Genomic DNA, 60,948 nt, shown 5'->3' with positions numbered 1-60,948 from the left:
CTAGACCTGCAATTACTGAATCAGAACAACACCAGTCAGCCACTTCCATGCTGGAGTTTGTTAAACACATTTTAAGGGCCGAGTTGTCCATGATGTCACGTTCAAGTTTTAGGGTATGGGACACACACTGCCGCTTAATACGTTTTCCGATTTTCTGAGCTTCTGCTTCTCTGTCTCGTCAGTCTCTGGATAATCATTTTTAATTTGGACGGTAGTGATTAAATGATGGCGCTATATGGGCGCGTTCTTTTCATCAGATCCCGTGTGTTCATGATTGTAATCAAGCACAGATAATTTCTTCCTGTCTTTCGCTTAATCAAACCGTGTAAGAAGGAAAGTAGTTTGTAGTTTGTTGTAGGTGCAACACCTTCGCATGAGACCGGAAGAACTGAAATGAAGTAAAATATGAATGTACAGTAGGCCAGTAAAGTTTTTGGATGCTTAAATCACTCACTGACTGCAAATGTGTGAACGTCTTTGCATTAGAAACTAAATTTGAAAACACATTTGGACATGATGAAATGCGCTTGTACTCGGTTTTGAGTCCAGGCGGTACGCTATGGTAAAAATAATAAATAAATAAAAAATTAATAAATAAATAAAAACAAAAGTGTATTTTCCCCACACAATAAAGAAAAATAAATAAATAAATAATAATACAATAAAAAAATATATATATATATATATATATATATATATATATATATATATATATATATATATATATATATACATACATATATATATTTGTATATATATATATGTATATATATATATTTTTTGTATATATACATTTTTATATTTATATTTTATTTTGTGCAATTCTGACTTTTTATTTTACTTTAAATTGCAATATTAAATCTCACAATTCAGAATATGTTAACATTTTCAGAACTTTATGTCTTGCAACACATTATTTCTTAATTTTTTTATCTCTTTTTATCTCTTTAACCTGCAAACACCATCATAACCAAGAATAATTGTTACAAAAATATTAGGTAAACTTTACTTACTGATTCCGTTCACTTCTTCTCTTTCTCCTTCTATTTTATTTTTCTACTTGCAATAAACATAGACGTTCGTCCAGTAGGCTATTTGAACTTCATCACAAAGTATATTTATATATGCATTCTTCACTCATGTGCAGTTAAAACTAATGTCCACTAGAGAGCAGACAAGTAAAAGTTTTGGTCCATGGAAATGGAAATGAATGCAGAACGGTCCTATTTACATGCTAATAACTAACTCTGCAATGTAAACAACATCTTTAATTACCTTAACCCTGTAATGATCATATAGGAATAAGTGTAATTAGATTAAATATAAAGTATTTCAGTTTTAACTAGATTATTCCGTGCATGCTGTGCACCTGATAGAATGTCTGCATTTCCTCAGCCTATAATTGGATTTATTTAATGATAGTTATTAAAATATTATTAGGTGAAGGCGATAGAAAAATGTTGTTTACATAGCAATAACATTCGGTTTAGCTAATATTAAAATTTGATATGAACTAAATCATTTGAATTCTATTAATCCTTTTCATTTTGATTAATTATGAGTTTGGTAATGCTTGGTGGATGGTGACCATTATTTTGAAGCTCCATAAATCGTCCTCTGGAGCAGTTCGACGGGTTTTTGTAACTTAGATATTTATAGTTCTTAAATTAACTAACTTAACTCCCAGTCTTGGTTTCTTGGCTGACCTATGACGGATATATGCGATTTTACGGAGCTTCAAAATAATGGCCGCTATCCACGAGCATTAACATTACCAAGCTTGGAAGAGCTAGGATACATAAAAAAAAAATTGTCTGAAAGAAGAAAGTCGTATACACCTAGGATGGCTTGGGGGTGAGAAAAATATGCAGTAGTTTTTATTTTTAACTAAATAGTAAGACTTTATTTCATGCTAGTTACTGATAACATTTCTCTGTTTAATTTACTTTAATATGGTGTGCTGAAATTAATTTTAATAAATATTAAAATTAATAAATAATTGAAAAACGTTTTAAAAAGTCAAAATGACTAAACCTCTAAAAATATAAACAAAAAAAAAATCTACAAATAAATCGTAATTTAATAAAAACTATAATCTATGATCTTAATTATGCTAAAATAACATTGGTGTTTTAATATTTTTCAGTTTATTTCAACACAGCTGGTGTAATATCTTAATCTTGCACAGAATCAATGCCAATATGCCAAATCCTTCTTCAGACTGGCACGATTCGCCTGGTCTGCTTTCACCCTCGGGGGAAAAAATGGATTTGGGATTAGCTCTTAGTTATGAAGGTACTGAAAATCATATAAAAACACGAGTAGGTCTTGAAACCCGGGGTTTGATTGGCAGCTGTTTAAGCTTGCGGAGAACTAATCACTGAACACGATGAGATGATGATCTCGTTAGAGCTCGCCCATCAGGAATAATGGCTGTGTTCAACACATTATCTTTAATTAGATCATAGAAATACTCTTGCGTTGCTCATTGCCCGGATAGATCCCGTTAATCTGTTTATTTTTATGACGTAGAAGATTTTACTTGCGCAACAGGGAAGCGTTTGAAAAAGCCCCTCAGATGTTTAGCTCGACAAACGCTGTTCATGAAAGAAAGCGATCCGATTGTTCTTTAAAAGGTTTATTGAATTTGTGGAAATTTTTGTTGACAGTTTGGTCTTCTTATGGTGCAAGAGAGACGAGTTCATCAAGTTTTTTGGTCATTTGCAATAATTATACAAAACAGAAAAAGGTGTAGCAGTATTGCTGTGGTCTTCAACAGTGTAAACTACAGACGTCGTGGTAAACATAAACCCGGATAAAGCTGGTTTACTCAGTGGCCTACGGTATCTTCTCAGCTCTAATACAGCTCTATCAACAGACCGCTCTAATGTGGCAATGCAAAAAAAGGCACTTTAAAGCTGTATTTCTTTTTTACTCTCAACAGAAAAAAAAACTAAAGAAACTCCACTCCTTCCCGTTTAGCTCCAGCATGGATCTTCAGCTCTCTGGTGCCTCTACTGGTCACAGGTTCGGCGTGTGGATCATTCCAGATCATCGTTTTGGGTGGACTCGTTAATTATCTGCGGCGGATGAAAGGTCAAAAGGTCATCGTTTTTTATTGTGTGACTTGATAGCATGTGTAAAGACTTTTTATGCCGCTTACGTGTCCATCTCTGGTCTCGATGGTCTTTATCACCACTTTCTTTGTTGACAGGACATCCATTGCAGGTCTGGTTTCCTTCATGGTCTCTGCAGGAGAAATATATATATATATATATATATGTGTGTAAAAAATGTTACTGGTTACTGAAGGCCTCTTGAATTTCTACTGTTTCATGCCCAGACCATATTTAGTCCCACTCCAAGTAAACATTTCTTCATATGATTTAACTTTGACTTGATTCTCCATTTTTAGCCGATTATTCACGTTGAGTTTAGCCGAAATGCATACCTCGAAGGGTTAATGATTGCAGGTTGGGGAATGGTGTGGTGATCCTGAAAAGAAAAGAGTCGAGAAGTTAAGTCAAGAAACATATTTGTAATATTTTTTATATAGTCAAGTCTAAAAGGTTCACTCAGAACTTCCCTGTAAAGCTTGTAGACCTAAGGAAATCATTTTTAAAGTTATATTTATAATCTTAGTAAATTAAACCTGCTATATTTTACAGTAAGCAGGTCTTATAGGGTCTGCCGTGTTGAGGTCAAGTGACCAGCCAAATGCTATTTGGCAAGAAATGAAAATGCTTCATTTAATTTTAATTTTGTGAGCGACAGTCACTAAAATTCATGTTTCCGCATTTACTCCACAAGGTGTCACTATAAGTCTGATTGTGCATTTGAAGAAAAAAGAAACAAAGCGAATGCACACAAAAATCTATTTGCAAAGCTGACATCCACCTGCTTTCTTCCCCTTCCAGCAGCTTCCTGTAGGTGGCGATCTCAATATCCAGGGCCATTTTAACGTTCAGCAGATCCTGGTATTCACGTAAATGGCGCGCCATCTCATCCTTCATGTTGCGGATGTCGTCCTCTAGACGAGCGATGCTGTCCTGGTAACCGGATGCCTCCATGGAGAAGCTATCTTCCATCTCCCTCATCTGACGCTCCATGGACTCGTTCTGAAATGATGCGTCTGATTAACTAGTCATTTAAACAGTCGTAATATAATAATAAAATTATATATATATATATATATATATATATATATATATATATATATATATATATATATATATATATATATATATATATATATATATATAATATATATTTTTTTTTTTATTATTAATTGTTTTTATTTATTTATTTTTTTCCTTGAAATATTTTTTTAATTAAAAACTGAAATTAAAACGAAATAAAAGCATGGAAAAAATATATAATAGTTTCTCAACGATACTAAAATAATATCAACGCTAATCTCATTTTCTCCAGTACTTACAGTTCCTCTAAGAGCTTCTAAGTCGCAGGTGAGCGCTTGAAGTTGACGCCGATAGTCATTGGCCTCCTGCTTGGCCAGACGGATCGTTTCGTTGTTACGGGCAGCGGCTTCTGACAGGTCAGCAAACTACAAAAAAGAGAAAGCGCGAGATCAAGATAAAGCTCCATCTGCCTCTCTGACTTCTGTTTTCTTTTTACAACTGAATGACAATTGATGACTGTGCTGGTTCGTGTTTGAAGATCTGGGTTAAAAAAAATCAATCGGCCCATTAGGATGATCAATACCGTGAAAGAGGAGCAGATGCTCTCTAAATCCACAACAAACCTCTCGGTCGACCATCTGCCACGTCTTAAGGAGATGAGTCTCCCTCATTCCTCAAACATCACACAATGCCTTACCAGATCAGATCCTTTCATGTAAGTCACATAAGTTACATCTTATAATTATTGTAAGTTTGTCAACTTTATCTCAGCCGTTACTCCTCAAACCGCATTAAACTTCTGTATCAGATTTAAAAGTTAAAAGTTGAGATGCCCGTTTTTTCATTTTAACGATCTATTTTATCATGAGAACCTGACCTTAGATTTGTACCAATCCTCAGACTCCTGGAGGTTCCTGGAAGCCAGGGTCTCGTACTGCTGCCGGACGTCTTTCAGGGCGGCGGTGAGGTCGGGTTTGGCCACTTCCATGTCAATCTGCACGTGCTGTTCCTGGATCTGGATCTGCAGCTCGGCGAGCTCCTGTCGAGGCGTTGGAAAAATGGACTTTAACAATCCAGATGCACAGTTTCAAACCTATCCTAAATATCGCATTATGCACTGTTGTACAAAAGTTATCCCCGTGATTGCAAAGCTGAATTTTCAAGATCGTTATTACTGTTTTCAGTGCCACACAATCCTTCAGAAATCATTCTAATGTGCTGACTTTCTGCTTAATATTTTTACGTTATATCGCACATTATAAACAGTTTAACTGATATCATTTATTTGTAACATTGTAAGTATTTTAGTATTTTTTATTGTTATTTAATGCATTTTTTTAAATAAAAGTATCCACTTCTTTCAAAAGAACATCTGATTGGACGCCGGATATTTAATGGTAGAGTATGATGATTGTGTGCCATCATTTTTGGCTTTCGATTTAAAAACGCAAACAGAACAAATCTCATTCTGAAACACAATAGCAATAGTTAGCCCTGGACTAATGTACTTCCTGATCCTGAAACAATGTCTCTGCTTTATTCTCTTGGAACAATGCCATCCTCAACGACCCATTTAATCACTATGGCAGCACGTCACACATGCCTGACAATCCCCTGATATTAACAAGCCCAACAAAAGTGTCAGTCAGCCAGAAAACCTTCGACTGTGAGAAGAAAGGTTGAATGACCAGAGGAAATTTAATTCATTTTATTGTTCACAGAGCTAGTCTTTTATGGCTCAGGAGACTCCGGGTGAGCTCTGTCTTGGACGTTTCTCCCAAAATTCCCAAAATAGAAGAGATTGTGGACGTATTTATATAATTTGGTCACGGAAGAATGTAATAAGAAATGTTTCAGGTTGTATTAAAAAACTCCTGATTGAACTCTTGACGTGAAAACTGGCATTTAATGTTAATGCTGTGAATGAGAACACCTGAGAAAGAAAAGTTGTTTGGGTACCTCATCGTGAAGCTTCTTCAAGAAAGCAATCTCTTCTTGCAAGGACTCCACCTTTCTTTCAAGGTCCAGGCGAGCCAAGGAGGCGTTATCGACATCCTGCGGGCGTGAGACGTATAAAATATTCATTATTTGTATGAACCTGTGAGACATCTCTCCTACACATGTTGTTTTAAACTTACTCGTGTTATGAACCTATGAATGCTACACAATTCTTTTTCTCCTTCTTTTACCCGATTGCATAAAAAAAATCACATGTACGCTACAGTTCAAAATTTTGTGATTGTTTTTTTAATGTTTTTGAAAACAATCTCTTACCCTAAACAAGGCTGCGTTTATTTGGTCACATATACAGTAATATTGTAAAATATTACTGTATAATTACAATGTTATATTACATATTTTAAAATGTAATTTATTCATGTAATGCAAATCTGATTTCTCAAACCATTCTTCAAAAATCAATCTAATATGCTGGCATTTCTTATTATTATCAGTGTTGTGCAAACCACAATACATTTTAAAAAGCACTAATTTAGTTTAAGATTCTTTGATGCATATAACAGCATTTGAATAGAAATGTTTAGCGCCTTTTATATAAATAAAATGCAACCATGCATGTATTTACTAAAGTATCGATTTCTTTTAAAACAATCTTACTGACCCTAAACGTTTCAATGGTAGTTTATGTCAATTATTTTAAGCTATTCCTGGCTGAAGTGAATAACAATAGCTCGCCTGCTGCTGGCTGTTTGTAGTGCTACAGCTGGTGGTGGCAGACACACTTTAACACACACACACACACACACACACACACACACACACACCCTCTCCTCTGAGTCCATAAGTCACTAGTGTACCCTGGTTAACACTAACCCCTCCCACACATACAACAGTTTGCTTTGTCACGAATGCCCAGCCTGCTCTCAGACAAAGCGCTCTTTTCAGCTGTGTGTCTAAATCTGATGCCGGACAAGAGGGCAGCTTGACCAGGCCCGGACTGACCCTTTTATTGTGAGGAGACAATCAGCAGTGTCTTGCGAACACTGACTGGAACGCTAATTGATCACATTGTGATTGTGACTGCGGAAGCGCCCAATCAGACATCGGGTCCGAGAATGAGTATATAAACGGCCGAGGTTTTTCTCTGAACATGCAAAGACGTACCTGTCTGAAGCCCCGAAGGGTGTTCTCCGTATCCTCTCTCTGGAGCATCTCTTCTTGAAGTCTGAAAATGAGATGAATATTTAAGCAGAGCCACACCCTGAGCTTCTCACCAGGACAATAATAGAACATCTTTGGCATCAGACTAAATCAGTTTCTTCTCTTTGGTTGTATCAAAAAATCTATTTTGGTAATGAGAAAACCTTAGAAAGAGCTTTTTCCTTACAGAAATTCATATAATATAATAAAAATAATAATAAAAATAATAATGCATTTTTATTTAAAGAATATATATATATTTTTTTTTAGCCTACAGTTCATATGACATTTCATATGTTGCTCATAAAACTCAAGACAACATTTTGGTTTTATTTGACCTAGTAAAGAAAAAGCTCTGCCCTGAGAGAAATTCAACATTATATTACATTGCAAAAACACACACGCACAAAAACATATTTTGGGGTAACATCTAAATAAACAGATTTTTATGTAGGTCAGAAACAGCATTAAATATGCTAACCTATCATACGCTAATAAAAATGATCTTAAGCATCAACAATTAACCATTTATATATATATATATATATATATATATATATATATATATATATATATATATATATATATATATATATATAATTACAGAACATTTTTGCTTTTCAGTAAATGAAAATGTTAACTCAAAATATAATATAATATAATATTTACTATCTTCAACTTCAAATGATTTTTTTCTTATTAGCTACATTTCTGTTGGTCATATATGAAATACGAAATGACAATCATACGATCTCAAACCCTCGTTTGGGAAAAAAGTCGCTTATTTTTTTTAAACTCACGCACTCGTTAGGTTTTGAGTGTTTTTTTTTACACTTCTAATCGTTTTGGATTGTTTTCACCGCGTCTCGGTCTACGTTCAGCCATACTTCTCTCTGAGGCGCTCGATGTCCTCTCCCAGATTGTCCCGGTCCACCTCCACTCTGGCCTTCTCGTTGGTGAGCTGGTCCACTTGTCTCCTCAGCTCCCTCATCTCATCCTCGTACAGGTCACCGACCCGGGACGAGCCTTTGCCCCGCATCTGCTCCAGCTCCGCGATCAAGATCTTATTCTGCTGCTCCAGAAATCTCACTTTCTCTATGTAACTGGCGAACCTGTCGTTGAGGTGCTGCATCTCGGCTTTCTCATTGGTCCGGTTGGCTTTGAACTCGGTGTTGATGGCCTCGGCGAGCCCGAAGTCCAGCGTGTCGGTGGCGAGTCTGGGCATCGGCGCGCTCGTGCGCACCCTCGCGCTCTTGCTCGCGTAGATGGATGGGGACGCGGAGGACGCGCCGCTGTAGGACACGCGCGCGCTGGTGCGCCCCGGGCTGCTGTACTGTCGGCTGGTGTAAGTGGACCGAAGCGTCGCTGGTCGCTCCGCGCCGAACATCCTTTTGTAAGAAGACGTGCTTGTTCGGCTGGCCATTGTAATCCGTTAGTTCTGGGTTGTTGTTGAAGTCAGCGTCTACTTTCACGAACTACCGCGCCCTGTCCAGACCAATCGAGACCACTGCGGAGGTTCTGCTTGCATTTATAGTCCACTCCCTATGCTAATGACATAACGGTGCAGGGAGCTTTAGTGACGCAGAAGCGCCGTCGGGGCGGAGGAGCAGCATGTGCCTCTCCATAACTATCAGTGAAAGAGTTTAACAACAGGAGGATATGTTTACTTTTTACCTATTTTTCTTCAGTTAAATAAATGTATTTTTGTGTAATGTAGTTTTTACTATTAGCTGTATTGTATTTGAATTTTACAGCAAACACAGTAAACGATAAATAGCTGTTCCGTTTGTTATTTAGCCCTTCTTTCGTTTACCGTTATATACAAAATATGAGCTAGCTTACTTTTTAAATAATAGATTTGTAAAAAAAATGTTTATATGTTTTGTAGGCTATTATATAAATATTTTTATTTTTTTATTTATCTAATTACCAAAAAATATTACTATAATATTTTTGAACACACACACACACACACACACACACACACATATATATATATATATATATATATATATATATATATATATATATATATATACACACACACACACACACACACACACACACACACACACACACACACACACACATATATAAAATCCGACAAGAAAACAAACATGTAACGCCAAATACTGTTGATGTTGTAAATGCAAATGACATTTTAATGGATTGTAACAATTATTACTTGTATGTTCATTTATTTATTTTAGGAATAAGAATGAAATCATAGAAAGAAAGCGGAACGCTTCGTCAATGCATTTGTTTCTAGAGGGTCATATTCGGGATCGCACGAGCGTGGCATGCTGGTTGGGACGCCGTCAAAATATCATAAACGTTATTCAGCGGTAAAAAATGGAGAACGTGGAGCCACTCCGTGTTCTGGAGTTATACAGCGGAATAGGAGGGATGCATTATGCTTTAAAGGGTACGTCGTGTTATCTAAATCTAGCGATTACTGATGACCGACACAGAATCAGTCGCAGAGGCTCTGAGTTTAGAAAATGATTGACACGCCGGTGGTGTTTGAGTCTCTGTTGTTGTTTGATCCCCACAGGTGTCACTGTTCCCTTACAATACATCTGCATTGCGATTTCTTTATAAATGAACTATGACATTCACAGGATGAAAGAGTTGTGTTGTGAAGACGAGCTTGAATTAGTTCATACGTGCGCGTTTCTTTCAGAGAGCTCGCTTCGTGCTGAAGTTGTTGCTGCTGTGGATGTCAACACAACAGCCAATGAAATCTACAAACACAACTTCCCCAACACCCCGCTCCTGCCAAAAACTATCGAGGTCAGCGCTTGCCCTCATGAATTTGTATTAGTTATGTAAACAATCAGACACATTTATTATGAAGTCATTCACATAACACCAAGCTCCTCCCAATTTGCTATACAGACAATAATATACATAATCTAACAAGTAAGATAATTATGACGGACTTTTTTGCTTTTCTGCTTGTATTTGGGTCAGAGTATTGACAACTCCTTGTGTAAGCAGCATATCTCTTTTGTAAAATCCTTAAAATTATGTGTTGTTTAATTCTGCAGGCATGTAGTCTCATGACTGCGATTTTAAAAGCAATAGGAGGTAAAATGTAACTGAGTGGTTTTTGTGGTGGTTAAAGGTTCTGTGCTTTGTCAGCATGGTAATGATGTACCTGTCACTGGCCTCAGTTCGTGAGAATATAAAACAATGCTTGAAACAACGGATGGAGTCTTAAAGAAGGATGATGAGGATGGGTTGGATATTTAAATGACATTATCGTGGAGGGCATTTTTCTGTATGAACATATAAGAATGTTTTCAGACCACTTGAGTGATTTTAAGAGTTTTATTTTTAAATGTTAAAAGTTGTTCAATAATAGCTCTTTTGGTTTCGTTTATCAGGGCATGGCATTACAGGATTTTGACAAACTGAATTTTGATGTGATTTTGATGAGCCCACCATGTCAGCCGTTCACCAGGTGATCAGCATGTTTTTCTTTCGTTGAAGTAGTTCACTCAAAACAATATCTTTTTTTTTTTTTTTTTTTGTCCCAGCGTTTCAATTGTTTGAGGTTTTTTTTAATTACATTTTTTTTACTGTTATTTTCGAAAGAAAGGAATTCGTGTTTTTATGTTATCGCGTGTCAAAATACAGACATTTGTAATGTTACGAAAGCATTATATTTCAAATATTCCAAAATATTAAGCAGCAAATCTTACTTAAGCAGCAAGTCGGTATGTTAGAATGATTTTCTGAAAGATCGTGTGACACTGAAGAGTAATGATGATAAAAAAAATTCAGCTTTGATTCACAGAAATAAATTACATTTTAAAATGCGTTCAAACGGAGAACTGTAAAATCGTAATTAACATATTTACTAATTAACACAATGTTGCAGTTTCAAATAATAGACTTCTCTCAAACACGTTTAAAAATCCTATCAACCCCAAACGTTTTTAACATGGAAAAGGCTGCTAGATTAGAAAGCTAATGTGTGTTTCTCAACAGGATTGGTTTGCAGGGAGACGTTGCTGACCCCAGAACTAAGAGCTTCCTCTATATCCTGGAGCTTCTGCCAAGGTCCGAAAGACTCTTTTTAAGCCCCTTAATCGTTATCATTCTGATATTTATTTCCAAATTTGAGTTTGCTCTCTTTCTTAATATTGTTAAAGCCAGTGCTATGAACGAGCCACATTTCCCGGCATTGTACATTCTATGGTGTTTTTGCACCTTGAACATTATTCATTCGTGTCTGATGAAAGAGCAGAAAGAAGCTTCCTTTCTCTCTCCCTCTTCATTCTTCCATTTTAAGTCCGTTGTGTTATTGTCTAGGTTTTTTTTTTCCCAGAACGTGATTGTAAAAGAATGTTCCTCTCTTCTTCCCTGCAGGCTCAGCAAGCGGCCAAGCTTCATTCTGCTGGAGAATGTGAAGGGCTTTGAGATCTCTGCTGCAAGGTAACCAGCGCAGCACCGGAGCCTTGAAATCGCCATAGTTACCTGGCTACAAGCCAATGGGGTCATCGGTTTCCCCTCTGTGTTTCTGTCACAGTTGATTGTGCTAAAAAGAATCTTACAGTCGTCTCTGCACATTAAACTGGAAGGGTATTTAAACAATAAAAGAAGTCAAAACTTAAAATTGGTCTTTTCTAAAAGGGATATGAAAATTCAGTAACACTTAATTGTAATTCTTGTAATGTTCAGTAATTCCCTATTTAGGTACTTGGTATTAGCCATTGAAAATGTACTTATCATGTAACTGAATTATAGAACTGCGTGTAATTACAGTTTGTAATTATGTAGATGTCGTAGAATGAGTCTGTCACACAGCTACTCACACTTAAAATAAAGTGTATCAAGATTGCACTTAAGTAGCTTATGCCTGTGTACTATTCTGTAATGTTTTTACTGTTTTAATGTACTTAGAAAGACATTACATGTTTTATTATGTAGTACTGATGCATTAAATCAAACTAAGGTGCAGCTAGATAAGGTGGACAGTGTAGATACACATGAAGTGCACTTTAGTGCAATCTCGATACACTTTAAGTAGTTAATATCAGCACTTGATTCATTTTATTAATTGCGCTGTATGAAGTCTGCAACACATATGAGCTGGTTGCAAATTTCTATAATTTACTCACCCTCAGATTGAACACAAAGAAAGTATTTTAAAGAATGTTTTTAACAAAACAATTGATGGTAGCCTTTGACTTTCATAGTATGTAATAAAACACCTTGGAAGTCAATGGCTGGCGTTAGCTGTTTGGTTACCGACATTCTTCAAAATATCTTCTTTTCTGGTTTTCAGAAGAAAGTGTTATTTTATGACCGAAATTTTATTTCTTTGGGTGCGCTATCAATTTAAATATACGTGGATGTTATAGGTTCCTCATCAAATCCAATAATTAGTTAATATCAAAAAACGTAACTTGAGATTTGTCTTTTAATTTACAGGGATTCTTTGCTTAAGACGTTGAGAGAGTGTGACTACAGCTTTCAAGAGTTTCTGATTTCACCAACATCTGTAAGCACGTCTCTTCATCTCTTAATAATTTCTAGAAACTGTACCCCAGTCTTGTTTTCATGATGGTTTTCATTGCCACAGCTTGGTATACCAAACTCTAGGCTCAGATACTTCCTCATTGCAAAGAGACGACCGGGATCCTTCTCATTCCTGACTTCAGCAGAGGTACTTTACTATTTAGATCTGCTCTAACTAATGCAATTGCTAGTGAGCTCTAAAACTTTCTTCTGCTTGTAGATTATAGAGGGCTTCCCTGAGTCTGAATCAGCAGACAGTCTCACTCTTCCACACAATCAGCCTGCATCATCTGAGTGTGAGAGAGAAAAGACTGGGGCTATCATTTTTAAGATGGAGACAGTGCAAGAGTTGGAAAGGAAGAGGATCCAGGACAGTCAAGAAACAGTCCGGAGGCTGCAGGACTTCCTGCAGAAGGATAAAGACATGGATCAGTATTTGTTGGCCCCCAAAACCCTGCTCAGATATGCTTTACTGATGGATGTAGTTCAGCCCGGCAGCAGGAGATCAGTCTGCTTTACTAAAGGGTTTGAGCCTTTATTATATAGCCAATATTATGAGTTATGATAAAGGCTTAGTTCATTTTATTCATACTTTTTTTATATATTGTATTATAATAAAAATAATAAATAAATTTATATATATATATATATATATATATATATATATATATATATATATATATATATATATATATATATATATTAATATACAATCTATATATTTTTATTTTATTTTAATACAATATATATATATATATATATATATATATATATATATATATATATATATATATATATATATATATATATATTTAATTTAATTTTTAATATTTAATTTTATAGTTAATTATGCTTTTTAAACCATACCATTTTAGTACTGCATATGTTATGATTTGATTTTTTTTTTTTTCGTTGGTTATAACCGTTGATTGTTTTCGTGTAGTTATGGCCACTACGTGGAGGGCACGGGCTCTGTCCTGCAGTCCTGTGTGGATGTGGAGCTCGAGAGTGTGTTCAAGAACCTGGAGCTGCTATCCGAAGAGGACAAACTAAAGCAGCTTCTTCAGTTAAAGCTGAGATACTTCACTCCCAGAGAGATCGCCAACCTCATGGGCTTTCCCGCAGATTTCAGTAAGACTTTGACCCCAGTAACACGATAAAATCACATGAATTAACCAAAATCGTCTCAAACTTGGCATTAATATAAACACATATGCACAGTCTTTTTATGATGTAATATTTCACCAACATAAGCTTTAAAGTCCACTTTGTCATTCCACTGCAGTGTGAAAAGGTTAATAAATAACTTCCCATTATTCACTCTTGGCTTCCGTGCAGATAATAAGCTGCTACATGATTCGATTTGATTCAAAAGCAGCTGCAAATTATACCAGATTCTGTACGTTGGAGCGCTGAGCATTTTGGGAAATGATTATGGGCTAAAAACACATCTTTATTTTACCCTAGCACCCTTTATTCTAATTCTGTTCTTTAAAATAGTGCCCCCTTTAGACTTGTACTTGTATTAATTTATTAACGAAACAAAAAAAACATCTTCTCTGTTTGTTTTATTTTCATGTATTATACAATTTCCAAAAAGCAAAAAAGGCCTCTTAACACTCTGCATTTTTTTGTATTTATTGTACAATTAAAAAAATCCCTCGCTACCTGTACTTTAAGCTAACTGAGACTTGACCTCAAATATATCAGTGATCTTTCGTTCGATTTTTGATAAAAGCGTCTGCTAAATTGAGTAAATGTAAATATTACATTATTGCAGTTTTCTATGAAATGTCATTCACTGGGGACATGTTGTTTGGGCATAACCCGTGTTTTTAATTCTGTGTTTCTTTTTTATGTTTTTTTGCGTTTCAGCTTTTCCAAATCACATTTCCGTTAAGCAGCAATACCGTGTGCTGGGAAACAGCCTGAACGTCCATGTGGTTTCACATCTTATACGTCTCATGATCTCAAAATAAACATTGCGTGGACTGAAAGAAAACAGCATTGCACAAGGATCATTGTTGTATAATGTGTATATCTATCTATATAGTACCTTTTTAATGTGGCGTTTTTAGGCCGCTTATATTGTTTTTTTCTGTAAATTTGTATATTAATAAAATGTTATTTTTACTAAACATTTGTTATTTTTTTATTATTATTGTTGAAATTGCATATCATCCTATTTAAATGCACGAAAACAACAGATTAGTGGACGTATAGAGTAAAATGTGTTTAAATATCAGATTTTATTAGCTGATTTATAATGGGTAATTCACTGCGAAGCTCTTAAGCAGCAGTTAGAGTCTTAACTTTGGTTACTGATCTCCAAAAAACATGTGACAGTGCCCGACGCTTGCCCAATAAAGTCAAATCACTTGCATGAAGCGGAGTTAAATGCCATCTAGACAGTTCTTTATGAGTGATTTTAGGAAATGCAGCGGCGTTAAGACTCCTTCGGGCCAAAGTGCATCTCCAGCTGCTTGTGTTTTAGGCAGGTTTAGGTGTGAAGGTACAGTACAGTGTCTGATGAGCGTCCTGGGACCTGTTCTGTCAGCATGGCTCGGACACTGAGCTTCTCCTGGCCTTTAGTTTTTCTGCTCTTCCTCACTGGACTGCAGTGTGACCACGGCGGTAAAGCTAGCAACAGGCAAAAAAGGGACATCAGCACTGACCAGTATGTATTTGAACCATTTTATACTTGCATTGCCATGTTTGAGACCCTCTGAATTTTTAGTAGTGCATAGTTTCAAACACTTGGATGAGGTTTGTATGAGTTTTCTCTTTTGTGTGTGCTTCGGTTTGAAGATTTTTACGTGAAACAGGTTATGGTGTTGTACAGTGTAGAATGATTTTTTTAAACGTAGGTTATTAATTCTAGTTAGAAAGGAAACGTGTCTTCCAATGTTGCCTGGTGATTGATTTGCAGGCCTCGTGTGATATCAGAAAATGGTCACCTCACATTCTCGGCCGGCTACAACAAAGACGTTCGCTTCACCACCTCGGGGTCGGGAAGTGTGAAGGTCGGGGCCGAGGACCTCATCCAGCAGATAAATCAGGTGACTTCAAGATGAGTTTGACTAAAATCGATTTCTGGGTAAAATATGGCTCTTATTAGAAGAGTTAATAATTGCGAGACTTTAAGGTTTATGTTCTGTCGAGAATGTGAGACTATAGTCATGTCAGTAAATGAGAATTAGATTTTTTTTTATCTAATATGTAGAATTTATCATTTTATGTTTTGTTGATTTTGTTTGCAAAAGAGATTTTAATTAAAATTTTGTTTTTAAGCTGTTTTATCCTTTATTTTTTTCATTTATTTATTTATTTTTAATTACTTTTTAGTGCTGTCAGATAATGAATTGTAATTAATCTCATCCAACATAAAAAGCTTTTCATTTTATGGTTTCATAATACAGAGTTATTACCTTATTCGGTACTTAGTAGTAGCTATTGTACTTATAATGTACTTATCGTGTAACTAAATTATGGAACAGACTGTAATAACAGTAATAACGGTTTGTAATTATGTAGATATTACACATATGTTACAGACCGAGTCTACTTACCCCAAGTACAATCTTGATGCACTTTATTTTATTTTATGCTTCTGTAATATTCTGTAATTTTGATGTAATTAGAAAGTTGTTCCATGTATTTAAGCAAAAATGCGACAAACTTTTGGTTACATAAGTAGCTGTGTAACAGACTCGGACCGTTACAAATGTGTAACAGTAGCAGCCTTTTACATCTACATTATTACAAGTATTACAAGTACAAACTGTTCCATAACTTAGTTACATGATAAGTACATTTTGTTTTATGTAAGTACAATGGCTTACTAGGTAATTACTCTGTATTATGGACACCTTAAAATAAAGTGTTATCATATATATATAAGTACACACACGTATAGTAAGTATATAAAATATTTACATATATTTAAATGTTTATATATATATATATATATATATATATATATATATATATATATATATTTATATAATTATAAAATTTTTTGTATATACATAATCAGTATATACATACACAAAAAGCTTTGTTTTGGATGCAATTAATTGTGATTAAACAGCATTGTTATTTTTGCTTTTTTGTTCCAATGTCGTCTTGTGTGAATTTTGTTTAGGTTTGATGTGTTGTTTTTATTTTGTTATTTTTTTTTTTTACTTTTGTGTGCATTTCATTCCATTCCATAATTGTTTAATTTTGATTTATTTCATTTACATTACATTTTCTTTATTCTCGTCAGCCCAAAGCAAGCATTTTGTCTGTCACTCAAGCGTCGTGTTGCTTTTTAATTTCAATGAGTTTTCTTGTTTTTGTGTATTTTAAATTTTTTGTTTAGTTTCTTTAGTTATTTTAATTTCATTCTGTAATTGCGTTTCATTCAGTTTTATTCATTAGGCTAAATTCCCTTTTCTTTATCCTAGTCAGCACCGATCAAGCATTTTGTCTGTGTTTTTGAAGCACTTTGCATCTGGGTGAAGTTTAAATAAAAATTGAATCAAGTTTTAATCAACTCCGTTCCAGATCAAAATCAACAAAGATGACATCACTAACATAAAGAACAGTGGCCCTAATCCAGATATTACAAACCAGCTCAATCAGCTCAACACCAGAGTCACGACGCTAGAGACAAAGGTTCAGACAATAGAACAGGTATCGCTGTAATCATCAATTTCGCTCGAGGCTCATTGCTCATATGCTCATAAAGGCTTTCCATTTCAGCCGTTATGATTTAATGGCATCCTGTGTTTGGTAGACAGTACAGCGGAAGACGTGCAGCAGCAATCCATGTCAGAACGCAGGAACCTGTTTGAACTTGTTAGACGCATTTCACTGCCTCTGTCCTGATAACTGGCAGGTTAGTGACTCAGACATCCGTCTGTCCTTCTGCCCCGTTCATATGTCACTCTGAGTTTGATCTCTCTACAGGGTCCCACGTGTGCGGTGGATACGAATGAGTGTCAGGTGTTAGCAGGAACTCCGCTGGGCTGTCAGAACGGGGCCACATGTGTCAACACACCCGGATCTTACACGTAAGCCTTCGTTGTTTCTCTTGAGTGGGGGCTTTACCGAGATCTCCCTGTTCATATTTCACTTTTATTTCGTTTATCAGTTGTACCTGTACTCCAGAATGGTACGGTCCACACTGTACGTCTCGCTATGATGACTGCGCAGGCGGAAGTCAGGATCTGTGTGTTCACGGCCTGTGCATCGACTCGGACAGAGTCAATCCCAATGAGGTGATTCAAAATGATGTGTATTTATTCTCAGGTTTGCATTTGGATGTACAAATAAACTACTCATCTGTCATTTTTTGGACAGTGAAAAGCCACGGTTTGCCCCAAAATGCATTTTTTCTGAAATTCTGTCATGATGTATTGCATCTTCATGTCATATCTGTTAACGTGCAAAAAAACAAGACATTTTAGAGGACTTTGCTCATTCTAATAAGCACCTTTAAGCTTAAAAATGTGAAGGTGCCATAAAAGCGTTGTTAAAGTGGTTTATACAACTATATTCCAGCTCTTCTAAAGTCATAAAATAGCTTTGAGTGGTAAATAAGCCAATATTTAAGGCTTTGACTCACACTTTATCATTCCATGTGATTTTATCATGATCCCTTAAAGATAAAAGCAGATTAATGGGACATTACCCTTTTACATAAAATAACAGAACACCATTAAAAACTAGTGCATTTGACTACAGTAGTTTTAATTGGAGGAAAACATTTCAGTCTGTTCCTCACAAGTGCTATCATAAGATCTAATATTAGTTTGATGTCCGTAACATCTAATTATTTATTTTTAGTCTCTCCTGCTCGCCAAGACTGCATTTATGGAATCAAAAATAAAGTAATTTTCAGTTTTAATATATTCTTAGATGTCAGTTATTCTTACGACACATAGCTGAATTTCTTATGATTCATAGCAGCATTACACCAGTCTTAAGTGCCTCATGATTATCTGCTTAACAAACATTTTTATTATCGGTGTCTGAAACAGTTAGCTTAGTATTGTTGTGGAAAGAGGAGCTTGAACATTCTGCTTAACGGCTCCTTTTGTGTTCTTCGCAAGAAATAAAGCCATGCAGCTTTGGAACAACGTGCATCTCTTTAACGTCTCTTTTCAGCCCAAATATAAGTGCATCTGTGATGCTGGCTGGATGTCTCCACCCGGAGAGTCAGCATGTACAGCTGATATAGATGAGTGCAGCCTCCCGAACAAACCCTGCTCCACAAACCCCCCCGTGGAGTGCTTCAACACTCTGGGCTCCTTCTTCTGCGGCGCTTGTCCTGCAGGTCAGACCAGCTGAGCCACGTCACACATGATTATTATCAAGATATCCGTAATGTCAATTATTTATCTTTTTGTTACATTAATGGGTGTATTTGTATTGTTTTTTGGTTCCTCCAGGATGGCAGGGTAATGGTTACAGCTGCCAGGATGTCGACGAATGTGCCACAAACAATGGAGGCTGTTCTACTTCCCCCTTGGTGCCTTGTCTCAACACCATGGGCTCCTTCCACTGCGGCCAGTGTCCTCCAGGTTTAGCGCGCATCCTGATTCTCACGCAATTTAAAATAAGATATGTTGTCCTAACCAGAATAGTTCACCCAAAATTGAGAATTTATGCACTGCTGTACAATATTTTGGGGTTGGTGAGTCTCTTAGATTAACAGTTTTATGTTGTAATATATTATAAAATAAATGTGCAGTGCGATTTTGTCACATTATCCTTCAGAAATCATTTCAATATTTTGATTTGCTGTGCCAGAAATATTTAATGCAACATTTTGGGTGAACTGTGCATTTAATATCTTAATATTCAGAATCGGAATAGTTTCTAGTTCATAATTTTCCTCTGGGGAGGGCTGGGAAAAAGAACCATGCATATTTTAGCACATGTCACATGTTTTCTTGTCCCCTTTCAGCACAGTCTGGCTTTTAAAATCCCGCCGAATCATGGTTTTTGCTCACTCTAATATGTTGCAAACCAGAGACAGATGCTTGTGTGATCTGAACTTTATTATATTCCCTCTGGGAGAGATGGAGATAGAAAGCACGGAGAGGTGGAGAGATCCATTAGCTGGGTTCGTTGAGGACAGTGCTGTCTGCGAGCCCTGCTAATATATTCATCTTTACAAGTCTCAGTTGACTGTTAGATTGCAGAGGAAGACCAGACGCACTGAAATGATCGGGCTAAAATAGCCATTAAATGTAAGATGAGACTGCTGACCCCATGTGTGTGTCCTCAGGCTATGAGGGAGACGGGAAGACTTGCACACAAGCTGACATCTGCTCCACTAACAATGGAGGATGTTACCCACTGGCTACCTGCACTTCTACTCCAGGTACACACGCACAATCACTGCACACTTTTACTGTAGTTAGTCTTTACAGCAGCACATGACTAGTAGCATTCATCTTATAACAGGATCAATAAAAAGGTGTGTTAAACTTTAATTGTTGTGATGTAAACTCCTGATATAAAAGATATTATAGCTATATATGTCCATTATTTACAGGTTGGTTTGTTTTAGTCGCAGTCTTTGTCTTTTGATGCAAATATTCTTCAAATCGTATCAATATTTAGTGATAATCATTCATTTCAGTCAGTTTTATTGTGTTTAAAAACACAGAATTGACTAAAATCTAATTTTTATTGAAACGAACTTGAAATTATTGCCAGGATGTGTTGCATATTGATAAAAAATAAAACCGAGTAGAAGAATCCTGAACGAATCCTACGAATTGTACTCCTTCCAGGAAGTATTATCCCATCATGCACCTGTCCTCCTGGTTATGTGGGTAATGGCTATGGACCTACGGGCTGTACTCAGATCAGTGACGTCTGTGGCACTAGTAATCCTTGTGTAAACGGTCAGTGCGAGGTAAGTGTTTATCTCTTGTAACTTCCCCTCTCTGTTCTGTTTCCATTAAAACCACAGCAGTCAGCATGTTTTTTTCTTCCTCCCTAGAATACAGCAACTGGCTACATCTGTCGCTGTGACCCGGGCTGGGCCGGGCAGAATTGCGATCAGAACGTGAACGAGTGCTCTAGCAATCCCTGCCAGAACGGAGGCACCTGCACCGACGGCATCAACGGCTACACCTGCACCTGCACCTCTCAGTGGACGGGCCCGCAGTGCCAAACCCCACAGCAAGGTGTGTGTTAACGGAGAGCTGATTTATGTGATAGTGTGTGTGTGTCTGTACGGTAACATCATGGACTTTTTTATGTGTATCAGAGTGTGGAGGAGTTCTGGAAAGTCCAGCTGGCACATTCAGCTACCCTACGAATCCTGGGACGGGCGATTACGATCACCAGGTCAGCTGCGCGTGGGTCATCAGAACCGACCCCAGCAAGGTTAGTAAAGATACATCTGTGATCTGCGATTTGTAAGCTAAAGCTGTCTTGTATTATCTCTTAACAATCAGAAAAAAAAAAATACAATTTGTTTCTGATTTTCACATGCATGAATGATTTTCAAGACATTATTTTATGACCAGTGACAGTGATAAATCCTAGTGATAAAAACGTATCTGTTTGTAGATTTATGTAATGCTCTTTGTCATTAAATGGAGTATTTTATACATTTTTCCACTCCTTTGTATAGACAGTAAGTTCAATTATATATTTTTAATACTTAAAAAAATGTGACTGATTTACAGATAATTTGAAAAATACTTATTTTGTAAAAACAGTGCATGTAATAGCAAGTTTTTTATTGATACTTTGAGCTTCACATTTTTTAAATATATATAAATATCAAAAGCAACATATAAAAGCTCTATTTTTTTACTGAAAAGTACACTTTTTAATAGAATGTCGTAATTTTAGAATTTAGATTTTTTTTACATTAAAAATATACATTTTAGTTTGTGATAAAGAGTATTATTAGGCCTTTTTTTTGCAAATCAACAGATTTTTTTTAATGCTTGGTTGGAGTTATCTATGGAAGTAAACACTGTGTTTTATGCTGTCTTGTGGTTCTTCCCAGATTCTGCGGATTACCTTCCCTTTTTTTGACATCGAGAACAGCGCCTCCTGCAACTTCGATTTCCTGCAGGTCCACGATGGCGAGAGCGCCTCATCTTACATGATCGGGAAATACTGTGGCACTGCCGCCCCAGCCGAACTCTTCAGCTCCCACAATTCTCTGTACTTCTGGTTCCGCTCTGACCATTCAGTCAGCGGTCGAGGTTTCACCGTGGCCTGGCAATCACAGGCACCAGGTAAACCAAGAATGCCCTTTAATTAAGTTATTGAAATGCAAAAAAGTTAGGGTTTCAAATTTCAAATTTCTTTTTGGCAAATCTGCATTATCAGCTTTAACCCATTGCAAAATCTGCATTGAGAAATTAAATTCTTTTAATACTACTTTCTTTTCCAGTGTGTGGTGGGGAGTTGACCAACACGTACGGTGACATCAAGTCACCCGGGTACCCAGGTAACTATCCGCCCAACCGGGACTGCTATTGGACGGTGAATGTAAACCCTGGTCTGCTCATCACATTCGCTTTTGGCACCCTCAGTCTGGAGCACCATGATAACTGTAACTTTGACTATTTGGAGGTAAAGCTTGTTGCGTGCATCCTGAATTCATTTCGAAGGTGTTTCTGTACGTATGTGTTAAAATGACGGCTTTACTTTGTAGATCAGGGATGGACTTCTCCCAGAAGACACGGTTCTGGGAAAATACTGCAGTACTGCATCACCACCACCTTTACAGACGACAGGACCATCTGCCTGGATACACTTTCACTCTGATTTCAGCATCAGTGATCGGGGATTTCACATTACATACACTACTTCACCATGTAAGTAAAGCCTATACTGTCAATGGGAGACATTTTAGAAAGGATACACTACTGTTCAAAAGTTTGGACTGGAATTTTTTTTTTTTTTACATAATGAGCAAATTAATGTTTCTGAAATAATGTTTTTCACTATTTGATAAAAAAATGCATTAAAAATAGTAACAATGTGCAAAATTATTATACTTTAAAATAACTTTTCATATATTCATAAATACAATTTATTCTTGTGATTGTGATTGTGAAGTTGAATTTTCAGCATAATTACAGTCTTACAGTGTCACATGATCCCCTAGAGATCAAGACTGCTCAAGACTCATTTCTTCTTATTATTAACGCAGCTGTGCTGCTTAATATTTCTGTGGGAACTATGATACATTTTTTTGCATCCTTTTGTGAATAGAAAGTTCAAAAGAACAGCATTTGTTTTGAAATAGAAATAAATACTCCACTGTCACTTTTGATCATTTGTGAACAGTTTCCTGGACGCAGTTGAATGCAACAAGCAGTATTTTTTTGTTTGCAGTCATAATGCATTAGCAGCAATTCCAGTACCTAAATTATGGATAATTTTAACACATCCATAAGTGGAACACTGCTCATAAAACAGTTTATTGGAGTTATATACATATTAAAATTGAGCAATCACGTTGCAAATGTTGTAAACTCAGAGAAGTACATGATGCTTGGATCAACACTGGGGTCAAATGGGCAAACCCAGTTGTCTAGCGATATTGGGATGAATTGCTTGAGTGTAATGCAATTTTCTCTGTGCCATCAGCTGACCCCGGCTGCGGAGGCGTCTTTACAGACACAGAAGGCATCATCATCTCTCCTAACTGGCCTAATAACTATGCTCACAATAGGCAGTGTATTTATATAATCAGAATGCCAAGCAGTGAACAAGTGGCGCTTAACTTCACCCACATGGACCTGGAGACTCATAGTGGCTGCCTTTTTGATTTCGTCGAGGTATGATTTGTGTAATTAATGTTGATTAGAGGAGAAGCAAATAGCATTTTGATCTTTTAACATTGCCATTTCAGTAGCATTACCAAGGCCGAATCTCTTTTAGGTTCGAGACGGGAAGGCTGAGAGCGACCCACTCATTGGGAAGTACTGCGGCAGCACCCTGCCAGCACCAATACTGTCCAACTCTAATGGACTCTGGATCCGTTTCCAGTCAGACAGCTCTGTGGCCCGTGCTGGCTTCAGGGCCATGTATGAACTTGGTGAGACACTGAAACCACCTTTTCACGAAAAGTAAAACGGTAGAAACAAGACCAAAAGCATACACAGGCAAAAAACCGTGAATGCTTTTCTAGCATATTACAAGCATGCAGTCCTATTTCCCTTTAAATTAACACAGACATAGCGACAGATCTTGAATTCCATATTGCGAGAGACTTCAAAATGAGAAATTGTAAAGCAAAGCATCAACTGCTGATTGGATGTTGAGGTATAGGCATTGCCAGTGATTGGAGAAGATCTGCGTACATCACTAGAGAGAAGACTGGCATTTTCGCCATAATATACAGCTATGACATTTTTTATTAAACTAGAATTTTTCAAGTGAACTTTTGGTATGGTAATATCTTTAAAATATAGCTCAGATGCTAATGCCCACAATATATTGGTAAGAAGATAATGTTTTAGCATTAAGATTTATAGTATTTTTTTTTTTTTTTCATTTTCACTTTATTATTATTAAAGTTTTAATAATTCATTTCATTACTAGTTTTATTATTATTAGTCATTTTTATTCATTTTTGTTCATAAAGTTAAACTAAAGTATAAAATAACAAGATTTGTCATTTCCGGTAGCAAAATGTGTCTTTTTAGTTTTAATTAACTTTATTAACCCTGATGTGTGCTGGCGCTGCACTATAAATTTTGGTATGTAATGATTTAAAATTTAAGAAATTTGTAAGTAAGTATAGAGGTTGGTGTGCACCTAAATGCATTCTCATTGTTGCATTTAAAATTTTTTAAGTGTTTTAGTTGAGTATGTGGCATTAATTTGGTGGAACAATAGGCCTATATGCTGAAAAGAAAGCATGCTCCCTAAGAGGCCATTCACATGTTTTGGCAGGGCGGAGCAAAAAAGCAAGATCTAGAGATGCACTGACAACACTGTAGAACGCTAACCGCATTTTAGATTAAACACGATATTGGATACCAAATATGCTAAAGCTAATTTAGCTTTGATGAACATAATTAAATAATAGTATGATATATGAAGATTGTGGTCTCAGTGTTAAACTGTTTTCTCTAGCTTGTGGAGGAACCCTCTCTGGAACCGGTCAGATACGCACTCCCCTGCACCCTGACCCTTATCCCCACAACAAAGAGTGCGAGTGGGTCATCAACCAACCCGAAGGCTACGTGGTCACTCTCAACTTCCTCACCTTTGACGTTGAGGGAAGCAGCACTTGCGTCTTCGATTATGTCGAGGTACAGCATTAGCATTGTGCTAATCCTAGCCAGCTAACATACAGATTACACTTCACATTTCTTCTGAAAACGTCACTCTTTACTCGCTCAGGTGAGAGATGGTCCCAGCATAGACTCTCCTCTGATTGGTCGATACTGTGGGATTAACATGCCTCCCATGCTAGAGTCCACCCAGAGGTCAATGTTCATCCACTTCAAAACAGATTCATCAGTCTCCAACCATGGTTTCACTGCTGAGTTTGCCTCTGCAGAGCAAGGTGAACTATTGTTTTGTTGTTTTTCGAATGTACAGTAGCTTGTTCAAATGTAAAAATTGTACAGGCACATTCTCAACTTGAAAAAATATTCTTTGTTATAAATAATATTCAGTAAATAATAGTGCATTAATATTAACTAAATAACACTAAATACCCAAATGTACATTTCTGGTAAAAAAAAAAACATGATATTGATTATGGACAAAATATAATAATTCATAGCTGGTAGCTCCAAACAACATTCACAGTATTTACAGTAAAATTACGAATATTATTATCTTACCGTTTTTCACTGTATATGGCAACATAACATAAAAGTTTTTTTGTATTACAGTATTTTATTTATTTTTGTAAACATCTAACATTTTTGGCATCATAATTTGAGTAATAAATTAGTAAAAACATTTAATCCAAGGTGACTGATGACTATATTATAAATAGTGCTGTCAAACAATAAATTGCGAGTAATCGCATCCAAAATAAAAGTTTATGTAATAAATTTACATAATATGCATACTGTGTATATCAGCAATATCTTTTTTGGAGTTGAGCATTCTGTGTCTTTGCTAATATTTGGGTGATGATAAGAAATAATGGTTAAAGATCTGCCCGGGAAAGCACAGGGTTCATGGTTTGATTATCCCTCAATAAGCAGTGCATACTCTATCTCCATTGATTAAAGCATTTTCAAATGATTTCAACACTTGTGTTAATTTTTACAGGTTGTGGAGAGACTCTCACACAACCAACTGGTTCATTCACCAGTCCAGGACATCCCACCGACTACCCTCATGGAGCCAATTGTACCTGGTTTATCTCCGTTGAACCTGGCAACCTCATCCGCCTGTCATTCACAACCTTCAACATGGAGTATCACACCAACTGCGCATACGACTATGTGGATGTCTACGATAATGGCACAGCACTGACTGGCACTCTTATGGGCAGGTAAACCAAGACCACAGTCACCCCTTAATTGAAGGTTTGTAAATGAATATGTTGGAAAATGTTGGTTATTTTGTGCTCAGGTTCTGCGGGCGCGCCGTCCCTCCATCTCTAACCAGCACTGATAGTCTGATGACCATCCTGCTGGTCTCTGACTTCAGTCTGTCTGCCGAAGGCTTTTCTGCTGAATATGTCTCCATCAATGCGAGCACAGGTATAATTTTATTGCAGTAATGGGATATGAAAATCCAATTTGAAAACCCAATAAAGTACAGGGCTCAGAGTAAAGCCTGGGTTTAAAAAGACTTTTATTTTTATTTCACTGTATGTAGAGATCTACAAAGGAAGCAAATCTCGTTTTTGTCTATTCAGATTGCAGCGAGGTGTTTAGGTCACCCACCGGGGAGTTCAGCTCACCCAACTACCCGGACAACTACCCCACCAATCGGGAGTGTGTCTATAAAATCATAGTAGAAGTCAACATGCAGATCATGCTGAATGTCACAGATTTTGAGCTGGAGGGGTTCAGTTCCTGTGGTTTTGATTATTTAGAAATCAGGTCAGGAACTATTCGAGCATCTTGGGTCATTGATTTTGTCCCTTTTCGGCTTTCAAACACTTTCTTTAATTTTACAGAGATGGAGGCTACGAAACATCCCCCCTGATTGGTAAATATTGTGGAACAAGTGGCCCACCCATCATAGTGTCACATAGCAACAGACTGTGGCTGAAGCTCAGATCTGACCACTCCCTCACCTACAGGGGATTCAGAGCCCACTGGGACGGCACGCAGACAGGTGAAGTCAGCAGTAGAACTGCCCACACGTCTGAATGTCATTTAAAACGACCACAACTTTTTATTACTTCATCTCAAATATTTGCTTTAAACTATTTATAGTAGTTAATAATGTTTACATTTTAGAATGTCATTTATTATATTTGATTCATAGTCTTATTATTATGTTTTTTTTTCATTTAGTAGCCAAGGCAACATTCTCAATTGGGCTTCTTTTAAAGTAATATTTACTAAATTACTAAAATATAAAAAAAATATTATAAAACAATCACAATGTGCTTTATCCACTTTTATCTATTTTTTGTAATTGTTTTGTTTTGATTTATTTATTTTTCTGTTATGTATGTATTTATTTATCTAATAATATTTATAATAAGTTAATTGTTGTTCATTCATAGTTTGTTCGATAAATTTTAAATGCTGCAGATTTAGAATTTGTTCTTGTTTTTTTATGTATTGTTTATATTTTATTTTATTTCAACTTTAGTAGTTTAAAATCTTGGAACAACACTGTTTCCATAGGTACTGACAGTCTGCTAAAGATAATCTTTACAGTATTTAATGGGACAAACCTTGCAAACCAGCAAATATTTATTCCCAGAATCACTCATATAGAGCTTTAATATCAACCTGTTGCCTTATTTACACAATATTGTTCCCCAGAGTCCCAGAAATCTCACAGCAGTTTGATTAGTGTTTGCACTCCAGGGGCAGTGGACTATATTACACCATCTCTGTCTTACCTTGTGTCTCTGTTATAGGTTGTGGTGGGACTCTGACAACAAGTGTTGGAGGTTTCACCTCTCCCAACTACCCCCTGCCCTATCACGCCAACGCCGAATGCTACTGGCACATCAAAAGCAGTGCAGGAAGCAGAGTGGAGCTCAGCTTTGGAGACTTTCACCTGGAGAACAGCATCAGCTGCACTTACGACTACTTGGCGGTCAGAGAGCATCAAATGAGACGATTTACTACACGCTTGTAGACTTCGCTATTGAAAGGTATTGATATGTGTATGTGTATGTTTTACCAGGTGTATGATGGCGACAGCACCAGTTCTCCTGAGGTGGCCAAACTGTGTGGAGATCAGATTCCTCCTCCCATCAGTTCCTCCCGAGAGAACATGTATGTGAAGCTACGTACAGACAGCATCATCCACACGGGCGGATTTCTGGCTAACTACCAAACCGGTGAGTAACCAAACCAGACAGCCCTGAAAAAGATTTGATCCTGTCAAAAGATCCATTGTGATTAATCACCTCCTAAATAAAAGTTTTTCTTTACATTATGTATGTGTATGTACTATGAATAATTACTTTGTATCTATAAATACTCACACGTGCATGTATATATTAAACAAATGTAATTTTTATATATTAAATATATTTATATGTAATATAAAGTATATTAATGTAAATGTATACATGTTAAATACATGCAAATATTTTCTTAATATATACTGCATAATACATATATCCAGTATGCACATATATAGTATCAAGGAGAATCATTTGATTAAAACAAAAAAGTATTGTGAAAGTTTTATGGTATACAGATATTATCGGATGGAAATACTACAGAATTGTTTTTACATTTCTACTATGGAGCATATTCATAAACTGTAATTTATATATTTTTTTAGTATGTAGCCTTGTTCTACAGTGCAGTAAACATTCTTAAAACAATACATTTACTTGCAAAATGGCTTAAGGTATCATTTGAGATTTATAAAATGATGCCTAAAAACAAGATAAATATAAATAAGAGGAAGAAAAAAGGTGAATTGAACTTTGTCTGTTCTATTGTAAGAAGCTTTTCCTTTTTCAAGTAAAAACTGACTTAAAGGGAATAGTTCAGCCAAAATGGCGTTCAAAAACATTTAATTTTTATGATGAAAACGTTGAAAACGTTTCTGTTCTCCATTGACACAGTATAGGGAAAGAATACTATGAAAGTCAATTGGGGCCATCAACTCTTTGATTACCAGCATTCTTCAAAATATCTTCTTTTATGTTCAACATGCATCACTGTATCCTAATTTATGAAAGTCATTTGAAAGTATAAGAAAGAAATTTGTACTGAAAAATAAGACAAAAATACAGAATGAGACCACCACATTTGTCTCATGATCTGTGGTACTTAAAAACAAGAATCTTCCCAAGGGTATATTCCCTAAAACATGGGAATAACATGCTTCTTTTTGTATTTGAATAATTAAATGTTACTGCAATGCTAATCGTGTTTTTGTATTTGTCAGTTAAGTTCACCCAAAGGACACTGACTTGTTTTGGCTTTCTGCTTCTTAGTCTTGTTTTAATTATATTGTGGAGGTGAAATGTCACGGTTTAGAGCTCAGTGCGGCACTATCTGTCTTCTTTTGTGCATTCTCTCAGTCGTTTGCCTTTTCTTTGTCTGTCAATGGTCACATGCCAGTGTGTTTCCCAGACTCTAAACTTTACTCCAAGGTACAATCCAGCTTTAGCCATCATGTCAAAATGCCACCAGTTTTAATGCATTCCTGCTTTAAAACTGGTGTAAAATATTCCCCAAAAGTTCTTGACGTTACATAATTCTTCCCGGCTCAGGTTATTAATCAATTCTCCTGAAGTTTGCCAGGGTGTGCTGATTGCCAACCGGAGCCGAGGAAAGATCGAGAGCTTGAACTTCCCCAACGATTACCCATCTAATGCTGACTGCAGCTGGACCATCCAGGCCTCCATGGGCAACACCATCAACTACACTTTTATAACCTTTGAGATGGAGCAGCACGTTGGATGTGCCTATGACTATGTGAAGGTCAGCACACGCTTTGTCAAGCCTCATTTTAAAATGTACTGCTGAATGACATTGTGAAATTAAATGGAACATATTTGCTTTCTTAATAGACTTTCTGGTCAGATTTCACATGTCTCTGAAGTGTCTTTCTTTTAATGATTGGGATCACAAAGGTCACACAGGATGTTAATGTTAACTAATAGCCAATTAGCTGTGGTTTCTGCCCGGAATCTTGAAAAGGTTAGAGAAAAAACAATAAGAATAGGATGCATTGAGATGCTCTTGATAGAGAACTTGACCTTTAGCTTTCAGTTCGGCTTTATTCTGATACGGAACACCCACTATTCACGATCCAATCAGTATCTGATGAATGGAAGCCCTGCCCCTTTTTTAATTGTCTGGTTGTTTTGCTCTAAAATACCTGTTGTTGAGAAATTGAAATGGGTTGCGAACGTTGGTTGTTCTGACTTTGTATTAACTTATTATTTCTCCATAAAGGGCTCAAATAGTATAATTCATGCTGGAAAGTTTGTCGTTCGCTTACACTACAGTAATTTACTCTGAGTCTTTGAAAATGTACAATGGGTACTTTGAGTTCCTCTCTGTTCACTCGTCACCATGGCGATCCAAACAGTGATGACATCATTGGGGCCTCTTGTAGAGATGTCGAGTTTTTGCCTTTTCCCTCAGGCAGTCTTGTGAAAGTCTATGCTCTGTTTTCATAAACCTCATGCCATAGATAGGCATTTATCAGCTGGGTAAATACATAGCCAGTTGTGTTGGATATTTTGGGCTCTGATGACTTCTTCTTTAAGGAATGTGAGATTTTGTGCGCAAGCCAACAATATTACAGCACACTTTTGTTCCTAAGGCAGTGGAACAGATGGTCTGAATTACTGACGTAATGTCATTGGTTGTATTTCCTGTGAATGGTCACTGATTATTGAGTATATTCCAGGAGAAACAATTTTCACACTTTAATGTGTAAATGGTTTGTGATATGGTTTGACAGCTGTGTACATTTTCTCAAAATGTATTCATTCACAATTTTAAGTAATTGTAATCCTGGCTTTTGTGTGTGTGTGTGTTTGTTTGTGTGTGTGTATTTTACTGTTTTCTGCATAAAATTATCCTTCATAAGGAAGGTAAAGAACATTTTATGAAAATGTTAACTTGATATTTTTAATATAGACTGAGTAAAGCCGTATGCAAGATTGAAATCAGTGGAATTAATGGATGAAATCGAACTTTGATGCTTGTTATCTGAGACTTAAACCTGGATTTCACAGAAAAGGGCGCAATAGTTCTTTGGATTGTTAGATCATTTCCAAATTTAAACTAGGTCCTATAAATATCCATAAAAACACAATTACTAGAAAACTGCTGCCATTAAAACCAAATACATTTATTTACTATCAGTAATATGCTATTAATACATTTTTACTGTATTTTTTTTATATCTTTTATATATATAATTCTGACAATTCTGATATTGTTTTGCAATTCTGACTATTCAGAATTGGAATGTATAAACTCAAAATTGTGAGGATATACACTCATAATTCTGAGAAATAATGAGATAAAACATCACAATTATCTTTTTTATGAATTACATTGTAAAACAAGCTTCCATACATAGGCATAGGCTGATTTATATTTGAGGTTTAGTTATTTAGTGGTTCAGGTTAAACAAAATGAAAATGTTCCCTTGGCATTTAGCTAAAATTACAGATTTATTATATAACATGACAGACTTATCTTTTACTGTAAATACCAGAAAGTATTGTATACATATTCTCCCTTTTTTTTTGTTCCTGTTCAGCTCTATGATGGTCCAAACGATCAGGCTTCTCTAATTGGTACGTTCTGTGGAAACACGCCTCCTCCAGCCAGCACCACGACCGGTACCAGCCTCCACATTGTGTTCCGCTCCGACATGTCCGTCTCATACAAAGGCTTTCAGATGGACTGGTACCAGAATGGTAAGATCCAATGCATAGCTGATTCCATGCACACCATGAATACGGTACAAAAATAGTGCGTAAACTTCTTGGGCCTTTTTGTTACCATCTGTATTCATGGAAAGGTTTTTGAGGACCTGTGCCAGCCTAGAAGCGCTGTGTGCAACATCTAAACGTGAAAGACAGATGAGCCGCTCAGAACAGAAGGAAATAACACATACAGAGTCACTGTTGGGCTGCCAGAAGCCAGTGACCTGTAGTCTCTTGAGTGATGATGTCACTAAATCTCTAAGACAAATAGCAGTTCTAATGGGCAAAGCAGTGACGTCGCTTAGGAAAGCTCCATTTTGATTGGCCAGCAGGGAAAAAGCTGATTACCAGTGATGAATGAACCTTGCAAAGAAAGAAAGGAAGGATTAAAAGTAGCAACTGCAGCTGCTGTAGAATTTTGGGATTTGTAGCTTATTTCCGGCAAAAATCTGTTCCAGGGTGACTGTGTGGGAAACAAGGCTACATACTTCTCTAGAGAAAACAGACCAAAAGCTCTGTCCTTGCTCTGTGTCTTGGGAGACGCCCTTTTGCTGTGTCACACTTAATATAAATTGATTGCTCATAGTAAAACATAGAATCCATTTAATTTCATTACAGAGCTTGGATTTAATCTATCCCCGATTTGTATATAAAAGAAGAGGTAAATGTTTCAGATAGTGAGCCATCTTTTAGTTTTGTTTCTCTGTCCTTGTACTTGTGAGACATCGAATACCATTGCTGAAGGGTGCGGACTGTTATTTTTGCACAGAAAGCGGGATCAGAGTTAAAGAGAGAGAGCTTTAATTATTCATGCACCTCTGTCTGTGATGATGTCATTTTTTTGGAAGGAAATGGTCTGGGTTTCCATGGACACAATGTGTAGAGAACGAACACTGTAATGTTATTATGTAACTGTTACTATGTTTCGCAGCTGTAAAAACCTTGCTGAGGAAGAGAAAAATGACAAACAAAGAGTGAAAACAGACAGAAAAGACACAGGCACGGAAGAGATAGAAATGTCCCTATAATAAGAGAAAGTTAAAGCATGAAATTGTGCATAATAATGTAGTAGCTGTAGAAATTTCTCGATTTAGCAAAGTATTTCATGGCTACAAGCCAGCGTATCCATTTGGAAAATGAAAAAAGTAGCTCCACCCATCCTTTGTCCTCTAACAGACCTGTGGACGCTGTTGAGATTGATGTTATTGATTAAGACAGTGGGGGTGGAAAGAATGAATCCGTCCTGACCGATCTTTCGTGAATATCACATTACACTGACCACATTTTAGTCTTGTTGCTTCTGCCTTTCTTGCGGTGAGGGTCAATATGGCTTCATATTTCCTCTGATAAGCTTGACGTGAGACATTTTTCCTGTTTGGACACGGTAATGCAACTGTCTGTCCATTTCAGTGTCCCTAACCACATTACAGGAATTACACTTTACAAGAATTGACGTTAAACAAGCTACAAAGTATAATACCAAATGTACAAAATATAATGTGGTGATTTAAGATGATAATACCATGGTGCTTCAAATAGTGTCATGCATTGTCCTTTTTGGTCAACTTCTATGCATACAAATGATACATTTGAATCAGAATTTTTGTTTTGAACTTTCATGTGGATCCCTGATTAAACACGGGAAGGAAAAGTCAAAGTACCTCATTCTCACCCCCTGCAGGTTGTGGTGGGGAACTCTTCGGGCCCACTGGTGCTTTCACCAGCCCAGGTTATCCAGACAAATACCCAGCAAACCGTGAGTGCATCTGGCACATCCAGACAAGCCCTGGAAGTAGCATTTCCATCACCATCCTTGAGTTTGACGTGGAATACCATCCTGACTGCAACTATGACAAGCTGGAGGTATGAAAAAAAAAAAAATCAAAACAGTAAGCAAAAGATATGCATTCATTGAATACACTCCATTACATCTGCAACATAATGTATTCTACAATACAGTGTACTCAATTACCCTCAGTTCCCAGTGTTATGAAAGAACTAGAAACAATATTAAGCATGGGTTTTCCTAAATATGTATACTGAGCTTATTGTTAATCTACATACTTCATTCTATTTTTTTTTATAATTATATTCAGTACATACTGCCCAGTAAGAAGTGTGCAAGTATCTATTCTTAATTATTATCTTGAATAAGTGATATTCTTTGCACTACAGTGAGAATGGCTCACTTGGCCATCATTATAAGATCAAAATTGTGTTTATATGGTTGTGTGCCTGCTCATCTGCTATGCTCTGTGGGTGTATGTTTTGTAGCGTAGACTTGTGGAATGCTGACCTCCACTGTAGCTCTGAATGGAGCCAACAGGGCAGAAATTAACTGGAAATCAGAGCTTAGAGAGAGGCTTAGAGACAGTCTCACATGCACACAAACCAGACATGCCAGTCCAAAACCAGATATTGTTTTAAAATAGCATGGTTTACAGAGTTGAGTAGCTTGTAATCTTAATTATGTATTTAGATTCTAAAAATTAAGGAGCTAAAGTACTTGTTAATAATTCAATTTCATTTTTAAAATACTTGTAATCAGGCTACAGTTACTTTTTATGGATTAAAAATCGATTTATCGATTGCACTATGGTACAATATAATCATATTTAAAGCTGCGGTTTGTAGCTTTTTGTGTTCAAAATGTACAAAAATTATATAATAAGTGCGCACACCATGAATCCATTTTCCAAACTGTGCCTTTGGCTTGTCCTGAATCTCTGCGGTACACTTATAATAAGTGTCTATATTCTGACTGTTTAGACTGGTTTTGGTATGTACCGCTGCAGAGTTGCCCAGTACCTGCATGATTCGACATAGACAAAAGAGAGAATTTGATTATATTATCTAACATGTGTAATGCAATAGATTTGCATTTGTTCAAACTTGGTGGAAAATGTCCATTAGTCAAGCTAGGTTTAAGAAAATCAATTTTGAAGACATTTGGTTAGTCTGTAAGTATGGCCTCATGTTTAACCTTTATCCAGGTTTACGGAGGGCCTGACCTCTCCTCCCCACGATTGGCTCAGCTCTGCACCACACGTCCTCCCAATAACCCTCTGCAGGTGGCCAGCACAGGTAACACTGTCACCGTTCGATTCACATCTGACAACGTTGTGAGTGGCAGAGGCTTCAACGCAACCTGGGTAGAAGTTCCTGGAGGTTAGTCAGCTGTCAGTTATAGAAATTCATCTGTAGTTGAACACCATTTTGAGACTATTGAATTTCTTAAAATCTTCCCTTCAAAAATTCAGGATGTGGGGGGATTGTCACAGCCCCCAATGGAGAGATCCACTCTCCGAGGTATCCCAACAACTATCCTGACAATGTGGATTGTTCTTGGGTCATCACAGTGGATGTAGGCCATCGAGTCTTCTTCAACTTCACTGATCTGGATCTCGAAAATCAGAGCTTGTGCAGCTTTGATTACGTGGCTGTGAGTACCTGACCTTTCTGTGTGCACATAATGAATTTAATGCTCACAGTGGCAACAGACCAATGCGTTGCAGTTTAAAACAGTTTATGGACTAACTTCTACTCTCTAGATCCATGATGGTCACCATGAGTCTTCTCCACTGCTGGGTAAATTTTGTGGAGTCTCCAGGCCTTCTCCAATTACTTCCACAAGAAACGTCATCTATGTTCGCTTCAGGTCAGATCACAGTCTGAACCGTAAAGGCTTCAGTGCCCAGTTCTCAGAAGGTGAGTGGAGTCTTTTGTAAATTTGTCATGGTTGGCTTCATGGTTAAACCTCATTGATTTCTTATTGATTTCTAGCATGTGGATCCACTATATCAACTGATGATGTGGGTGGGGAGATTGCATCTCCTCGCTATCCATATTCTTACCCACCCAATCAGAACTGCAGCTGGATCATACAGGCACAGGAGCCATGTAAGTCTGTTCATCATATTTGGCTTATCTATAATCTCAAGTCAAAACCAAGGATTTTTGTACTTACATTTGCAAAGCTACTTCCTTGTATTGCCTTTGATGTATCTCAATAGATTTTTTGATCAGTACCTTCCTATATTTCTTTCAGTCAATCATGTGACTTTGTCCTTCACTGACTTTGAGGTTGAGATGGTGAATAGTAACTGCTCTCATGATAGTGTGGAGGTCCTGGATGGAGACAATTACCAAGCCCCATCTGTTGGTAAAGATAAAAACTCTTCCTTGAGAAACTGTCAAAGACATACTTTGAATAGGATATGACCTATATGTGTTAGAATTAGGTCTAGGTTTTGGCACTTTATTGTTTGGATTTTCAGAAAAAAAACAATGCATTTATGATTACTAATAACTAGTAACCTTTTTCCAGGTCGTTATTGTGGGAATGATTTGCCTCACCCAGTCACTTCATTCAGCAATGCCCTGGTGGTAAACTTCATCTCTGATGCTTCAGTGGGAAGGAAAGGTTTTAGGGCAACCTACATGGCCTCAACCTCAGGTTAGATTTAAGTGTTTATTTCAAAAGAATATGAATATTCCACCCAAGTTAGGATGCAGTATAACACTATTAAGTTTTTCCAGGCTGTGGGGGACATCTGTATATGGAGTCAGGTGCCTTTAACAGCCCTAACTATCCTGATGTATATCCACCTAATGTGGAGTGTGTGTGGACCATCACCAGTTCCCCTGGAAACCGTCTACAATTGTCCTTCATGTAAGCTAGTAGGGATGTTACATTAATCTCACAAATGTAATTTGATTCATCAACCAATGCTGTACTTTTTGTGATGCAGAATGTTTCAGTTGCAACAAAGTTCAGACTGCAGTAGTGACTACCTAGAGGTTCGTGAAGGACACTCAACTGGTACTCTGGTTGGTCGTTTCTGTGGTGATTCCCTTCCTTCCAACTACACCTCTATAATGGGCCACATTCTTTGGATCAAGTTTGTCTCTGACTCGTCAGTCAGCGGAGCTGGATTTAGAGCAGTATTCTCACACTGTAAGTCAGAGCAATGGATTACAGTTTTCATTTTTATGTTGACCCTACTGAGAAGACCAACTATGATTAGCCTGCATTGATAGTCCAAACGGCTCCATGTTGGTTCTGAATAGTAGTTCTATTCACCAAAAACATTGGCATTGGTTGTACAAGGAAGTCTTGCTGGTTAAAATCTCTTATAATTATAAAATCTTACATGGGAATATCTTTACTCTTTTTATGCATCTTCAGTGTATGGAAATGAGATCACAGGCAGCTCAGGACAGATAGCCTCCCCTCTTTACCCACGCACCTACCCAAACAATGCAGACTATCGCTGGACTGTCACAGTGGACTCAGATTCACACATTCAGATTCAATTCCTGGACATCGACATTGAGGACTTATTCAATTGCTTTTATGACAAGCTTAAGGTCTGCACTCTTGTTTAAAATGTCATAACAGAAAATAAGTGTATGCAGGCACATAATGTACATGAGGTTAAAGATCAATGCTTCCCCTCCCTAGATATATGATGGTCCCGGCACCAGTTCTTTACTTTTGGGTGAGTTCTGCGGCCTGGCTCTGCCCAACCCAGTAAGAAGTTCAGGCAGCACTATAACACTTGAGTTTAAATCTGACAATGTGATTGGAGGGAAAGGCTTCTTGGTTGAGTGGACTGCTGTTCAGGGTTCTGGTCCTTTGCCAACTATACAGCCAGGTTAGTTCCCTAATAGAAATCTGCCTCTCAGATCTTGCTCATTGAAAAATCTTGCTGTTTCGTCTCATTTCACGACCATTTGGTATTTTTTGGTCTTTTCAGGAGCATGTGGAGGAACATTGATGACAGCAGACAATCCCCAGTTCTTATTCTCTCCTGGTTGGCCAGAGCTGTATCAGCATAACCTTGACTGTTCGTGGGTGATCCGGTCTCCAAATTCTGTAGTTGAGTTTAATCTGCTTTCTCTAGACATGGAAGATGAGGTTTCATGTCTCCATGACAGTCTATCCATCAGGGATGGTAGGTTTTGTCATATGAAGTAACTTCAAAGCCAACTCAAAACAAATTTTCACAACTTAATAGAAGGTTCTTTTTTTTTTTAAGGTGACACCAACATATCTCCATTGATTGCAAAGGTTTGTGGACGGGAGCTGCCTGGCTCTCTTCACTCTACTGGTGATGCCATGTTCCTTCAATTCACCTCTGATGGCAGCATTAATGGCAGGGGCTTTAACGCCACATTTTCCAGAGGTGAACAAGAAGTCCATAATTCTTATCATAATGATAGTACAAGTTTTGCTTTGTATTATATATTTAGATGAACTTTGAGCTATTTTTTTTGCTTTCTCCATCAGGTTGTGGTGGTTTCCTCCACACAGACAGAGGGGTCCTGAGTTCTCCTCAATATCCACAGAACTACAAGCCCAACATGAATTGCAACTGGCAAGTAATGGTCACTCCAGGGTTTAGAGTGTCTGTAACCTTCCAAAGTCCTTTCCAAATACAAGGTTATAACGATCACTGCAGCACAGGTGACTACTTGGAGGTGAGTAACTATATAAGTAGTTGTCAATTGGGAACATTTACAAAACATAACCTGTACATTATGCAAATTGTAACTTTTTTTTGTATTAGTTACGGAATGGGCCTGATAGCAACTCACCGACTCTATCAGGACGTCTTTGTGGGACCAGTACTCCATCCACATTTCAAACCACAGACAATAGCCTGTATGCTCACTTTGTTTCTGATGGCTCCAATGAGGGGAATGGCTTCAAATTGGTATTTGAGGCCCACAGTTCAGGTGAATGCTTCTAGATAATATTCCAAAAATGTTAGATTAATTTGATTATTGCTAAAAGAATAAGAGTACATCTCTGTGTTTGTCTCCAGCTTGTGGTGGTCTCATTGAGCTTAATGATGGAGATCCACCAGGATACATCACGTCTCCTAACTATCCATCAAACTACCCCCAGAATATTGACTGTGTATGGATAATCACTGTACCAAATGGAGAGGCTGTACAACTTGACTTTGAGGGTGATTTCTTCATTGAGGCTCATACTGGGTATATTTTGAGCATACTTTTCTTACTTAAAAAAAAACCCCATAAACAAACGTATCTAACCTATAAATCTATATAAAAAAAGAATCTTTAAAAAAACTTATCTTACTTTTGGTACATGAAACCATTAAATTTAATCACAATTCTCTGTCCTAGATGTTTGTATGATTACATTGAGATCCGTGATGGTCCCACATCAGATGCTGCTTTGATGGGCAGACTTTGTGGCAACACCCGCCCATCCACACAGCATTCATCCAGCACCAACATGTATATACGATTCAGAACGGATGGCAGCATCACACATATTGGTTTCAAAGCCAAGTACTCCATTGGTAATCCATTTAAAAACATTACATTCCAATTACATTCCATTACATTCACCTTTGTTTGCTTGATCTCAGTGATTTAAAGAGTATTATTTCCCTTTTTAGCTACATGTGGAGGAACCTATATTGGCCAGAGTGGTATCATCAAAAGCCCTGGTTATCCAGACTCAAATTATCCAGACAATTCTAACTGTGAATGGTACTTGGAAGGTCCCACTGGACACTATCTGACCTTCACTTACACTGCCCTTGACCTGCAGAGCTCTTCCAATTGTAACAATGACTATGTGGAAATACGGGAATACAATGCTTCAGGTTTGGATCCTATTTACACAAAAGAGACTCTTTCTGAATGTTAAGGATGGTAAACTAACTTTTTCTTACCTACCAGGTCGCTTGCTGGGGAAACACTGTGGAAACAGTCTTCCAGCCCCACTTGACACTGGAGACAGTTTTGCTTACGTAAAGTTTATCAGTGATGGCAGCGGAAATGCTGCAGGATTTAGTTTATCGTTTGAAGCCAGTGTAGAAGGCAAGTGGCTTTAAATGCTTATGGCATAGGGTTCAGTGTAAAAAACTCATGAATAGTTATATTGGATAAAACAATTGGTACATGATTATTTACATAGTTATGCTGTTGGTTGTGGAGCAGTTCCATGGGTGACTGGTGAAAACATGTTATTATTGATATTACAGAATGTGGAGGGGATCTGAACGCACCATTTGGAACCATATCATCTCCCAACTACCCCAATCTTTACCCTCACAGCCGAGTATGCCGCTGGAGAATCACTGTTCCTTCTGGTCGTAGGGTCACTCTTACGATCAATGACTTGAGGCTGGAGGAGCATGGCACCTGTTTGTTTGACTACGTGGAGGTAAGGTCATCTATATATTTTAAAAATGTCAAAAGGTTGGGCATTCAAACCATGTATTGAGTTTCCCTGAGTATTCTTCAATTCAGTGCTTTATCACTGGTTTGCTGTTTTGACTCTTGGGTTGGTAGGTCATCAATGGTTTGTCACCCAGTGCCCCACATTTGGGTCGGTTGTGTGGAACAGTCCCTGCTGGTACCCAGTTGAAATCTTCTGGCAATACTATGCTCGTAATTTTCAGCACTGATTCATCTGTGTCTAATGGTGGATTCACAGCAGATTACTCTTCAGAAGAGGCAGCAGGTGATATAGAAGACCTCTGACTTCAGTGTATAAAATTTTGCATATTTTTGGCTCCTAAGTTGATTGGTGAATTTTTATGCATTGGGTAGTGTGTGGTGGAATACTCAGTCAACCAGGAAACTTCACCTCACCTGACTTTGGCAATGGAAACTACAGCAACAACCTGAACTGTGAATGGTTGATCCAGAACCCACATCATATGAATTCTTCCATTGTGGTTATAATAGATTCGCTTCGCCTAGAGCATCACCAAACCTGTGAGTGGGACTATTTGGAATTCAGACTGGGTAAGAGTTTCCAAATGCAACAAGAGAGACATAACTCCATGTACACCATCCAATGTACCAATTACTTTAAAGCTGTTGCTGATAAACTATTATGGTGTTTCATCTGTTCCATATATACAGGAGATATGAATGGTGAGCTTTTGGCTCGTTTATGTGGTCAATCCCCTCCTACGGTCCCCATAGTAGTGTCCACCCCTGAACTCTGGGTTCACTTTCTGTCTGATGAGGCTGTGGGTGATCTGGGCTTCAAAGCCACATATTACTTTTCAGGTACAATTGTTTAATTGATGACACTTAAACAGATGGATCTCTGCTCTTTAAAATTCTGCAAGAGCTCAGCTGACTTTGATTTTCCATAGAATGCGGAGGGTCACAAAGTGGAGAGGGAGGTGCCATCTCTAGCCCTGGATATCCCAATAACTACCCCAGCCCAAGCCGCTGTGCTTGGTTTCTCGAGGCTCCAGTGGGCCACACTATCATTGTAAGTCAAGACTGCTTCTTAGGTCTGTTGTCTGTCTGTTTTCCTTCAACCTTAACAATGAAGTTCATCATTAACGTCACACAATTTCCTTATAATCTAGCTCACTTTCACATACTTTGAAGTGGAGGAACACAGCCAGTGCACCTGGGATTCTGTGACAATCTTTAATGGAGCCTCACCAGGATCCCCAGTTATTGGTCAATACTGTGGCCACAACTCTCCAGGAACTATCCAATCAGGCTCCAACAGATTAGTTGTGTTATTCCTTGCTGATCATGTAGTCTCCAAAGGAGGATTTACTGCCACCTGGTCAACGGACTCATCAGGTAAATTACAAAAGCATATCTCCCATCCACTTTATATAGGCTTTTTAAATATTGATTTTTTTTTTTTCTAAAATTACTTTCTTCACTTCAGGGTGTGGAGGAACTATCCATGCTGATACAGGCGCCATCAAATCTCCCAATTATCCTCAGAATTTCCCAGCCAATACTGAATGTTCATGGACCATCATCGCCCATGATGGAAACCATCTAGAGATGGGCTTTGCCAGTGACTTCCAGATCCCAGACTCAAGTGGACAGTGTCAAAACAGTTACATTAAGGTAAACAGATGACCATTTAAAAATAAACCTACCCTGATGTTGCGTTTATGGGATCTGGTGATTAATTTTTCATGTTCTGTCTGCAATTATATTATATAGGTGTGGTCTGACAATGTACAGAATGAAGAGAATCTCTTGGCCACTGGTTGTGGCACTACAGCCCCTGCTACAGTCATTGCACCACGAAATATTATTACAACTCGTTTCCAGTCTTCAGATACACCTGGCAAAGGCTTCTCTGCTGCATTTTACACTAGTATGTATCAAATGTATAGTATATAACAGATTTTAGTCTTCTGTCAAATAATGTAATGTCTCTATTTCACTATCATCTTTTAGGTTGTGGGGCCAATTTCACAGCCTCATCTGGCCGTGTTGTGTCTCCAAACTACCCAGAGCACTACCCGGCAAGCTCCAACTGTAATTACATTATTAATGCTGGAGATCAAACCGTGGTTGTTCTTACTTTTAAATCATTCCAGTTAGAGGGTATGCCTCCTCCTTCCTCTTCAAAAAAATCACTACATCTTGATGTACTGTAATGTGAATAATCATGCGTTTCCATCTCCTCTAGCACACTCTACATGCGTCTATGATGGTGTAAAGATCTATAGTGGCATCAGCACCAGTGGTGTTCCCTTGGCTACTCTTTGTGGAAATACCATCCCAGGGGTCTTCACCACATTTGGACCAATGCTCATCAACTTCTACTCTGATTCTATCATCCATGACAATGGCTTCCTAGCAGAATACAGAACCATACGTAAGCCTCAACCACAAACTGTACATTTAATGCAATACTACTTGTTTCTCTAAACTGTGTGCTGCTAAGGGATGTGACTTAGATAGAGGTGTGCATCGGTGTATCAGTGTAAGTGTGTGCTAGAGTAAGTTTGGGTTGTTTATCATCTGATTCACTGAGCCCAGAAATGTGGAATGAGCAGAATCACTGGAATGAGAGGACGCTGCACTTTTCAAACAATATGAGGGGATTTGGGAGAATATGCAAATATGCAAGAGAATTCCATTGCAACAGATTCCAGTGTTACTTCCACAAACAAACTCATTCACTGTAAATGGTGCACAATAGAATTGCGCAGTCAAGTGCTCTTTGACTTACTGGTGTATGGGAAGACAGCCCAAACTTCTCAAAGAACAAGACGTTTAATTTGTTTTAGGGCTTTTCCTATGAATTTCATCACTGTGTATTGGTTTATATGATTACTATGAGTAGGACAATGTACATTTTAATGTGTTAATTTGTTTTTTACAGCATGCGGTGGTGTGTTTAATGGTACTTCTGGGACAGTCAGCAGTCCATCTCATTCTATCACCAACTACCATCACAACATCAACTGCACATACCACATATATGTTCGTGACAACCGTGTCATTGATCTCAAGTGAGTCTGATCAATTTTAAGTAATTTGACAAAGTAACATCATTAGAAATGTATTTATTTTGGTTTTGAAAACATACTGTCATAGACACAATTAAAACATTTTGTAAGTTTCAGTACTCAAAACTTGGTTCCAATTAATACATTTACAATTCACATTCTAAGGATCAAACCTGCAAAACATTCAGTCATCTTCAGAAAACTAATTAAGATATTTTTGGTGGAATTCAAGAGCTTTCTGACCCTGCATAGACACAATGTAACTATCACATTTAAGGGCCAGGAAGCCAGTAAGGACATTGTGAAAATAGTCCATGTGGGATCAGTGGTTTTACTGTTGTTTCTTAAAGTTATGAGAGTCCTTTTGTGCTCAAAGAAAACAAAAATAACAACTTCTCTCACAGGACGTAACAATGTCCTTACAACCTTTCTGGGCCTTGAACGTGGTAGTTATATTGCTGTCTATGCAGCTATCAGATTTCATTAAAATATTAATTTATTAATATTCTTTATATTAATATTATTCATATTAATATTAATTTGTGTTCCAAAAAATTAACATAGATCTTATGAGTAATTAATGACATAATTAAAATTGTTTGGGTTAACTAACCCTTTAATTACCCTATACATAATCAAGGAAATTTCTTATGGTAAGTTTAGACATTATAAAACCATATAGTTCTACAAATTCTTAACTTTCATACATGCTTTCTCTTCACGGATCCCCTCACCCATATTCTCTTCAGACTCCACAGATCCAAATTAGAACAACAATAAAAGTAAAAATCAGCTCAAATCCTGCTAGGCATCAATCATGCCCGCCATGTTCCACCATAGAGACAGATGCTCAGAGAGAAAAGCATTCTGGTATTGATCATCTGTCTTTCTCTTTGTTCAGTAAACCCCACTGAGATCTTGTATTGATGTCAGACAGGAAACCCTTCACCCGTAATTTATCCCAGAGGATTTCTTCCAGGGAAACCCCCCTTTCTCATTAGTGGTAGCACTTTCTGAGAAAGTAGATTTTTCTGCAACATTTCCATAGTAAACCTCAACGGTTTGCATTTTTCCCTGTCCGATAGGTTCAACTCTTTCAGTCTGGAAGCCTCCTCGAACTGCCGCTATGACTATGTGGGGGTGTATGACGGAGAGAACACTCTGGCCCCACTTTTGGGGAAGTTCTGTGGAAGTGAACTACCACCCAACATCAGATCTTCATCCAAGCACCTGTTTCTCGAGTTTGTTACAGACTCGTCGGTTGCAGCAGCGGGCTGGAGAGCAACCTACAGTGAGACTTTAGGTAACAAGGAAGGTTTTTTTTATTGGCCAGGTTGGTTTGGTTCAAAGAGGAAACTTTGACATTTATGGAACCTTTCCCTTTCCACAAAAGGTTCTTTATAATGGAAAAATGGTTTAAATATTTAAAGAATTTGAATTTTAAATGGTCCCTTTTTAGATTTGTTCACTGAAAGGTTCTATTTAGGGAGCCAAAAAGGATTCTTTTCCCTTTTTTCATCAGCTGATTTAAACGACTTTTGCTCACAAAATGTGTGATACTTTGACATTGTTCCTTTATGGTTCTCATTTTGGAAGACTGTGGGTGATTTCATAGTGAATCACAAGGACAAAGATGTCGTTGAGGACTGAACAAAGTGTTCAGGGGTCATAAACAGTGCTCTTTGTAACAGCTTTGTGCTTTAAAGCGTCTGATGCACCAGTCATTTCAGGATGACCAGGCTCTTTAAGATCTGAGTTGTAAACACTTTTGTAGCTCGTCTCTGGGCTATGAGTGAACCGCCCCATCCTACAAGCACCACTGTTGTTCTTTGAGAACAACACAACTCATTCAAACCACAAGAGTCCGTTCAAAAACAAGACATAAGTCTTCATTGGCCACTGCTGTCAAAGAGCCAGTAAAATACTCCCAATTCTTTTGTTTAATCCTAAAATTTACATTTAAGTAAAGTGCATTTTTGGGGATGATTGGAAGTTTAGGAACAAATTTACAGTTAATACATTCAATTCATTTATTTCATGAAAATTTACATGACATTGTTTATTTTATTTTACATTATTATTATTAAAAATATATAGATTATATTAACTTTTTATAATACTAACTTAATTTTAAGTGTAACTTCAATTTTATACATTTATTATTTATTGGACTTTAATATATTACTTTAATATATTTATAAATTAAATATAAATATAATATTATATGCAATATGAACTTTTTGTGTATAAATGTACATTATTTTATATATAATTAACATTTAGTATATTTTATTTATAATATGTCATTGTAATATTCACTTCATATAATATATACTTCAATGTATATAACTTATAATAAATTTGACATTATTGAATGTATTTTACTTTAAGAATTTTTCATTAAACAAAATCTATTAACTAATAATATTTCTACTTCATTTTAAGTGTAATCAAAATTTCATTAAATTAATATATTAACATTAATGTGTTAAAATAATATATTTAAAATAGAATTTTATATGCACTATTATATTTTTACTTTCTTAAAACACTTCTGTGAATGTAAATCATATAGTTAATACTATACTTTTTTTAATAATATACATCTAATATATAATTTTTACATCTAATATAAAACTTTTATGTCATTCTTATATGAATGTAAATAAATGCTGTTATAAAATACATTTTTTTCATTTGTATTGTTTATATTATTAGAATTAGTATTACTTTCGATGTTAGTTTTGAGTTTGTTTAGTTTTAGTGAATTTTTACGTTTATTCGGAAACGCATGGTATCACGTGGAAGGACATTCTCATTCGAAGAATATGTATAGACAAAAATGTGTACGCCCTTTTTTTTTTTAATCATTTGAAATAAATCTGTAAATAGTTACTTTGAACAACTTCTACAGTAGACTTTGATTCTAGCAATCAAAGACAAGACTCGCATTTTGTCTCTTTTGTGGACTCTACTGCCTCTTGCAGGCGATTGTTGTAAATCTCACTCAATCTCTCTTTCTATCCCCTCATCGATCGTTTGCTCCAGGTCCTCAGCAGGGCTGTGGCGGTTACTTGTCTTCCCCCACCGGAACGTTCGGTTCTCCTGATATTGACATGAACGGTCAATACGAGCCACGTATGGACTGTATGTGGACCATCGCTGTGGAGGTCAATAAAGGCATCAACCTCACATTCACGTCCTTTGAGCTCGAGGGCGCCACTGGAACCCTCTGCAGATATGACTATGTCAAGGTAAACGTCACGTATAATATAACAAATGAAAATGCAGCGTAATTGTCAATACAAAACACTCTATATTTTACCCGTCTCTAGATCTATGACGGTGACAGTGATAGTTATCCACTGGTTGGCACGTTCTGTGGAAATGTAGTACCTGCCCCCTTCGTCTCGGCCAGTAACTTCCTGACCGTGCACTTCATCTCGGACGGCGTCGTTCAACGGCGTGGCTTCAATGTCACCTACAGCACAGTGAACAGTAAGATTAAACTTCATGCCCTAATGCTTTTGTCACTGCAGGTTTGAATCATTGGTGCTAAAGTGCTTTTTTTAATACTTCAGGTCTTTGTGGTGGAGCGTTCAACGCCACAGCATCATCTCAGACCATCACGTCCCCAAATTACCCCAATGCTTACCCGCCGTTCGCCTCTTGCCGCTGGGTGCTGGATGCGCCGTCCCAGGAGGTGGTGAAAGTGTCTGTTCAGCAGTTTCATCTGGACTCCAGCCAGAGCTGCACCAGCAACTTCCTGGAGTTTAAAGACTTCCCTGTGGTGAGACGCAGACTCGCTAAATATCTCAACCAATATAGAAACTCTCAGATCACATTAGCCGACAGTTTTGGTAGGCTAGTCCACGTCTTTTTATCTATTTACAGTGACCAGCAAAAGAGCTTTTTGAAGACACTTTACAAAGTGATTAGTAATTAGAAAATGTGGATATATTCGGAAAGGGTGTTTTTAGACTAAAACACTTATTTGATTTAATTGTGGACATAGTCTTGTTAATAGAAAATAAATCTGATTTATTTCTTTTTTATTTTAAATGTAATATTTATTTAAATTATATTTATTTATTTAATATTTATAATGTTTATTATTTTGTTTATACTTTCAAAAAAAAAAAAATTAAGTAATTATGATTTTTTTTTAATTATTTAATCTTATTTAGTTTTCAAGAAGATTGCTATCTTTCCTTAAAACTTTCAACTTGTATTTTGGGAGCAGAATGTCTTTACATTTTTTGTTTTAATTTTCGTCTCTCAGGGAGATTATGGACAAGCTCATAAGTTTTGTGGCGCCGACTCACACGTGCCAGATTTCTACAGCTACGGTCGCACAATGCACATCACCTTCAAATCAGACGTCTTCATGACTGCCAACGGATTCAGCCTCACATATCAGGTGGCAGGTGAGTCCTTTCCCTACGGTTACTAGAAGTGTTTTACTCCTGCTGGTGTGGTTATATTGTCAGTGTATGTATGTCTGACCGTTACGTGTCTGCAGGTTGCAGCAGGGTTTATGAACAGGAATACGGCTACCTGAAGAGCCCAGGCTGGCCTGACATATACACTAATAACCTTGAATGCAGCATTGTACTGCAGGCCCCTCAGAACAGCGCCATCTCTCTGTTCTTCACCAGTTTTGATGTAGAAAATCATCCCTCTTGTAGCTTTGACTATCTTGAGGTGAGTATAAACACTGAAATGCCACCAGAGATGTGAAGACAAAATGTGAAAAACAGTAGAATGGGGTGCATTTTAAGACAAATTTATCTGATTAATTTATGGACATAGCCTGAGTAATAGAAAAAGCTTTTTTTTTTTGCTATTTTTTTTTACGTTTAATTTTTTGTGCTTTTGTCATTTTTATATATTTTTTTAGAATAATAATAATAGTAACAACAACCTTTTCAATCCTAATTATCCCAAGATTATATATTAAAATTATTAAACTTAATTTTTTTAGATGTTTAATATATGTGACCTATTCCAGAAATGTTGGTACATATCAAGCAAAGGATAAAGAAAACATTTGGATTTTCTTTTTTTTGTTGTTGTTGTTCAAATGTAACATTTGCTAATCTTAAACATTTAAGATTTAAAACATTTATTATGAAAATTAATGCATTAACAGATAAATCTGTCAACTCTGTTATGGACAAATTGGGTCAATTTGTTTTGAAGTACTAAAATGAAAAAAAATTATATAAAGCTAAAGAGAAATATTTAAAGATCAAAATCTAATAAAAAAACTACATAAAATGACTAAACCTTAAATTAAAATTCAATTGCAAATTATAAAAAATTAAAAGGTTTTTCAAAAATCAATAAACAGTATTGTTAATACTACTAATTATGTTCATGTTTAATTCAGCTTTGGCCAGTTTTGTTTTACATAAATGAAATGTAGAAAAAAAACCAAAAAACTTATTATTAACTGCTATTAAGCTATTATTACTCCAGCTTTATACCATAATTTCATACCGGTATGATTGGTTAATATACCAACCTATTAAAGTACTGCAAACTGTTTTGTACGTTTGAAATGTACTGATAACCAACAAATGCAGAGATGATGAGAAAGTCACATGATGAGCCAAAGCCCGTCACAAGCAGCTTTTAAATAGTAACGTATATACAAGGTACATAGTTATTTTAAAGAAAAAACATCAAGCTTTCTGGGAGTTTTTCCCTGTAAATTTTACAGAAATGTAACGTTTTTGCATTTTTTTTCTGTTAAAATCGCTGTCATTTCTGCTGATGTAGGTCAGAAACGGCAGTACTGCCACATCGCCTCTATTAGGGAAGCACTGCGGAAGCGCTCTACCCAATCCTGTCTTCCCGGGAAGCAACCAGCTCTTCCTGTATTTCAAGAGTGACTTTACTACAGCCCGCAACGGCTTCGAGATCACCTGGACTTCCTCTCCACAGGGTAAACGCCAACGCTAGTTATATTACGATTGCCTCAGACAGTCCAACAGTTAATTTCTGTTCAATCGTGTGTCCAGGCTGTGGTGGTGTGTTATATGGAGACCACGGCTCTTTCGCCAGTCCAAACTACCCTGGCACTTACGCCAACGGCACTTCCTGTGAGTGGGGAATCAGGGCTCCTAGCGGCAGGGTGGTGACGGTCACGTTCAACCAGATCAGCATCGACGATCCAGGAGACTGTGAGAACAACTACTTGAAGCTGTATGATGGACCTGATGCTAATTCACCTGTTGTTGGGCCGTACTGCGGTTTGGTATGTATGAAAAAATATATGTATTCTACCTACAGTATATATTCTAGAAATTAATACTTTCATCAGCGAACACACATACAATGTTTCATATGTGACATTAAAAAGGCATTTATAATGGAAATTTCCGTTTCAAATAAATTCTATTCTTTGGAACTTTCCGTTCATTTAAGAATCGTGAAAATTGTATACCTTTCCGTAAAAATATTAAGCTATTTTTAACAATTTCAAAATAAGGCGTCATCTATTAATATTACTTAATGTATTCATTAACATGAATGAACGATGAGCACTACATTTATTACACAATTTATTCATTCAGTCTTTGTTGATGCTGATAATGAATAAAATTGAATAATTTCATTATTTATACATGTTAGTTCACACTGAATTAACTAACGTTAACACACACAGCTTGTGATTTTTATAATGCATTAATAAGAACTGAAATTACCTGAAATTAATAAATGCTATGAAAGTATTTTTCATGCTTAGTTCTTGTTAAGTGTTTTAATAATCAGATATGTTTTATAAACCACAATCAGCATTATATATATATATATATATATATATATATATATATATATACATATCAACAAAAAAAAAAAAATAAATAAATAAATATATATATATATATATATATATATATATATATATATATATATATATATATATATATATATATATATATATATATGAGTGTAAATATATTTTGTTGAGTGTGTGTATATATGTGTATATGTAATGTATGTGTGTGAGTGTGTGTGTGTGTGTGTGTGTATTGTAAATGTTTATCATGTATATAAAAATACACATGTATGTATATATTTAAGAAAAGAAAATATTTTATGTAAAATGTTTATATATAATATCAATTATAAGAATATAATAATATACATGAAATACATTATATTTGTAAAATATATACATATTCCTGTGTATGTATTTATATAAATATAAGTATACACATGTAAACAAATTTATTTTGGATGCAATTAATGATGAATCGGTGGACAGCATTAATTAAAATGATTTCTGAATGGAGTAATAATGTTAAGAATGTTTTAATCACAGGAATAAAGTACAAATTTAAAATACAAATATAAAAGAGTTATTTGGAAGAATATTTCACATGTTTTCCTTTCAAAACAACACAGCAGTGTGAATATATGGATATGTAATGGAACTGTTCTTTGCTTTTTTTTCAGGAGACAAATATCGCCCCTTTCCAGGCCTCTTCAAACCTTGTGTTTGTAAAATTCTCAGCCCAGTCTGCCGTTCTCCCGTCTGGGTTCAGGCTCACCTGGAGCAGCTGAGAGGAAATTAAAAAAATAAATATTCATACATACAAACTTGTGAACACACCTTGCAATCATATCACATAAATAATGTAAAATGAACCATCGTTTGTAGATAATTGTTTAAAGAATGAATTTATGTATGTATTTTTGATGCCTTTTTGGAAAATAAAGATGTTTTATGAAGTTTAATGTTCTTAAGTCTGAGACGGCGATGAAGTCATTTTGCAAAAAGCAACCAAGACAATAAAAATTTCTCTATTGTGATTTTCTTTAGATGTTTCAATGCAAAAGTCTCTTGAAGTGTGCATGAATGTTTGGCGGTTTATTAAATGTTTAATAAAAAATGTTAAATAAAAACCATATCCCTAAATACGGTTCCATGTGACATATTCCTAAATATTTTATAACGCACAGTTTAACTTATAGTGATTTTATTTTTAATGATAACACATGATATTTCATGGTAAAAGTCCATTATGGTAACAAAATGGCTGACATTCAGGTGCAAATAAATGATACGCAGTAGCGTCAATAGCATAAATGATCATAAAATTAACTGCTGTCTAGTTTTCAGTATCTAACTATTGACAAGCCGTAAAATCCACATTCATTCCCGACAAAACCGGAGCTCACATTCAGTTATATGCTGGTGGTCCTCTCTACTCGAGCTACAGTAAGTTCCTCGGGCGCATAATTTGAGAACACCTCGTAAATCAAACAGCACAACAGTCACACATACACACATTCCCACCTCAGCGCTCACTTTGGGCAAGCGTAAGCGCTTACAGCTTCTTAACGTGGATCCTAATAAAACACACACCTCCCAGCGCCCTCGTGCCGTGTCTGACCGTGTCCCATCTCCTCTGGCTTTTGGCTGAGGGTGTCGGTTAAAGATTTTACAGCATAAACAAGCTTTGGCCCTGGAATCCAGAACTCCCGCTCTGCAAAGCAAAGTTCAACCGTGCTGAAGCATCTGTTGCCACTCACCAAATATAATCAAGCCTATAAATAGAGCCACTGTTTTTCAGTCCTGCATAGAAATCATCAGCCCTGCGGGAACCGGACGCAGACGGAGAGAGACGGGCAGAGGAAGAGCCGAGAGATCCAGTCTGTGGATGGTCCCGTCTGGGACGACAGGAACCCAAGAGAAGAGAGAAGTGTCGCCGTACCTCTGCTCCATGTCAGAAGGAGGAGACAGCGAAGACTTTTATTGCTCTTCCACCTTCTGCAGACGCCTAAACAATGTGTCTCCCCTGGAAGGTGGGTAAAAGCTGGGGATCTGGGTGGTGGACAACAGCTATCCACACCTGCTGCTGGATTTCCTAGTGTCACATTATTCAAACAATATATAGGATGGACAATGGACAAGCAATAAAAGAATATTAGTTAATATATATATATATATATATATATATATATATATATATATATATATATATATATATATATATATATATATATATATAACTACATAAATATGCACTGGATGTTGCTAGCATTTGTTTTAAGCTGTTGTTTGCCTGTCGTTCATTTACTTTAATGTACTGTATGTAATGAATTATTTTAAAGTCATAAAAAACAAAAACAAAACAGAGGCATGAATTATATTGGATATAATTGAGTTATTTTGTTTCATTTTTTCATCATTTCCGCTTCCAATTACATTTCAATGTTACTTAAAATTAATTGGTTATATATAATAGTAATGAGCCAATAGGCTATGGCAACAAATTTACTCATATACAGGTTATATACAGGTCAGAAGATGAATAAAATAATTACAAATAAAACAATAATAACAATAATAATAATAATAATGATAATAATAATAATAATAATAATATAGGCCTATATTAGTTTTAAAAATATACTGACAAACATCAAACAATTATTCATTCATTTCGAAAAAGACATTCATTCTGTTTGTAACAGGCAGCAAGACTAAGCATCCTGTGATTTACTATATTAAATTTAAACTTTATACTTTATACTATATAAATGTACCGTGTTATTTTATCAAGAAGAAAAATCGCAAGGATCTTAGTTTCATGACAAATATCTGCAGTATTTAGAAACCAAGCGGAAGAGCTAATTAAAACTTCAGCAGTCTATATTAAAATAATTAAAGATCAACACTTACAATTAGAACTAGTTTAATGCGTCTGCAGGCGCCTATGTAATTTCCTTTATTTTAAGTAAATTATTGTTGTAATCAAACAGGTTAAAAAGTAGTATTTACCCAGAAACAAGTGTAACATTATTTTTGCGTCAGTAATAATACGCACACATCACCGTGTTGATGAAAAGCGCATTGGCAGAATTTTTTCTACACGTCTCCTCTAGATTTTCAGTGATTGGTCGAGTGATGCACACCGCTGCAGCGAAGAGAGTTCTGATTGGACATATACGTGCCTTATTTCAACGATCCCGCCGACTTTCTAGCAGCCGATTGGACAACGGAACAGAATTCTGTCTGACATTCTTTTCCTTTCTCTGGACCCCGGAAATACCCTTTTATGGCTGGAATGCGAGACTTTTACAGACATACTATTAACTTCCGGTTGGGTGTGAGCGACTTTGCTGCTTCAAAATATCTGGTTTTACCGGCCCGAGGGCTCGTTTATTTGTTTTCTGATTTTCCTGTACGGTTCTCTATTTCCCTTACACTTAGGCGAATACCGCGTGAGTTATATATATGCTTGTAATGACTGAATTTAATTCACTTTTGGAGCCAAAAGTGGCAAACTCTCTTTTAGCGAGATTCCCTGCTCGGTTCAAGTCTTGTATTTTCCGATATTTTCTTGCAGAAAATGTCAAAGTCTCTGAAGAAGATAGTGGAGGAGAGTCGGGAGAAGAACCTACCGGAGGTGGACATGTGTGACAGAGGAATATCAAACCTGCTGGATATTCCTGGACTATGTGAGTCTGCAGAGAGTTGCTGTACTAGTTTAAAGTTTAATGCCATCATTAAAGTGTTAATGAATCTCATTTGTGTAGACTCTGACCAATGGGCTGTCTTAGTAAGTTGTTTCTGTTTACAGTCACAGTTACAGTGTATGGTTGCGGCAGTGGACTGGTGGCGTCATCACATGTAATGACATCATCAAATCAACTCAACTAAACCTTATTTTTGTTTTATAGTCACTTTGTCCAACATAACCCAACTGGTCCTGAGCCACAACAAGCTGAATGGTGAGTGTCAATATCTCTTTTTGCATTTTCTCTTTTTAATTTCAGTATAGTGCACAATTATAATTACATGCTAACTTCACGCAATACGTCTTTGAGAAATAATAAGAGTTTTTAAAGCGTGGCTCCTCCTGTGGTTGGAGGTAGCGTTTGGGACAATTACTCAGTCAAATAAATGTCGAAAAAGAAACTACACGAATACTGAATCCAATATAGAAATCAACCAAGTAGAATGTAAAAATTTTATTTTTATATACAATTTTATATAACGGTGTGTTTAAATTATAGGGTAGTAGAATTGTAGAGTTATCGTATTTCAATCAAACAACATTTGTCTTGTTTGATTGATTTATTGATGCTTTTGTAACGGTTAATTCTTTTAATTGCTTAATATTTAATGGTACGTTTAATAATATTCCATGTTTATATTGTATTGAGACTCGTGGTTGTTGATAGAACTTGTTAACTCCACTAGATGGCTGTCTTTCCCTTACTGATCACTGGTTCTTTAATTTCATAGACTGCTCAGTACAAGTAACGTAATAATAAAGAGATAAGATTAGCAGTTATTGCAATCTGTGAACATTCGCTTTCTTTTTTTGTTTTACACGTGAGTTTAAAGATGGTCTGCATAAGCTGAGAGTTACTCAGGGAGCTATTATTAGGAGGAATATGTTTTTCAGAGTAGTTTGGAGCTTGTTTTCCCCTCCTACCTAATCTTTGGGTCCATGTTCACCGCTCTGAGCCATGTTCACTCTCATCTGATTTGTACAGGAAGTGTTTGGTCGGGGATTTGTTTGTTTGTTTGTTTATGCAGGAATCTTTTCCCTTAATCTCCATGAAGATCCTGGGTGTGATAATGCACATATCTGTCAGGTAGCGTCTGTAGTAATGATCAAAGCCTTTTAATACGATTTTAAGATTTGAAGACGAGGAAATGACTCGTTCCGTTATGGGTCACACAACTTGGTTTACAAACAAGAAAAAAAATCTTTGTAGTCCAGAAGCATGAGGTCACTAGCTTCTATTGCTTCTTTTTTTGATTTTGTGTTACAAATTTTATGTTATTATTATATTAAACATATATGATGTTTTTTCTAAACAATGTAAATGTTTTGCTATAAGTGCAGTGCTATATGTATTATACAAAACCAAAAAATTATAATATATATATATATATATATATATATATATATATATATATATATATATATATATATATTATATATATTTTTTTTTTTTTTTATAGTCTGTAGTAATGTTCAAAGCTTTTTTATACAGTCTGCATGATTTTAAAGTTAGGAAATTATTTAATTATGGAGCACACTGCATGTGTGTAGCTGGTTTAAATAAAGGTGGAAATAATTTTATTAAACTACTTGGAAATACAGTGGGGTCCAAAACTCAAGCAAAATGCTTGTATTTTACTTTGAAAAACTAAATTAAAATAAATGTGAAGTGAAATATATATTAAGAATTTAATGTATGTAAATTAAAACTTTAATCCCTATTTTTCTAAGGTTTAAGAAAATCACAATTTTTTTTTTCCCTGGACTCTCTATAGAAGGTAGTGTTTTTTTTTCTGTTCCTCGCCACGCTGCATTTTCCCCTTCTCTGTTCCTCTCCGCTCCCTCATCCTGCCTGGTTAAAGAGCAGAGACAGGGAATCTGCCATCTTTTGAACTTTTCAGGGTAGTCAGGAATTACACTGACATTTGGAACCCTTTCATTAGTGGCTCATGAGTAAAGCAGGGCTTCTGTTCGGCCCGGGCAGGCAGCAGCTCAGGTAATGAGACGGAGAGGAGAGAGGGCCAAGCCTTTATGCTCTATATCGCCATATATTCTTTGTTCTATTACCGCCAGCTTTTTCTGCCTGTTTTAAAGGCACCAATAAAGCACGCATGCACATTTAAAACAATGTATTTACAAGCAGATTTTGTTGTCGCAACTTGGCGGATGCAAAAAGTCTGCGGCGCTTCAGAGCCCAGTCTGTGGTTTAAGATGATAAAGTGTAGATGTCTGGTGGAGGCGTGCGTCTTAAGGATGGAGAAGGCAGAACTGAGATCAATCTTGTGTGTCATTTGGAGCCGAGTACAGAGACCCTGACATGGGGCAAAGGGTTCAGTGCTCTGCGGGGTCTCCTGGTGCGTTTACGCTTCCATTGAGACATTGGGAAACAAATCGTATTTTTCAAGTACTTTTTATGGGTGAAAAGGTCAGAGGATAGATGCAAAAATTGGGAATTGGATGGTCAGACTGAAACATACTCAGCTAGCAAGGACACAACGACTTGTTACGACTTTGTGTTGAAAAATGTACATTTCTATAATGCTTTCGCTGTTATAGCATTAAGTTCTATTATATATAAATATAATATCAGACAGTTAGCCAATAATTTGAATGTGCTTGATCTACTGATTACATAACATTTGAAAATGGCTTTTCATTATCAGTATTGTTTTTCAAATGTATTAATACATTTTTATTTTTATTGTTAACTCAATTAATATTCATAATAATAATAATATTGTCATTAATAGTAGTAGTGGTATTTGTTGTTTATTAACAAATGCATGCGCTGGAAGAGGTTTATATATAACACAGCTAACATCTTTTCATTATTTTTGTTTATTATTAAACAAATAATTTATATATTACTATTATTATTGATAAAATTAAATATATCTTATTAAATATAGTATGTAATTTTATTTTATTTTAATATTATGAATTAACTATCCAGTTATAATTCATTTTATAAATATTAATGATGATGATGATGATGATAATAATATAATTATGATAACATATGATAACTGATAATATTATGATAACATTGTTAACAGCTTTTGTGAAATGTGCAATTGTCATATGAACACTTTGCGGTAAACTTCATGAATAATCAGAATAAGTAGTATTAGTAATCCATTTTTAGCATGTTAATTTATTATTAATTCACAGATTAATTAGTTATTTGTGTATGTTTATTATAAAGTAATACCAGTGTTTCTTGGCAAGCGCACGAGCTGCAGAGGTCTGTGAGAGCGTGTGCTTTCGTGTTGTTGTAGTTTTGAATTGTTTGCGTGACGGCTGAATCATTTGTTCCTCCGTGTCTGGGGCGGCGCAGCTCTCGTTGATCTCTCTGGAGGTATTCGTGTCATGCTGTTTGTGTAAACCTCTACCACCTCCCCTCCTCCGTAATGAGGGGCCATTGATCAGCCAGTAATCGGATAGAGCGCCTGTTCGGCCCATCGATCTCTGTCGACAACGGAAAGGGGCAGGATGGCCTTGTGGGAGGGGAGGGAGGGAGGAGGGGTGCCGCTGATCCGGTATGCTAAGGCCTCCATCATTAAAATGTCACATTTATCGCTGGGGGAGTGACCCATAATTGAGCCATCAAAGACGGGACGTCTATCCGCTGACTCTGATAATTAGTCGTTAAACCTCTGCAGGTCACCAGAAAAACCTTCGCTCTCTGTTCATCAGACCTCGTCTAGCTCGTTCGCGAATGCTTTACCTTGGTGATTAGAATACAGTCAATTGAAACGTTTTGATTGATGAGATTGATGATACCTGCAGGACTGAAGTTGTTTTCATTTATTTATTAATTTATTTACTCTCACTCTCGCTCAATCTCTCTCTCTCTCTCTCTCTCTCTTTAGCTGTGCCTCCAAACATCGCAGACCTGAAGAACTTGGAAGTTTTGAACATGTTCAATAACCAGATTGAGGAGCTTCCAACCCAGATCAGTAGCCTGCAGAAACTTAAACATCTTAACCTTGGGTTAGTCTGATGCCTCATCTCTTCTTTTTTCATCTCTTCTCATCTTAGATTGTCTGTCTGTTTTTTCCCTCCATATTTTCATTTTGTTTTGTTTTGTATTGTTTTTAGTTTTTTTAGATTTGTCTCATCTCTTCTTTTGTTGTCTCAATTTTTATGTTTACTTTCTTCTCTTCTCTTCTCTTCTCTTCTCTTCTCTTCTCTTCTCTTCTCTTCTCTTCTCTTCTCTTCTCTTCTCTTCTCTTCTCTTCACCCTTATCATGTTTTTCTTTAATTTTGTCTTGTTTTGATTTCTTTGCTTCATCACGATTCATCTCTTCTTCCATCCCCTCTCCTTTCCCCACTTTTTTTCATCTCCTTTCATCTCGTTTTGTCTCGTCTCTTATACTTTCATCTCTCCTCCTCATCTCTCCTCCTCTTTTCTCCACTCTTCCCATACATTCTCATGTCCATGTCTCATCTCTCCTCTTGACTATCTTTCTCCTTTCCGTCCTCTTGGTGTCTCATTTCTTCTCATCCTTTTGTCTTGTTTTTATCACATATCTGCTTTCCATTTTCTAGTTGTATATTATTCTCAGCATGCTCCTCTTGTCATTTTTTTCCTTCTGCCACCTCTGGTTTTCTGAACTGAAAATCTCCAGATTTTGGGTCATAATATGTTATTATCTGCATAAACAGAAGCTTATCTCCAGTAGTAGCCTTATTTTACTATGCATTTTGGATCAGGCACCATTATCCCCTAGTTATCAAAGTATATCTGGTTTAGAGACAGTTGAAGGGTCGTCAGTCCTTCTTTGTGAGGTCAAGACGCCTTGACAGGCAGCGCTGCTTCTTCTTCCTTTCTGACTGTCTTCATCCCTGGTCATCTGGTCATTCCCTGGTGTTCGGAGCCCACCTGAGTCCCACCCGAATCCCAAGGGTTCTCCTTCTCCTCCGAGGGTGGAGCCTCCACAATGTCACGCAGGATTAAAGCGCGGCACAATCTGCCCTGCGTCTGACACCGCACATTTTTATCGATTTGCTGTCAGACGCACCATTTCTACACATAATCTTGAAAACATAAGCCAGCTTGTTGTATTCCCAGCCGCTACTCCCGACTCAAATGTGCGGATGTGCGTGTGGCCAACCGTTATCCTGATCTCATTTGTCAAAACAATTCCCTTTCTCTGGTAATTGCTTCACAAACATGTGGTGGAATCAATTTGTTTGTTTCTTTGAAATCCGTTGCTAAAGTTTCAGAGTCTTCGCGGCTAGCAAGTGTCATCTGAAAGAAAGAAAGAAAGAAAGAGACGGAGAACAGAAGCTTAAATAAGCAAGAGTTAATCAGCATCTGATTTGGCTGCCCCTCTCTCTCTTTTTCTCTCTCTTGCTCTCTCTCTTGTTTTATCTGCGTCGTCGGGGCACCTTGAGCACTTCTAATTTCAGATTCCTTGTTCTCTTTCTGAAGTTTTACTGCCGAAATTTTTATCTGTAACCTTTTAAGGACGAATATGATTTTAACATTTACAGACAAAACACATTTTTAATGTTGGCGAACTAACTGAGCGTTAACTTTTTGTTATTTTGCCATTAACAGTGCTTTGTGAATCACACGACCCTATTGAAAATGTGGCATTCTAAAAAAAATACACTGTTTTAAAGTCTGACCGATTTAATTATTTGATCAGAAATACAGTATAAGTAATATTGTGAAATACTGCAGCATCAAAAGACCCTTCAGAATCACTCTAATATAGGATTTTATTATAAATAAACCCTTCTTCTTCTTCTTCTTCTTCTTCTTCTTCTTCTTCTTCTTCTTCTCCTTCTCCTTCTCCTTCTCCTTCTCCTTCTCCTTCTCCTTCTCCTTCTTCTTCTTCTTCTTCTTCTTCTTCTCCTTCTTCTTCTCCTCATCATCATCAGCATTGAGAACAGGTGTGCATTAAAATTTAGCTGAAACTGCCATTTTTCAGGATTCCTTTCACTGAAGTTTAAAGGAACAACATTTATTTTAAATTTAAATATTTTGTAACATAAATGTTTTTACTAAATGAAAGTATTAATTTCTTTTAAAAAACTTATAAATTATGAACAGTAACGTAAACGAAACGGAAAAAAAACCTATTTGCTTTAATAAGTGAAAAAAAAAGTTAAACTCATTAAAACAAAGAGGAACAAACCAAATACCAGTACATTCTTACTTTTTCAGTACAGTTTTTAACTGGTTTTTAATGGTTATACTGATCATTTGTCATTTTAAATGTTGAATTAAATTAGTCAAATTCAAAATGGAAGTGCATGGTTTTACACTTTCACAATTGATCTCAGACTTTTGGACCCCTCTGTATTTAACTTTCAGGTTATAAATGTGAGTAGATCTGTTGAGCTGTTATAAATCTGTGCTGCGTTTGAAATATCAATCATAATCAGTGAGATGGATCTGTGCGGACTGCTTGTCTCTGTCTCACGTCTCTGACTCAGTCTGCTATGGATTTTCAATGGGTTCCCCTGTGTCAAGAATTGACGGGTGTTTTATAAGTGTGTGTCTGTGAGTGGATGCGTGTGTGAGTTTGTGTCTCAAACTGTTGATTTGGTTAAAATAGCTTTTTATTGTTATGTAGGATGAACAGGTTGAGCACTCTTCCACGAGGGTTTGGATCTCTTCCGGCTCTGGAGGTTCTGGATCTGACGTACAACAACCTGAACGAGTCCTCACTCCCTGGGAATTTCTTTTACCTCAGTAAGTCTGCAACACACGCAATGCATTACTGGTATAACCTGCGTTATTTTTAATCGTTCAAAACTGAAGAGCTCTTATGGATTTTTTGTTTAATATTCTGCTCTAATTAGTAATGATTTTCTGCACACCTGACAGCAATAGATAGGTGCGTAAGAAACAAAGACCAGCAAGGTAAAAAAAAACTGAAAAACAAACCAGATCCCGCACCCTAACTATGCAAAAAAAAAAGTATTAATATTTTGGTCGCGTGACCTTCATCACAAAACGTAGGTTTTTTTTCTGAATATTCTGGACTAAAATAAAGTAAAAAAATGTAGCTCAGTCGTGATTGGCTAGCAAGTTAACGGATATAAGAATAAAGTTTTTTAATATTTAATTTTATTTAAAAAGGGTCCCGCTTTTGCTTTAGTGACTGCAGTATTTCCTGTATTAATTTTTTTTTTCCTAAAATTATTACAGAATTAATAATATTAAACAACTACTTTTATTCAGCAAGTGAGTTCACATTTATCAAAAGGGGCAGAAAAGACTT

At 36.6% G+C, this 60,948-nt stretch overlaps 4 protein-coding genes across 6 annotated transcripts in view; 3 read left to right on the top strand and 1 right to left on the bottom strand.

Annotated features, from left to right (window-relative positions):
- Positions 1–2,622: 2,622 nt before the first annotated feature.
- On the bottom strand, positions 2,623–8,860 carry vim (vimentin). The gene is made up of 9 exons (XM_043227018.1): positions 8,186–8,860; positions 7,263–7,323; positions 6,099–6,194; positions 5,017–5,178; positions 4,439–4,564; positions 3,898–4,118; positions 3,452–3,495; positions 3,164–3,249; positions 2,623–3,080 (listed from the first exon to the last, which is right to left on the bottom strand). Exons 1-9 carry the CDS (start codon positions 8,719–8,721, stop codon positions 3,042–3,044), a joined length of 1,371 nt encoding a protein of 456 aa, XP_043082953.1. The 5' UTR covers positions 8,722–8,860; the 3' UTR covers positions 2,623–3,041.
- Positions 8,861–9,537: 677 nt separating this feature from the next.
- Positions 9,538–14,965, top strand: trdmt1 (tRNA aspartic acid methyltransferase 1). Of its 3 annotated transcripts, XM_043225763.1 has the most exons (10): positions 9,555–9,723; positions 9,982–10,091; positions 10,688–10,764; positions 11,295–11,366; positions 11,676–11,741; positions 12,741–12,810; positions 12,892–12,975; positions 13,048–13,352; positions 13,771–13,958; positions 14,703–14,965. In XM_043225763.1, the coding sequence occupies exons 1-10, from the start codon at positions 9,651–9,653 to the stop codon at positions 14,804–14,806; spliced, it is 1,149 nt and encodes a 382-aa protein (XP_043081698.1). In that variant the 5' UTR covers positions 9,555–9,650; the 3' UTR covers positions 14,807–14,965. The 3 variants fall into 3 exon arrangements, with proteins under 3 accessions (XP_043081699.1, XP_043081698.1, XP_043081700.1); XM_043225765.1 differs by lacking the exon at positions 9,982–10,091 and having other exon boundaries at positions 9,587–9,723; XM_043225764.1 differs by lacking the exons at positions 9,982–10,091; positions 10,688–10,764 and having other exon boundaries at positions 9,538–9,723.
- Positions 14,966–15,206: 241 nt separating this feature from the next.
- On the top strand, positions 15,207–50,752 carry cubn (cubilin (intrinsic factor-cobalamin receptor)). The gene is made up of 66 exons (XM_043226442.1): positions 15,207–15,504; positions 15,757–15,886; positions 17,376–17,504; positions 17,608–17,709; positions 17,781–17,884; positions 17,965–18,091; positions 18,981–19,149; positions 19,265–19,396; positions 20,107–20,202; positions 20,618–20,742; positions 20,830–21,016; positions 21,100–21,218; positions 21,853–22,087; positions 22,246–22,427; positions 22,510–22,672; positions 23,451–23,641; positions 23,745–23,901; positions 24,945–25,123; positions 25,215–25,380; positions 26,103–26,328; positions 26,409–26,539; positions 26,698–26,884; positions 26,962–27,122; positions 27,883–28,064; positions 28,155–28,311; positions 29,730–29,917; positions 31,719–31,878; positions 33,569–33,750; positions 34,881–35,055; positions 35,148–35,329; positions 35,439–35,595; positions 35,671–35,787; positions 35,936–36,049; positions 36,215–36,343; positions 36,427–36,559; positions 36,639–36,844; positions 37,076–37,257; positions 37,352–37,544; positions 37,647–37,844; positions 37,929–38,075; positions 38,180–38,370; positions 38,460–38,628; positions 38,718–38,892; positions 39,046–39,224; positions 39,324–39,533; positions 39,610–39,750; positions 39,915–40,096; positions 40,225–40,396; positions 40,486–40,683; positions 40,804–40,953; positions 41,043–41,164; positions 41,265–41,490; positions 41,582–41,769; positions 41,869–42,025; positions 42,109–42,258; positions 42,344–42,532; positions 43,043–43,172; positions 44,255–44,472; positions 46,218–46,423; positions 46,505–46,667; positions 46,751–46,959; positions 47,452–47,596; positions 47,692–47,873; positions 48,954–49,119; positions 49,196–49,431; positions 50,637–50,752. The coding sequence occupies exons 1-66, from the start codon at positions 15,386–15,388 to the stop codon at positions 50,742–50,744; spliced, it is 10,881 nt and encodes a 3,626-aa protein (XP_043082377.1). The 5' UTR covers positions 15,207–15,385; the 3' UTR covers positions 50,745–50,752.
- Positions 50,753–53,250: 2,498 nt separating this feature from the next.
- rsu1 (Ras suppressor protein 1) overlaps positions 53,251–60,948 on the top strand; it is a 27,463-nt gene continuing 19,765 nt past the window's right edge. The window contains exons 1-5 of the mRNA XM_043226443.1: positions 53,251–53,411; positions 53,537–53,648; positions 53,871–53,921; positions 57,580–57,700; positions 60,298–60,416. Coding sequence (XP_043082378.1) covers positions 53,540–53,648; positions 53,871–53,921; positions 57,580–57,700; positions 60,298–60,416 — 400 coding nt within the window. The 5' untranslated portion in view covers positions 53,251–53,411; positions 53,537–53,539. The remainder of the gene's footprint in view (positions 53,412–53,536; positions 53,649–53,870; positions 53,922–57,579; positions 57,701–60,297; positions 60,417–60,948) is intronic.

Source organism: Puntigrus tetrazona, chromosome 24 (genome assembly GCF_018831695.1).
Source record: "Puntigrus tetrazona isolate hp1 chromosome 24, ASM1883169v1, whole genome shotgun sequence".
Taxonomy (NCBI): Eukaryota; Metazoa; Chordata; class Actinopteri; order Cypriniformes; family Cyprinidae; genus Puntigrus; species Puntigrus tetrazona.
The sequence above is the reverse complement of the archived record's forward strand: the minus strand, read 5'-3'. Positions and strand labels throughout refer to the sequence as shown.

Excerpts from the sequence above, each read along its gene's own strand:
- vim (XM_043227018.1), bottom strand. The coding sequence starts at position 8,721 with ATGGCCAGCCGAACAAGCACGTCTTCTTACAAAAGGATGTTCGGCGCG. Across the intron at positions 6,195-7,262 it reads CCCTTCGGGGCTTCAGACAG|GATGTCGATAACGCCTCCTT; the intron begins GTACGTCTTTGC and ends TCACGCCCGCAG. Across the intron at positions 4,119-4,438 it reads TAGAAGCTCTTAGAGGAACT|AACGAGTCCATGGAGCGTCA; the intron begins GTAAGTACTGGA and ends GCATCATTTCAG.
- trdmt1 (XM_043225763.1), top strand. The coding sequence starts at position 9,651 with ATGGAGAACGTGGAGCCACTCCGTGTTCTGGAGTTATACAGCGGAATA. Across the intron at positions 10,092-10,687 it reads TCCTGCCAAAAACTATCGAG|GGCATGGCATTACAGGATTT; the intron begins GTCAGCGCTTGC and ends TTCGTTTATCAG. Across the intron at positions 12,811-12,891 it reads TTCTGATTTCACCAACATCT|CTTGGTATACCAAACTCTAG; the intron begins GTAAGCACGTCT and ends TCATTGCCACAG.
- cubn (XM_043226442.1), top strand. The coding sequence starts at position 15,386 with ATGGCTCGGACACTGAGCTTCTCCTGGCCTTTAGTTTTTCTGCTCTTC. Across the intron at positions 35,596-35,670 it reads CAGTGCCCAGTTCTCAGAAG|CATGTGGATCCACTATATCA; the intron begins GTGAGTGGAGTC and ends ATTGATTTCTAG. Across the intron at positions 49,120-49,195 it reads CTGGACTTCCTCTCCACAGG|GCTGTGGTGGTGTGTTATAT; the intron begins GTAAACGCCAAC and ends TCGTGTGTCCAG.